This window comes from Telopea speciosissima, chromosome 10, assembly GCF_018873765.1.
Source record: "Telopea speciosissima isolate NSW1024214 ecotype Mountain lineage chromosome 10, Tspe_v1, whole genome shotgun sequence".
NCBI classification, from domain to species: Eukaryota; Viridiplantae; Streptophyta; class Magnoliopsida; order Proteales; family Proteaceae; genus Telopea; species Telopea speciosissima.
Window position 1 is genome coordinate 26,784,780 of NC_057925.1, and position 72,089 is coordinate 26,856,868.

A 72,089-nucleotide genomic window follows, 5' to 3' on the forward strand; every position below is an offset into this window, starting at 1 on the left:
CCCCTTATTATCGATCTACGTAAGGGTTGATTTACTCTTTGTTGGACTACAGCTGAAGGTTCCGGATTACAACTCGAACTAGGCACATTTGCTTACAATCTCTGGACCTGCACTAACCCTTTATTCAATATTTTTAAAGCAACATCAAACCGCTCTTCAGAAAGAGACCTTCTCTTGTACATTTATTGATAAGATCTTGTAAAAGCCATATTGGTTATTGTGGCTGTCCTTGAGATGACACTGACAAAGTTCCAGATGGGGTGTTACTAAATTGGGCCGCTTTGGTCCACCTATGCATGATATACCTATCTGGAATGTGGGATCTGTCTGGTATCACATATATTTTAAGTGTATGTTTGCACAATATACCTTTGTTATTGAACAAGTTGCATCTATAAATTGTGATATCAGTCTGATGATTATCCAATACATATTGGACATCATTCTCATGAACCCCATCCAAATGAAAGACCTTATACCTCTTCTTTATAATTTCATCATCACATTGATTCGCTTGAAGACCAAAACAAGTGAACCACTCTTCAGAGAAAAACTTGAACACCTTTTTAGTATAAACATTAGCGGCTTGTTGCTCAATTCTGTGACCTGTAGCACAAGAAGAGGATGAGGTGATGCAGATAACATCTTCCTTGGCTTCTTTTTATTTTCTTCTGTTCACATCCTCTTCAAATTGAGTAACAAATTCATTAAGAGGTGTTGCTGATGTGAAAAAACCCTTAAAATACATATTCATCGACTCTCCCCTCTGTGTCATACTCATTCCAGTAAAAAAGGTGTTACGAAAGTAACAAGACACCCAATGTTGACGTATCCTGAACTGCTTCTTTAGCCACCGATGATCTTGTAAATTAAATCTGTTTACCATGCTCTCCCAACGCTCCTCAAATTCAATTGATGTATTAGAACCATAAATATAACTCCTATAAACTACGTTCAAATCAAGATATTTCTTGTACAGTGCTCCCATGTGTTGTATCTTATGTTTCTCCAGATGCCATCCACATAGCCGATGCACAATCAATGGAAACACAAACTTGATTGCTCTCATTATTCCTGGGTTTTGATCTGTAAATATTGCTTTAGGTTGCATATTTTCCATCGCTTGAAGTCATGTTTTAAATATTCATATAAATGATTCCTTTGTCTCATCAGCTATTTGTCCACAACCAAAAAGCGTACACCGCATGTGGTGATTAACACCTGTAAAAGGAGTAAATGGAAACTTATATTTGTTTTTTTTATATGCCGTATCAAAGACAATTACATCACCAAAAGTCTTGTATTGTTCCCGTGCTCTACTATCAACCCAAAAAACTCTAATCAATTGGGGGTCTTCATTGATATAGACATCATAAAAAAAAACCCTGCATCTGATGCCATTTTACTCTCCAAATAGTTAATTACTTGTTGATAGTCTACCCCTATGCAATTTCTTCGATTTTCCCTAAGTATAGTCATACAAAATTCATCATTAATACCAGCAAACTTCTCACCACCAGCAAAATCTTTTACAACTCTCATTATATGTGCTTGTCTTATGCCACACTTATGCAGTTGTTGTACAAGGTCAACTGTACTTTTATGCCTTTTCTGATGTGATCTAAGTCTGAAAGACTCATTCCTGTTCACCAATATATGGTTGTGCTCCTTTTCAAATTTATCCACCACCCACACCCCATTACTACTCTTGATCTTCAACAAAGCCCCACAGTGAGTTTTCTTTGTCACACGTTGCTGGTAATCCACCTTTCTCCGTTTGTCTTTTATTTTTTCACCTTGATTTGAACAGACATACTATCTTGCAACTACGTGTTTATCTAACTTTGATCGATCCACCATGTATTTCTGAACAGAAAACCCTATCTCCTTAGCATAACTAGTATAATGTTGATATGCCTCATCATCAGTCGAAAATACCATGCCAATAGTAGGTTCCAAGTCATTAACATTGGTAATCATTACTGAGAGATTCTCTTCCCCATCTAAACTCAAATCCACAGCTTGTTCCTCATTAACCTCATCTACTGAATCATTGTCACAACATGTGCTGTAATGATCACCGTCTTCTCCTTCTGAATTATTCCAGTCATCATCATCATCTCTACTAACATCATGACCTACTACATTTACTGTATTTTCACTGTCAATAAGATACTCATCATTTAATACATCACTTGACCCAGTTTCATTTTTCCCATCAATAAAAGCATTGTATGGATTTGCTAAATCATTGAATTCCATTGTCACCCAATATTGTATACTCCTGCAATAGTCTTACCATGTGTAAGAACACGAGGAGAACAAAACTAAATTAGGACAAAACGTATTTAAATAATGAACATAGTATCACATAATTCAGCCAAATAGTCATTTGTAATATATGATATTACATAACTTTTGCTAATATAAAATTTATATCCCATTTTAACATATAAACAAAATTAGTGTACATTTAATGCTATCATGCATGTCCACATGTGATTCAAAAACAGTATTTTAGGATCATCTATCATGTATGTCCACATGTGATCCAAAAACAGTATTTCAGGATCCAAAACTTTGTGGGCCTAGCTTCATTGCCATTAACATTTCTAGAACTCCACAATAATTTAACCACTCTCTATCCCTTACTATTCTCTTCTCTCTCCCCTTTATCTCCTTCAAGGAGACCTACCTCTCCTCCCATCTCTCTCTCTCTCTCTCTCTCTCTCTCTCTCTCTCTCTCTCTCTCTCTCTCTCATTATCTATCTCTTCATCTGTTTTTCTTCTCCAAAACACATATCCATGTATACTGTACAAGATCATGTAGCCTCACCACATTCCCAACTGCGTAAAAGAAGAGAACCCACCAACAAATTGAAGATGGTGAAGAACAAATCATTCCTCTAATGGCTTCCCCCAAAGCAAATGACATTCCAAGAGATGAGGATAAAAAGCTTCAAACAAAGCAATGAAACACAATGGCAAAGCTTCGGAAGAGCAACGCTTGTGCAGATCAGGTTGATGAGGAGAATGTTGGTATAGAGAAGATAAGCATGTTGTTGCAGAGTATCATCACTAGATGAGACTCACTTGGAATGGACAAACTTTTTGAAGAAGTAGTTGTATACATTACCTCTACAAGGTGAAGTCAAATCTATGAAGTTTCTTACCATGCTTCTTTGAGACCAATGAGAAGGACCAATCCATGTCCAATTTTGGAGCTCAATAATAAGTTCTTCATTACTCCTTCTAGCTAGTTCTCTTACATGTACAAGTACTAATCGACAAAGTGCATTTTTTTCCTCCTGTTTTTATTGACTTCCATACTTCCATATGAAGAGAGTACAGAATGGAATGGGTTATGATGAGTTGCTGTCATGAAATATTGGATTTTGTATGCACATCTTCAATATGTGAATAGCTTGAGGTGTAGGGTAGGATAGGAAGAGACAGACTGAAACTCATTTCTATTTTTTGGTTTTCTGCTTTGCTTAGGCGAGGTGGGAAAAAACAGGGAATCAGAATAAGGCAAAATGGGAGTTTTCGATAACAAACTTTGTACTTTGAAGGCCATTATGATGTGTTATTGTCATAGAATTTTTGTTTTTGTATAGCTAAATTATGTCTTCTTCAAGTCTGGCCAATATTTTTCTGGTTTTAATACCCCATTTTTTTCCCAATCACTTTTAAATTGATAATAATAGAAATAAAACAAACAATGTACAAATGATTTCCTGGACATGAAATTTGAGGTTAGGGTAGGTTTCATGACCTGCTACCATCAAGGAATCATTGGGTAATCGACTAAGCTTCAAAATTCTTCTTTGTATTCTTTTGCGATAATCTGATGATTTCTTGACAGAATAAGGCATGCATAGAACCCCATTTCCTAACGGATGTAAAGTAAACAAAGGCTTGTACATTGTGGCCTTTGGAACTACCTCACAAGAAAAAGACCTAATAGGAACTACCTTCAGACAACAACACAATATCTAAAGAGACATAATTTCTATATGATTCAGAACTTAAATGGTAGAGGTAAAGAAAATTACCTGGAGTGGAGGATTGAGATAAGAGAATAATGATAAATCTGGGGAAATCCCGTTGCTAAAAACCTAGGTTACCCTATCTTCTCTGTTCTATTAACCCAAGATGGGTAAAATTTAACACAAAAAAACCCTAAAAAAAAAAAAAAAAAAAAAAAACACTAAAACAACCAAAAAAACAGAGGGAAAGAGAGTGTAATATATAAAAAGAGAGAAAGAGAATAGCAAATAGGGGATACCTGCTACTAATAAATCTCCATCTCCGCTGACGCCGATGAGAATCGAACCAATGGGGGAACGCCGGTGAGGACTTCCGTCTCGTTTTACGTTGTTTTGGTAGATTTTGGTAAAAAAAATTCCTAAAGCCTCAAAGAGAACAACAAATATGGGATACCTGCTACTGATATATCTCCATCGCCGCCGACGCCGGTCAGAATTGAACAAATGGGGGAACGGCGGTGAGGACTTCCATCTCCGATTTAACTAGGGTTTTTTGTTAGATTTTGGGGGTGTTTTTGGAAGTCGAATTCAGTATAGGTACAAGGGTGTTTTTGGAAGTCGAATAAGTCATAACCGGTACCTTAGGATATTAGAGATCCTAACCGGCAGTAAGAGGTCGTAGCCAGTTTCCCATAACCGGCACTAGGAGGTCATAACCAGTTTCCATTAAATTGTACAGTCAACGCACTTAACAGTTCAGATTTCCTTCAAAATAATTTGACGGCTTAGATTTACCCATCGCATTTAGCTTTGTGCTTAACGAAAATGCCTGTCGCGCTGCTAACACCTCCTCTTTTTCTATTACTAAAACCAAACCGTTTAAACAAATAGTTTCAAATTTGAAACTTGAGCAGTTTAGTAAATGGTTTTTTATAAATGATTGTAAATGGATTTTTGGTATCACTTTTCATTTTGTTTAAAAAAATGATTGATAAATCTTTTGGGAAAAGTTTTCATACACGGTTGTGTCAACCGTGTATGTGAGAGGGTCTCTCACAAAGAGTTGGAAAAGTCATAAATCCCCACCCATTAATTAATGCCTTGAAACTCCCACCCTCTCACATACACAGTTTACACGACCGTATATGAAGCCTTTTCCCAAATCTTTTTTGTAAAAAGAGGAAAACTATGTGGTAACTATTAGACATAATAGAGTATAGAAAGAGAAATCGTTTCGTAACTACTTATGCGTAAATAATTTTTATATGGGTAAATTATAGATCACCCCCTGGTTTTCAATCGAAACTCAGATCACCCCCTGGTTTTTGAAAAAACTCAAATCACCCCCTGATTTAGACCCCAAAATGACAAATTAGTCCCTACCGTTAGTTTTATGTTGTTAAGTGATGATGTCAGCTAGTTAAATAAATTTAAATCCCTAAACTACCCTTGACTAGTGTTGATTTATGATTTTACCCTTGTAAGTAAAACCCCCAAATTCTATCTTCTTCCTCACACCACTCTTTTCCTCACCTACAACTCAATCTCAAGCTGAACTTCACCAGAGAGTAGAAAGAGAGTAAAGAGAAGAAATTACAAGGAGCTGCTGTAAAGAGAAGAAATTACAAGGAGCTGCTTGCAGAGATACACACGGAAACCCTGTCCAAGATACCCTATCAACTTTCATTTTACTTCTTAAACAAAAACCCTTCTTATTCAACATTCTTCTTCAACCTTTGTCTTCAAATTCCGACAGAGGCATCTTGGCCAGAAAGGGGGAGGGTGGAGTTTGAGAGTATGATTTGGTGAAGGTTCTAGTCGGATCTGGAAAATTCTCTGTAAACATAGACTCCATGGTTCAATTGAATCAGAATTTTTTTGAGATCTGGATTCTTAAATTTTAGGGTTATTTCCCTTAATTGGAATAAGATCTTGGTAAGGGTTAGCTAGATCCAGAAATCCCTCCGCAAGCAAAGACCTTTTGGTTGATAAATCCTCAAATGAGTAATTGAGAGGTGAAATGGTTAAGGTTTTCAGGCTATTTTCCTTTGATTTATATCAAGTGATGGGTTCAGGTCAGATTTCAAAAGCCTATGCAAACAGAGATTGTCCGTGTTGTCCAAGATAAGTTTTCAGAAGTCAATCTTTAAACGTTTATGAAATACGGTCTCTCTTTCTCTGTGTGTGCTCCAAGCTTCAAACAGAGAGAAGGAGAGATGAACTACTCGAAAGGTTTCATTCGCTTCTTGTTTCTTCTCGTAAGTGGTCTTCTCATCCTCATCGTCACTTGATATCCTGCACCTCCCTCCGACAAGGCAGAGCTCTTCGACTGTGCCTACTACTCCCCCAAGTACATATCCAGGTCTCAATTCCATACCAAATCCGATCTTGTCAAGGCCCATGCAGAGAGATGGAAGAAACCCAACCTTATGGCCCAAGTCCCTTTCCACCCACTCGACCCTCTCACTATACAAGAAATCAACAAGGCACAAACCATCCTGTCCTCCCAGTCACCTTTCTCTTCTTCCTTCACTATCCACTCTCTTTAAACGCTTAGGAATCAGAATCGTCAATCTTTAACACCTCCCACTTCTCTTCATCAATGCTTGAGATCTAGCGAGTCAAAGTATGATCTAGTGAAGGTTTTGGTCGGATCTGGAAAATTCTATAAATAGAGACTCCTAGGTTTAATTCGATCAGATTTTATTGAGATCTGGATTTAATAAATTTTAGGGTTGTTTCTTTCTCTTAATTGGAATAAGATCTTGGAAAGGGTTAGCTAGATCCAGAGGAGTTGCAGGAAAGGAGTGGGGTATTTTAAGTTGAAGATGAAGGTTGGGTAGTATTGTAAATTTAATTCTAATTTTTTAGTACAAGGGTAAAATAGTCCTTTCACACCAATAGCTAACAGTAGACTAACACCGTTATTGTAGAGGGGGACATTTGAGTTTTTTCAAAAACCAGGGGGTGATTTGAGTTTCGATTGAAAATCAGGGGGTGATCTATAATTTACCCAAACAAAAAAGAAAAAAAAATTTAAAAAAGGTTTGAATTTAAGGAGAGAAACAGAGACATAAATCAATCATTGTATCATCATATTTTTATACTACTATTAATTTTTTTTTCCCTTTTCTTGACATTCAAATATAGCCTAAAAGGGTGGAGTTGCATTAATTGAAACTAGACCACTCTGGCATGCAAATGTCAAATCGAAGTTCAATTTCAAACTTAAAACCCCACATCAGCGACTCAGTGGACCGGTTCTGGTTCGGTGCAATGTCGTCATATTAAAATGTTTCGGGTCAGGAAGTCCCAACTTTAGAGCCCACTTGGGCACCGCTTGATAACCTTCCCATAAACTGTTTCTAGTGTTTTTTTATTCTGAGAAACACAAAAACACCTAAAAAGTGCTTGATAAACATTGTTCCATAGAAATTGTTCTCTGGTGGATAAATCAAAATTTCTGCTCCCCAGAAGACTTTTGACAGAACATGTCCAACATGTTCTGTCATTGCTCAGCACAAGTTTATACAAGTTGTTCCCGATAATTTCCAAACACCATCGATCGTGGAGACCCAACGAAGTTCCATCAAAGCTCCATTGAACTTCTTCCAACCTCTCCAAGCTAGATCGAAACTCCACTGTACATCGTCAGCAAACTCAAGTAAAAGCCATCGCCTTCTGCTGCTTCTTCATCTTCTTCTTCTTCTTCCTCTTCTTTTCCGTTTTTCTCTTGCGATCCTCAAGAGCTTCACAGAGAAGTTCTAACTCACCATCGTCACTTGAGAAATCTACTACCGCCATCGAACGTCACTTGCAACTATCCTCTCCGCTCGACAATATCTTACCAAGTGTAATCTGACCTGCAACTTCTTCTTCTTCAATCTAATCTAGGGTTCTAAAAATACCCAAAATCGGTTTACTGCTTCTTCAAGGCCTGAATTGCAGAGAAATTTGTTCGTTTCATCTTCAAGGACCACTAAGAAATTCTCGCTTTCCCCACTTGAAATCAGGTTCTCAATTGTCTCTTCATCAGCTTTCTGACCTGTAATGGTGAAATACCTGCGCTCTACGGTCTCCTTATACTCGATATTCATCTTTGCTCTCAGCCCTTGAAAATCGTCCATCATGTCTTTGAGTTTTTTCCCCAACCCAGCAACGACAAATGTTCGAGTACGATCTGCAGAGGAGTCAGGGCCACAACCAAGGAGATTTCAATGAGCAACATTGGAGCGTTCAGGGCCACATCTTCGAAGAACCTGTCAAGGTTCACGCTTTCCTTTCCAGCTTCTCCACCTGATTCCATGTCGTCCAGGTAGGCCTGACGCTTCAGGTCTGTGTACTTCTTGAAGGAGCTTGAGAACAGACCGTTCATCTTGATAAATCTCCTCTTTCTTCTTCAATTTGAATTGGGTTTTCTCTTTTTGACTTCCCCTGTATGGAGTAGAGATAGAGAAGGAGAAGAACTATTTGAATTAATCCATTCTCCTTGGAAATTGAAATGGAAATGGAAATGGATCCTTCATTTCATCTTTTTTACAAACACTTTGTGTGATTTCCATTCCCTTTTTTCTTTTTTTTTTTTTTTTTTTTTTTTTTTTTTTTCTTTCTTGTGTCTTCTGGTGTTTTCATAAGGTTTTCAGGAAAAAATGAAGAAGGGAGAGAGAAAGAGAAAGAAACAGAGAGTTTCTAAACTTTCTATGAACTATAAAATGGTGGTTCAAGAAAGTTAAAAGCAGAAAATTAAATGGGTATTGCTCCAGTTAGTATCTTGTAATGTCCGCAAATTGCTCGAAAACCATGGGATTGGGATATGGGTAAGCAAGGGATTGATGGGTTTTGGGTTTGAATGGTGGTGGTGATGGACAGGTGAAGGTAGAGAATGGGATTTTTAAATGGGTTCCAGGAAAGAAGAAGAAGAATGCTGCTACATCAAAGGCAGCAGGGACAAAGAGAGAGGATGATCATTCAAGAGAGAGATAGATGATGATTGTCTTCTGAAAACGTTTTCAGAACAGGTTTACCAAGCGGATAAAAAACGGTTTCTCAGCAAAGAAAATGAGGGCACCGCTTGATAACCTTACTTGGTGTTTCTGTTCTGGAAGTGTGCTGCGCAACAAGAAAACATTTTTTTGTTGTGCAGCACATTTTTTTTTATTTTCTTTGCTAAGAAACTGTTTTTTACCTGCTTGGTAAACCTGTTCTGGAAACATTTCCAGAACACAAATGAACACCATCAGTGAAATACCTTGGGGTTTGTGGGATTAGTGAAATATCTTCTCCTTCGGATTTAGGGTTTTTGCAAAATGCAAAATACAACATTAGATCAGAGGAAGGGGTAGAACTGAAGGTAGATCAGAGGAAGAAAATGAAGAAAACGATGAGCAGAGGAAGAAGAAGAAGACGAACAGAGGAAGAAAAAGAAGAAGAAGATTCACAAACCTATGGGTTGCAGAGTACTTCTGTCGCAGGAAGAAGACCAGCCTCTTCAGATCCACCGCAAGAGAGCCCCCTCTGAGTGAAATACCAAGAGAAATCGACAGATCTGTAGGAGAACCCATAGCGAATGAGAGATCGACAGATCCAGAGGGCGAGAGAGCCGAGAGAGCGAGAGAGCAGAGCAAGAGAAGAGTTCTTTCTTCGTTATGTTTTAGGTTTTGGGGTGGGATTGGGGTTAAAATTATCGGGCACGGTTTGTGTTTAATTTGTGCTGAGCAAGCAGAACATGTCTTACATGTTCTGTAAAATGTCTTATGGAGAGTAGAAATTCTGATTTATGCTCCAGAAAACAATTTATAAAGAACAATGGTTATCAAACAGTTTTTGTGCTCTGAAGTGTTTCTCAGCATAAAAGGACACCAAAAACTGTTTCTGAGAATGTTATTTAACGGGGTCGAAAAAAACTATGCTGGCCCAGCACAGTTTCAAAACAGAAATACTTGGTAAGGTTATCAAGGCATTAGCAATGCCTTGATAACCTTCCCAAAAAACTGTTTTTAGTGTTTTTCTATTATGAGAAACGAAAAAACACTCTAAAAACCGCTAATAAACCTGTTTCGTTTTTAGTGTTTTTAGAATCATAAATTAAAATTTATGGGTCATGGAACAGGTTTGACGGAACATGTCCGACATGTTTTTACATTTCTCAGAACAAAGTTAAAAAAAGTGTGCTCGATATTTTTTTTGGGTGGAAAAAGGGTTTTACACTTTTACTTCATTCGACCTAACGAGCCTGGAGGGGAAAAACCAGCAAGCTCTCACTCCATTCTCATCGTCCTCGACTGCTTGAACATCGTTCTCACCTCTGCTGTCCCAACCGGAGCTCTCCGCTGCTCTCCCAACTGGAGCTAACCGCTGCTCTCCCTCCACCATCCAGGTATCTCTGCAAGACTCCCCCCATAAAGAAAACCTCTCTCTGTCTCTATCTTTCTCTCTCGTTCATGGTCACTGATTCAGAAACCCCTAGAATAATGGCGGTATGAAAATCAATTGCAAGAAATAGTTTATTTCTTAAGGTTTATACTTTAGAATTTCTTTGGTTTGAGTAGCTGGAATGACGAAGCAGGAGTGGCCGTAACGATAGGTTACTATTATTGAGAAGAGGGAAAACATCAACAACTTTTTGAAAAAAAATTAAATTGATTACCTGCTGCGATTGCTGGTGTTCTTATTGATTAATCTTACTGATTTTAGAGTTTCTTTGGTTTGGGTTGCAGGAATGATCGAACCCTAAAATAGGTTCCGTTGAATAATCGGTCTGTCTCTCTCTCTCTCTCTCTCTTTTTCTCTTCTTTTGTGAATGCTGGTTCTGCAACCCAAAGATGTGGTTTTAAGATTTGAATTTTTGTCGGTTTAGCAATTTTTGTTTGTTTGTTTTATGGCTATTGAGCCAACTTCCATGGATGCTCCGTGTAAGCTGTAGAGCCAACTTCCCTTGAATAATCGGTCTCTCTCTCTCTCTCTCTCTTCTTTTGTGATTACTCCCCTTTCTAATTTTTATTTTCTGGGAACATCTGAGATCATCCGAGCTTTATTAAACTTGTTGTTTTCATCTACTGAAGCTCCCCTTGAAGCTCCCAGTTGCTGCTGTTATATTTGTTGTTATCCTGGGTTATTGAGGTCTGGGTTATAATATCAAAATCTGCTTAGGCTGATAGTCTGGCTTGAATTGTGCAGGCATCCTGCCTTAGGTGAGGTCTATCACTTTCTTAAAGTTACTTGGGAAGTTGCCAATTTTTCTGGGTTGTGTTGTTGCAAGTGGCGTTTGAGCATTGATATTTGGGGGCTGTGTGCTCCACATTGGAGGTTGTAGCAGTGTCGTGCTCTTTAAGAGGAATTGTCTTTCCTCAAAGTGCATCTGTAGGTAGAGGTTCCATATTGGAGGTTGTAGCAGTATCTTTCCTTAAGAATATATATAGCCTTCCCAACAACTTTCATTTACAAATTCTATATTCAAACTTTACTAGATTTTATCAAACACCATTACTGTTCCAATTGTATTCTGGAAACATTTCCAGAACAGATTTACCAAACGCTACAAAAGCTGTTTCTTAGCATCGAAAGAGAAAAAACTGTTTCTGCTGTTTCTCAGCACAGAAACAGCAGAAAGGTTATCAAGCGGGCCCTTAACTTTTCTCTAGCATTCCTTGTTTCTTGAGATCGAAGAAGCCGTGAACTAGTTCTAGGCTTAGTTAGTAAGTTTGCGTATTATACACGTATTAAACGTATATCCGAACGTTTAAATAAAAAAAGCATATTATAACGTATATTTCCGTATTTTTACTAAAAAACACATTTTTTATGTACTAGAGTATTAATCGCGTATAAAACTATAAATACGAATTAAACGGATTAATACTTTTTAAACCTAATGTTTAAAAAAAAAAAAAAAAAACCAAAACTAAAGTCTAAAACAAGAAAAAACGCAAAAGTGAAAAAATGCATTCTCCTTGTTTCCCATTCTCTTCGAACCCTAACGGCCGTTGCCCCCAATCCCCAATTATCTTCTCCATCTCCGTTTAACGGCCACTGGAGAATCTTCCTACAAGGCTCAAATCCTCAATGGCGACGGCAACAGCGACGACTCTGCTTCTCTTCTCAATCTTCAAGGCCGACGGCTGTGTTCCTCCTCTTCTTCTCCGTCTCCGTTCGGTTGCAGCGGCGTTTGCAGGTCTCAAATCTCAACCTTTATGTTATGATTGTTATCTTAATTATCAGATTTGGCCAAACTAATCTTGAGCTTGAAGATCCATGCACTGGGAATCATGGTTTTGATTTATAAGCTCACTACTCAGAAGACATGTTCTGGTAATCTACATAGATATAGGTTTTCTGTTCTTATCTTGTTTCATCATTTGGTTTTTACTCTCTCTTTCTCTCAGTTTAGTCAGAATTTGGTGGGTTCTGTCCTGATTAATTGACAATTTTGAATTACTACCAGACGGAGAAGAGAGAAAATATTTATGTTTTTTCCCCTGTTTCCCTTCCTTTCCTGGGATTGCGGCTCTATTTATCTGTATTACTTCTAATAACCAATCTGGGTTTTGTGTTACATTTATTGATTGTTGATATGAAGGAATGAGGATTCTGAATTGATCTGAGCTTCTGCCCCTCTTTCTGAAATGGGTGGTTTCAGGGTTTGATCATTCAAGAACAGAGAGTAAATATGTCTGCTTCGATAGAGTCAATTATTTTTTTAACTTGTTCAATTATAGACTAATAGAATTTAGTCTGGAAAATAGAAAAGCTCTGTTTCTGACATTAACACAGCTAAGCAGTTCTTGGATTTGTTTTTTCTCTGTTCCAAACCCCAGTCATCCTTTCCCCTTTATTTTTCTCCTTATGGCCATATTCTATAACATTAATTCCTCACTATTTCTCCTCCTCTTCTGCTGGATCCTTTTTCCTCCACCTGGTTCAATGGAAAATTATGAAACAAAATGTAAAATATTTTAAAAAGAAAGGAACAATAGCATAACAGAAAATTGCATATCCCTACCCAACTAAAAGAAATAAATGTATTTCTTCTCTACTTGCCCAAATGATAAAAATAAATGTATTTCTTTTGGGCCCTCAAAAATAAATTCATTGTGTATATGCTATTATTTTGTGTATTAGGTGGTGAATATCTATTACATAGTGCATATATGCCCGTATTTTTGCTTATAGAATGGCCGTATTAAACAGGTATCGTATTATTGCCATATGCATTTTATTTTGCCGGATTTTTGAAACTTATTATTGCCATCTAATCCGTTTAATTGCCGTACGTATCCGTTCCAATTTAATAGCCATTCCCGAACTTACTACGGTTCTTGGAGAGACGAGCAACGACGGCTGAGAAGAGCAATAGACGAACAGAAAAGAAGATACACAAAAAAGAAGAAGAGTGAAAGATGAGCAGCATTGGGACTGGTTATGACCTTTCCGTCACTACTTTCTCTCCCGATGGCCGTGTTTTTCAGATTGAATACGCAGCCAAAGCCGTCGATAACAGCGGGTATCTCCTTCGTCTCCGCTTCTCTCAACTATGTTTTTTTAGATTTTGTTTTTCTACAACTCATTAGTATTCTTAAATGTTCCATTTTGTTAACAGAACTGTTGTCGGCATCAAGTGCAAAGATGGGATCGTTATGGTTAAGTTTCTATGAAATGGTTTTATTGCAGTTCTTTTTGTTAGGTTATTGCTAATGTTTAGTTATAATTTGATTTTAGGGTGTGGAGAAGCTCATAACGTCGAAGATGATGTTACCTGGTTCAAATCGGAGAATCCACTCTATTCATCGTCATTCTGGAATGGTACTCTCTCTTGGCGTTTTCTTATTGCTTTGGTTTTCCCTGTTTTATTTATGTACTTCTTTGTAGTTTGTGGGTATGTGTTTTGCTCACTGTTGTCCTTTTTGATTCTTATAATTGACATGGGTGTTGGACAATCTCATATTGTCTCTACCTTGGGCTTCTTTACATGAATGTTGTTGCAAACCAGAACCTGACTGATCAAACCTAAAGTAGAAGAAGAAGAGGGAAGAAGAAGAAGAGAAGGGAGGAAGAGATGCCGTAAGCTGGGAGTAGAGAAGCCTGCTAGAGAGTAGAATAGTTCTCTCGCAGGCAGCCTTCTATTTTATAAAAAAGACTTAGAGTTGTAAAAGGTAAGTTGGTTAGGAGTTTATGAAATTACTCCTAACCCCTTACTTGTTACAGAATTACATATAAGTACTGAAGAAATAAAAAATAACAGAAAACCCCACAAAACCTGAACTAAAGTACTAAAGTACCCCTAGTTTCCAACAAATGTCTTTGGAACTTTCTATGCACATGAATAGAGACTTTAATCTTTATTTTATTTCACTAATGCTGTGTTTTGAACTTGTGGAATTCAAACTTGCTTCAATTTAAGCTGTCTTGTAATAATTGAGGTAAGACTTGATGTTTTACCCAAAAAAAGAGGTTAGGTTTGATGTGATCTGTCAAATTAGTTCCTCATGACCATAACTAACCCCCATATATAGGCAGAGGTTTGATTTTCTATTGACCATGAGAATTAGATCAAATTGATAATATTACTGACTGGTGTGTGCTTGATTGACCCCACCGAATCTTATGTAATTATTTCTTTCCCAGGCTTCAGCGGTTTTTTGTTCTCAAGGACCCATAGAGGTTCCAAGGGTGTTTCTTCCAAACCAGACACTAATGTTACTGCAAGTGCTGCATATATTCCTGATTGGTGCTGTAGATAGGGTTTTTATTTAAGTAATGGAATTACACTTGCTAATTTGAGGATGTGAAAACTTGATTTGTTAGCTTTATATGAGTACTTGGACTGTTAGAGAGTCCAAGTGATAACACCATCCACATACTGATCGTGCAATTAGTAAACATGAGAAAAGAATACCACCTGTTTGACCCATCATCCATGTTTCTTTTATTTTTTTTGCTTTCCACCTTTCTGCCTTATCTGTGTCTTTCTTATTGCTAAGTTGATTTGTTTTGATGGGATCCATTTGATGTGGTGGGTGAAGTGCAGAGGTAGTGATTATGTTAGTATGGTTGATTGCTAGGATGTTGAAAGGTGGAGATGTTAAGGGTGGCTGCATAGTTGTCAAGGCGTCACCTAGGTGGGCAACTTGGTTGCCTTGCGTCCAGGCCCCCTCCAACACCTTGGGTCGCCTAGACGCCGTGACAACTATGGGTGGCTGTCAGGCTCTTTATCAAGCTGGTGGTAGGAGTTGTTGGGGATATTCTCTACTTTCTTTCCTGTTCCTTATTTTTCTCTTTTTCTAATTTATTTTGATGAGCTCTATGTCATTCCACTCTGGCAATTTCAATAGTCCTCAGCTTTTTGTTGCTGATAAAATAGTGCTCCCATTACCCCTCCTATTTTCTAGGTCAGATAGGTAATCGGAATCTCACTTTATAATGTACTTTCTGTTACAGGCTGTGGCTGGATTAGCTGCAGATGGGAGGCAAATTGTTTCTCGAGCGAAGGCTGAGGCGAATAACTATGAAAGGTCTGCATTGTGAACTATGCTTGTTAGATAAGAATGTCATGCTTCAAGGTGACTTTAAACAGAATCTCATGCCAAAGCAACATTTATGTAGCTTCCCCATTTAGTTGGGAGAAGGCTTTGATGAGTTGTCATTGCTTCATGGCCAATATGTTTTCAGGTGCAACAGTTATAGCGCCTAATAGTTTTCATGGCCTGGGCAGCTTGGCTGTCGTTCTCTCCTCCTCCCTTCTTATTTCTTATTTCTTCTTTCTTCTTCTATTCTTTTCCTGTTCTTCTCCTTCTTTCTTGTATTACTCTCGTACCTGAAATATCTTGTTCTGGGCAACCTAACAGTCTCACGATTGATGACTGATCTATCTCACCTCTTCTTCTTTCCTCCAAATGTTTTGGGCAGTCATTCATCACTCTAGGGCGACCTATATTGTAGAGTTTGAGGTTAAATCACCATCTGAGATATGAACTCTACATCAGATCTCAAATCTGATTTCTGTTCTTCTGCTAAGTCCAGTTGCAGAATAAATACTCCTCTCCTCTGTGATCTGTTGTAGTTATTATTACTTTCATTCAAGAGAGCCATGTTCTGCGATTCGTCACCTGAAGTTTTAGGTTGAATGATGGTGGAACGAAGAGTTTCATTTGAAACATGCTGGTTCTGTGCTTCCGCTAACTATTCAGGTTGAGAGGTTGAAGACAACCTCTCCCATCATTGTTAACTAAGCCTAGTATTATTGTTTCTGAAAGTACGGGGCTTCCATCCCTTTAGTATTCCATTCCTTCCCCTTCTATTGTGACTTTCCAGAACTACCCCCACTTATTTAGTCACTTCCTTCGAGTCTCTAACTTGTTTTGCTGGTTTTGAGTTTCTAATTAATTAAAGAACTGTGACTGACCATTTTATTTGAGTTCCTTTACTTGGGTGGGCCCATAGCAACCCAAATGTAGGGTTTCAAAACCCCGGGATTGCATCGGCATTAAACTTCAACTCATGAAATCCAGTAACAAGGATGAAATCATGAACAAATGTGTATATAGACTTAAAATCTTATAGCTAGTACAAATCAGATTGATCAATCCTCATCACAATAGCCTTGAGGAAGCAGCAGTGTTGCATATTAATTAACTACTTGCTAGTTCTATTCTTCTAGCACTTATGTCTGTCTGACTGTGCAGTGTTTATGGTGAACCCATACCTGTGAAGGAACTTGCTGAACGTGTTGCCAGTTATGTGCATTTGTGCACACTCTACTGGTGGCTCAGGTTTGGATAGATTTACTTGTATCTTATCAGTTATGCCTTTGTACTACTTTGCATTCCATACTTCTTTTTCTTGATCACAAGAACCACTGATGCAGGCCTTTTGGGTGTGGAGTAATCCTTGGAGGTTATGATAGAGATGGACCACAACTGTACACAATTGAAACTTCCGGTGTTTCATATGTGAGTTATAGTGTTTTCTGTCTGAGATGCTTGTGAAATGGCACAAAGGGTTTGAACCTCATTTTGTAATCTAACTATTGTCAGAAAGATAAAGGGGGAAAAAGAATTTCTTTTGACATGTCTGAATCACATTTGTTTTTGTATTTTAGTTGAATTTATAAGGTAAATTTCAAAATTTTATGGTAATATTACATTGGTATCCCTACTAATTTTCCAAATAACGCTATTGAAACTTGTTCTAGAGGTATTTTGGTGCTGCGATTGGAAAGGGACGACAGGCAGCTAAGACGTGAGTTCAATCAATTCCTTCTTGCATAATCTAAATTACTTCTCTAAAACCTAAGGACATTTGCCAATAGCATAGTGATAAGTGATACATGTTGAAGGTTGCAACATGAGGAATGGGGACTGCTTTCCTACATGCAGGTATTAGACTCATGGTGGGGACCTCCACCATGCAGTTGGGTGACAGGAGCCCACTGCATATGGGGAGTAGGCCCGCATTGGGGATCCTGGCTATGGGTTTATTATGTGGATGTAAAACTAGAATTCAACTGAATGAAATCAGAACCAACTCTTCTATGGACTTTTTTGGACTCATTGTCATGTCCACTATTACTGGTTGAGAGCAAGGTCATGAAGTGGAAGATTGATCCTCAGCATCAAGTTGATCAAAATGTTGGTTGGTTTTCAAATTTTAGTAATCAGCATGCACACCAGATATCTGTATCCCATTGCTCTAGTACATTTAGGTCTATTAAATGGTCAGTAGTATTTGCTCCTTTTTATTACTTGTTTACATGTTTCAAGGATTGGCCGGTCCAGATCCTGGTTGGGTTTGGTAGAACTGATCCCTAAACAGTGCAATGTATTGTCTGATCCTGAATGGATTGGGTGGTCAATCCTAATCTGGGATAAGCTTGGGATGGGTTCAGTCACCAATGGTGTGTTATCTGAATTCTTGAAACTTTTCTCATTTATGATGAGACTCAATAGCTGTGAAATTTGGTAAGTTTAGTATTTGAACTTTGAAGGGTCCTGGGTTGCTGTCAATGCTACTGGTTATATCTCTCTATTCTACAATTATGATCCAGTTGAACATTGCATGGTTATCTTGGTCTTATTAATTTTCTGCTAAAATAATTTTAATGATAACGCTGATATGATATTGATGTGGACAGGGAAATTGAAAAGTTGAAGCTTTCTGAAATGACCTGTAGGGAAGGAGTCATTGAAGTTGCAAAGATGTGAGTTATTCCCATTATCATTCCTTGTGGCTGATATAATAATGCTCATATTCGATTCATTGCTTGTATTGGAAGTTACATTTGGTGGGTGTGCATGTCCTATTAATTAGAATATCAAGGAGGTTTGATAATAGTTGGACAGCATTTACAACTGACCAAGAAAAAAGAAAGGAAGAAGAGAAGAGAAGAGGAGAAGAAGAAGAAGAGAAATGAGAGAATCGTGAGTTAGGGAGAGAAGTCTCCTAACTCCTATTTACTTCACTAACAATTCTTAGGAATTACACAGGACTCCCAAAGAAGGTAAAAGTAAGAAAAAGAATAAAAGTGTAAAATTACAATTATATGACTTATAATAGAAATAGAGACAATTATACCCTTAACACAAACTCTAACACTCCCCTTTAAGCTAGAGAATAAATGTCATACATTCCCAGCTTGCATAGAAGAGTACTGAACTAGTTAGGGATAAGACCCTAGTGAAAATGTCTATCAGTTGATCACTGGTCTGCACAAATGGAGTACAAATGCAACCTGAATCCAGCTTCTCTTTGATGAAGTGCCTATCAACTTTAATGTGCTTTGTTCGATCATGTTGAACAGGGTTATGAGCAATACTTATAGCAGCCTTGTTATCACAGTAGAGCCGCATAGGTCCCTCACAATCAAACCCCAATTCTTGAACCAATCGCCTCAGCCATATAAGTTCACACACCCCATGAGCCATGCCTCTAAATTCAGCCTCTGCACTAGATTTAGCTACAACTGGTTGTTTCTTACTCCTCCAAGTAACAAGGTTACCACCCACAAGGGTACAGTAACCGGAAGTAGATCGTCTATCAGAAATAGAACGAGCCCAATCTGCATCAGTATAGCCCTCTATCCTCAAGTGACTATGTCTAGCATATAAAAGGCCTTTTCCTAGAGAGGATTTTAAGTACCTGATGATGCGATAGACAACATCAAGGTGTCCACTTTTGGGGGCATGCATGAACTGACTCACCACTCCAACTGCATAACTGATGTTTGGCCGAGTCAAGGAGAGGTAGATCAATTTCCCAACCAACCTCTGGTATTTCTTTGCATCTACAAGAGGAGAACCACAGTTTTTACCAAGTTTTTGATTCTGATCAATTGGGGAGTTGGCTGGTTTACATCCTAACATTCCTGTCTCTTTCAATAGGTCCAAAACAAACTTCCATTGGCAAATATTGATGCCCTTCCTTGATCTTGATACTTCAATCCCAAGAAATACTTCAAAAGTTCAAGATCCTTAATTTCAAACTATTCGGCCAGGTATGATTTAAACCTCTTTATCTCATCTTCATCATTCCTAGTCACAACAATATCATCAACATAAACAATAAAAGCAGTGACTGTACCATTACTTCTCCGGATAAACAAGGTGTGCTCAGCCTGACTTTGGGAATATCCATTCCTTAGAATGGCCTGTCGAAACCTCTCAAACCAAGCTGAGTGACTGTTTGAGACCATAAAATGCCTTTTTGAGGAGACACTTTCCTTTCTGCTGAAGGAGACTTGAAACCAGGTGGAGGTTGCATATACATCTCTTCTAGATCACCATGAAGAAAAGCATTCTTCACATCTAATTGATACAATGACCATTCTTTGTTTGCTGCCACTGATAGGACTCTGATTGAGTTGTGCTTGGCCACAGGAGCAAAAGTCTCTTGGAAATCAATACCATAAACTTGACTGTACCCTTTAGCTACCAACCGAGCCTTGTATCTGTCCACTGTACCATCTGATGGGTACTTGATTGTGTAGACCCATTTGCATCCAACTGGAACTCTCCCCCTAGGGAGATCAACAAGAGTCCATGTACCATTCTTCTCAATAGCACTCATTTCCTAAAACATAGCCTTCTTCCATTTTGGGTTAGATATAGCCTCAGTGAGATTCTTGGGAATAGTTGCAGAGGAGAGAGCAGTGGTAAAAGCAAGACCTGTGGGGGAGATAGCATCATAGGAAACAAATGGGCAAGAGGATTAGTGCAATCTCTTTTTCCCTTTCTAGTAGCAATTGGGAGATCTAAATCAGAAGGAGGATCACCTGACTGAGGAGGATAAAGCTCAGGATCCGGATCCAAAGAGGGCTCTTGGCAGGTCTTCTTTCCTTTACTCTTCAAGCATTCACCTTTTTTGTAGTGAATGTGGTAATCCTTCTCATGACCATAACCACTTGCAACAACATCCCCTTCTTTAGGTTTACCAATGTCAAACAGAAATGGGAAGTAGGCAAAGGTGGGAAGAAAGGGCTATCAACATCCTCTTCATTCCTTCTATTCTCCCCCTGAAGAGGATGCTGATGAGAAGGAGTAAAGAAGGTTATAGACTCAAAGAAAGTGACATCTTTGGAGAGGAAGCGCTTTCGGGAAGCGGGATGCTAGCACTTATACCCCTTGGTAGAAGAGGAATAACCAAGGAAGAGGTACTTGAGGGCCTTAGGATCAAGCTTAGTTCTAGCCGATTTGTTGACATGGACATAGCAGACACACCCAAATACCTTGGGAGGAAGAGGTAAGGCAGATGTCTGAGGAAGCAGAGTTCCTAGAGGGGATTTGGAGCCAAGTAGCAGAGTTGGCATCTGATTGATGAGAAAGGCAGCAACAAGGAGAGCGTCAACCCAAAAAGTCTTTGGAATATGCATGCTAAGAAGAAGACTTCTAGTGACCCCCAACAGATGGCGGTTTTTCCTTTCAGCCACTCCATTCTATTGAGGTGTATCAACACATGCAATTTGGTGGATAATACCATGATCAATAAAAAACTCTTGGAGCCCCCCATACATGTACTCCCCCCTTTATTGGAGCGGACTATCTGGAGGCGGGTACCAAATTGAGTAAAAATTAACTAATAGAAATTCTTGAAAGCATCATAAACATCACTCTTTTGTTTCATTAAAAAGGTCCAGGTGGTATGAGATTAGTCATCAACAAATGAAACAACATAAGGGTATCTAGACAAAGAGGTAGTGGGAGCGGGTCCCCAAACATCAGAATGCACAATATGAAAAGGAATAGTGGATCTATTACCATGATAGGGATAAAAAGTGCGACAGTGTTTAGCAAAAATACATGGTTAACTCTGAAAAACATGAGAAGAAAAATAAGTAAACAAGTGAGACAACTGTTTCCTCATAACAACAAAAGATGGGTGGCCTAAACGTTGATGCCAAAGCATTACAGAATAGTACTCCTATCAGTCTGGCCACAAACATAGGACTGAGCAATAAGCAAAACAGATGGCTGGGGCTCAAGAAGGTAGAGTCCTTTCTCCCATGGTATAAAATCTCGCGAAATTTCGGCGATATATCGCCACATTTCGTATATCTCGACATGTCCGAGATACGAAACACATCCGAAACCAAAAAATACAATATCTCGTCGATATATCGTGAGATATCGACGAAATATCGTGGATCTCACGATATATCGCGAGATATTGAAAAAGTGATAAATAGTGTGACACTAGGGGCCAGTTTATACCATATTTCGCAGCTCTTGGTCGATATTTCAATCGAGAGCTGCTGAAACTCTATTTTTCTCTCTTCTTCCTCATTTTTTGCTCTTCTTCCTCCCTTCTAAGCCTCATCCAAGCATTGTTGAAGCTCCTTGTCGCCGGGAAGACGTCGGAGGGTCATCTAAGCTCATCATCCAAACCTATTTTCATTATTTAAGGTAAATTATATTTCTCTAAAACTATTTTTTTTAAAAATACTTTGTACAAATGTTGTTGGATGTTGATGATATTGATATATGTTAGACACCGGAGGCCGATCTACAGCTTCACGGTGTCGAAATTTTTTTTCCATATGTATTTTTTTTATTTTTTTTCTGGTTTTAAAAATTCATTTTCTTACAATTAAAATAGGAAATAATTAGGGGTAATATTACTTAGATGGTAATGAATTAAATATATGTTAGACACCAATGGCCGATCTACGGCTTCACAGTGTCGGATTTATTTTTTTGCTCTTAAATAATTATTTTAATTTTTGGAAATTAAGAAAAATATATAAAAAATTAAAAAAACAGAAATAAATAAGGAAAAATATGAGTTTTAAGTTTAAAAAATAATGAAAAAATATGAAAGTTATTTCTATATGTTTTGAGATGCATTACATGTATATTACGTTTACTAATTTTTGGTTTTGTTGTGTTAGGTCAATACTTATATTAACATTATATATAAAATTTTTTTTTTTAATTATGTGAAAAATATAAGGGTTAGGGGAAAAATATTAAATAACTATACAAGTATATTAGTAATCTAAAAGTGTCAATTGAAGTGCATCTACATTAAGTTTTTTAATTATTTGTGTTACTTACATTGCGAAACAAGTATCATTATGGTGGATCGTGATAGACAACGTGCGAAGAAGGGCAAGCAAAAGGTGGGGAAAGTAGTCAACAAAGGGGGCGGAGGGAACAAAGAGAGCGAGAGGGAATAAGAGAGACCACCCGACAAGTATAGGGGTGACATTCATGGTTACATGGTACTCTCATTGATGGGGATAAGAGAAAATCTATATGTAACTATTGTCACATGCAATTTATGGGAGGTGGGTCCAGTGAGACTTAAACAACATCGTTGGAGGATTTAAAGATTTTGTAGGTTGTCATATGGTCCCTATGAAGTAGCCGGAGATTGGTGATAGTTTGAGGGGAAGAAAGAAGAGGAAGGTTGACAAGCAAAGGATAAGAGAACAACTTGAGGATACAGTAAGGAGTTCGATGGGAGGAGGAAGACAATACAATGATGATGATGATGATGATGATGACTCCTACGATGATGATGACATTGCGAGCACTGATGACATACAAACAAGCAGAGGAGGCTAGGGATTTTAGGCGGACTATTTGAGAGTAGAGTAAGTTTTCAAGATGATCAGAGACAAAGAGTAGGGGGTAGTGGAGGAGCGTGGTAGTTCTGGAGGTCCTAGAACTTTGAATCCTTTTAAAAGATCACAAAGTGTGAGGGCAGCCCCAACACCTCTACAGATACCGATGCATACCACCATCAACATCGATCCTAAATTGCATAAGAAGAAAGGAAGCGATCGACCGAATCAAAGGAGCATGGAAGGGGATGAAGGGATTGGTTAAAGAATCAATAGCTAAGTGGATGCTATACCATACCATCCCAAGAACATCGCACAAGGCCCCATTATGATACCATGATAGATACCATTGCAGAGGTGGCCCAGGATTCAAGGGCCCCCCCCATATGAGGTAATGAATGTTTTTCTACCTCAACAAAAGAGTGAGATTGATGAGTACATTAGTGAGATGAGGAATATATGGGAGACATATGGGGTGACTATAATGGCAGATGGATGGACTGAGCCTACAAGAAAGTCCATCATCAATTTCATGGTTTATTGTAATGGGAGGACAGTGTTCCTCAAATCTGTGGATGCATCCAAAGAGATAAATGATGCAAAATATATTTACAGATTGTTTAAGGAAGTAGAAAAAGATGTGGGTATTGAGAATGTTGTCCAGATTGTAATGGACAATGGAAGTAACTTCAAGCTGACTGGTGAGAAGATGATGAACAATAGTAAGTACCGGCTCTTCTGGACTCCTTGTGCAGCCAATTGCATTGACTTAATGCTAAAAGATATGGGAAAGTTAAAGTTGGTGAAGACTGTGGTTGAAAGTGCAAGATAAGTCACCAACTTTGTATACAACCACTCCTATGCACTCAATCTATTGAGGGAAAAATGTGGGGGTGACTTGGTTAGGCCTGGCATCACAAGATTTGCCACCAACTATATTGCCCTCAAAAGCATTGAGACAAAGAAGGCTGGGCTGAGAAGCATGTTTGCTTCTGAGGAGTGGTTTGAATGGAAGGGTTCCAAGACTGCAAATGGGAGGGAAGCACAAGCAACGATGTCATCTGAGGACTTCTGGACCAAACTAAGCAAAGTGGTGAAAGTTTTGGAGCCAGTAGTTAAAGTTCTACATGTTGCTAACTCCGCTCTGAAGGGCCCAACCATGCCAGTCCTATATCTTGAATAGACTTGATGAAAGATAGTGTCTATAGTGTGGCTCCTCGCGATATGAAACACTTTTTAGATATCATAAATGCTCATTGGGAGAATCAACTTATGCATCCACTGCATAAGGTGGTGAGTAAATTTGTTTTATGTTTACTAATTCATAGTATTATTATTTACTAATTACCTATGCATTTGACAATACCTCTATTCTATATGTCATATTTCAGCATACTACTTGAACCCTAAGTATCAATATAACAATAGGCTTGGGTTGGAAACTCAACTTATTGATGCTGTGAAACAAGTAGTGAAGAAGTTGGAGCCAGATGGTGCACTACAAGCAATTTGTAACAATGAGGTGAGTTCATTTGGAAACTCAACTTATTGATGCTTTCAAATAAGTAGTGAAGAAGTACTTACTAATTTTCCACATGGGTGTAGATCGAGGTATTTAGGGATGCATTGGGAAGTTTTGAACCGAGGCTGCGATCTGAGGCGAGCACGTGGTGATCTTTGGTAATTCTTTTAAGTTTTAAATTACATATGTATTGAAATTTGAAAGTTGAAAGTTGAAACAACATTTGACACATGTCTTTTTTGTTGTAAACTTGTAATGCAGCTGAATGGTGGGTGTTGTATGGGGAATCGGCTGAAAACTTAAGAAGAATAGCAATTGAAGTCCTTGATCAAACATGTTCTGCATCTGGTTGTGAGAGGAACTGGAGTACCTTTGCACTCATCCACTCCAAGAGGCACAACAGATTGGGGTCTCAACGTTTATCGACATGGTGTATGTGCTCTACAACTTGAGGCTGAAATCGCAACACATACGCATGGGACATGAGGGACAGAGGGGCACCATTGATCTAGGCGACATCTTTCAAGTTGACTCAGGCGATGAGGACCCTATTGTGGATTGGGTGAGGATAGAGGTGAGCCGAGTGTTGGATGAGGAGGGAGGTAGGCCCGACCCCATGATAGCTTCGAGATTGGTCTTGATGTGGACGAGTTTATGGGCGACGAGGGTCGGATACATGCGAGGAAGCCTCACCCATACCATTCGCCTTGGTAGCAATGTTGCTGATGATGAAGACTGGTCTAAGTCCTCAAATGATGATGATAGTGATGATGGTGATGTTGGTGGTGGTGATGGTGATCTGTTGGTGGTGGTGTGTTGGTGGTGGTGATGTTGGTGAAGAATTTGACGGCATGCGAGAGAGTTATGTGGTAGGCCAGGAGGCCTAGGATATGGCACCTGTAGAGCCACTCCGATTCACTAGAGAGACAGTTTGATCATGCCACACAAGATACGGACCACGGAGCACGTGCCCCTACACCTCCATACATACAACAGGAAGCGTAGGGGTCGACAAACACAGTTGCAACCTGATCACATGGACATTGATAACCTATCTAGCTTTGTTGGTGGTTTGAGTATGGGTGATAGGGAGGGAGGACCAACTGGATATTGGCGTGCCCCATCTTTTGACGCACATACCACTGCATTGGCATCGGATTATGGTGCATCACAACCTCAGGTGGATATAGATATGGATCATCATCATGTGGGCAGTTTAGTGGGGTAGGGGACTATGACTACCTGTAGCAGTCCCAGGGACATACTGGATCATCTTTTGTAGATAAAATCTTTGCATACCCTAGCGGACCTAGCTACCAACCTCACCGCCATACATGCGCCAATGCCATCGCCTCTTGCGTCGGCGCCAACATCATATCACGATGGATCATCTTCTTCACGGATGGATCGATTGGTAACCCTAGTTTATATCCTAGGATAGGTTACCTACAGTATGTTGATGATTCCATTTACGTGACACTTGTGGATGACTACACTCGTTTCTTCTCCGATTCTATACCGTGGTCCACATATGTCCTTCTAACAGAGAGCAATGGACGTCGACTCCAGCGAGGCATGAGTGGGATTGATCCAGGGAGGCACAACAACTACTATTAGCAGTTTAGCACTTGTAATTTGTAACTTAAAGTTGTGATTTCATTGATCTATGAACTTGTGAGTTGTGACTTGCAAGTTGCGAGTCTTGTGACTTACTAACTTTGACACTTAGTGTATTGCCTTTAAGGCTTTAAGCGAGTTATTGAATATAATGGAGTTTATGAGAATCATGGTACTCATCAGTGTGTATTGGCTTTAACTTGATATGTGATGAAGTTAAATACTATTATTAAATATTAACTGCCTAATCTATGTGTATTTAACTATTTATACATTAGGGTTGGCGATCGAATGTCAATCAAGGGTGCAAGCTCAAAACACCAATTTGAATTCACATTTTTACAATTTTATGGTTTAAATGTGTTTATTAAGCTTAAATAAGGCTGTCCATGAAGTTTCAAGCCTAGATATGGCCAAATACCCCCCGAGATGGACCCCCGAAATATTGCAGAAAAAATGCAAAATTTTGGTCATATTTCGCGATATTTCGGGTATCTCGGATATCTCGGTAGGCCCGAGATACCGAGATATCGTGAAATATTAAAACTTGCTTTCTCCTCACGTCCATTGCCAATAACCCTCTTCATCACCAAAGCCTAGAAGACACAATCAGAAGAAAAGAAAGTGACACAACAGTTCAAGGACTTGGTTAAATAACTGACAGATAATAGGTTAGTGACAAAATTGGGAACATGAAGTACATAATCAAGAGAAAGGGAAGAAGTGACTCAAACATTGCCCTTACCAAAGATAGAGGAAAGAGAACCATCAACAACTTTAACCTTATCTTTAACGGAGCAAATAGAATAAGAGTCATAGCACTGAGACATACCTATCATATGATCTGTGGCACCAGAGTCAATGACCCAAGTGGGAGCAGCGGAGGGGGCAGATCTAGAGGCTTGCAGGGCTGAGGTTGCGTCTGACGCTGTAGGAGTAGTAGAAGAATGACTAAGTCGGGACATCATCTGACGTAGTGCTGCAATATCCTCTCTGGAGAGAGAATCAGGATCAGTCTGTGGTCCAGGTGACTCAGTATCAGCTGTCACAGAGTGGGTTCGAGCTCCCCCGGTCTTACCACATCGAGTACCAGATGATCCACCACGCCCACTAGGAGGCTGCCAATGAAGAGTCCAATACCTGTCCTTAGTGTGGCCCAACTTTCCACAATGGTCACATTTAAATCTGTCTCGACCTCTCCCTCCACCTATCTGGTCGCGGTGGGAACTAGAAACGAGAGCAGATTTCTCCAGTGAGGGTGTAGTCTTCTAGTCTTCTCACTCTGCAAGTAGCTACACACTTCATCCAGTGATGAGAGAGGAGACCTCCCTAAGATCTGCAAGCGAAGAGGTTCATACTCTGGGTTAAGACCACCAGTAGAATAAGAATTCTTTCCTTTTCTTGTTTACTGTAGACCTTGGCCTCATCTTTAGAATTGGACAGCTGGAAATTACTGTAGTGATCATACTCCTCCCACAAGCTAATAACCATATTATAGTAGTCATATATGCTCCGATCACCCTGTTTCATATGGATGATTTTTTGGAGGATTTGATACATTTTGGCTGAATGACCAACTCTATCATAAACTCTGGAAACATTGTCCTAAATATCCTTCGTAGTTTCCTTGCTCATAAATCTCCTACCTATCTCAGGTTTCATGGAGAATATCAGCTAGGTCATAACAGTGGAGTTCTCAGTCTCCCACTTTAGATAGTTTGAGGCAGTAGGTTTAGGTGCCTTGATGGAGCCAGTAATATATCCCAACTTTCCTTTACTGCACAGGGACAACTTCACGGAGCGAGACCAATCCAAGTAGTTTGTATTGTCAAGTTTCACAATAGAAAGTTGGGTGTTGCGGTTATCAAGAAAGTTCATGGTGGGGAGCATGGTACTAAATCTCGTTTCGTTTCGGTGTTTCGGTATGACCGAAATTTCCTAGATATCGAAATATGGTATTTTTTTGTGGGTGTAAAATGGCAAAAATGACCGAGATTTCCGAAAATTTTGAAACGAGATGACCGAAATTACCGAGATTTCCAAAATTTCCGAAACGAGATGATCGAAATTTCCGAACCAAAATATTCGAAATATTGCATTTTTTCATATCGGACTTGCGTTTCGTTTCGGACAGGTCGAGATACTCGAAATATTCAATATCTCGACCAAAATTTCGCGAGTTTTAGTACTATGGTGGGGAGAGCACCACTTAGGCTGCCACTAATCATAGTTATCAAGGCGCCTAGGCGAACCAAGGCGAGTGAGGGGGTCAGAAACCAAGGCGACACTAGAATTTAAGGCGTGACAAAGGCGCCTGGACACCTAGGTGTCGCCTAGGTGATGCCTTGACAACTATGCCATTAATGGCTCCCAAAGATCCATCAACCACTGAATCAGTCCTAGACATGGTAGACATACTGCCAAACAACTCAAGGAAATGCAAGATAGCGCCTTGCACAAGTGGGGAGACACCTCAACCCAACCACAATAATGAAAACAGCAAGCAGCAGGTAAACTGAGAGCATACACTTGATGAAAACAGCAAACTAGATGCTTCCAAAATCCAAACAACAGCAGCACATATCATCCAAGGCCATAAAACTAAGCAAATTTGCCACTCACAGTAGCTAAGAACCACACAAGATAGCACAACCTCAACAAAGATCTTCAACAGAAAAAGAGAGGAAAAAAGTACCCTGCTGGCGGTAACAGTGCAGCATCAAAGATGAGAGTAAGGCTCTCAAACCTGCTTCATGTACCAATCGAGCCCTTAGGGGCCTTAAAGGGGACCTCTAGGCGAATCAAAAGGGCCCAGCCCCAAAGCAAACCAAGCTGCCAATCGAAACAGACAAGGAGAAAGCTGGCAGAAATCTGGGCAGCATTCTGGTTCAAGTTTTCAGGCTTCAATCCATCTGGCCAAGCAAGAAGCTCCCTCCATTCATCAATACTTTGAAGATTAGACCATAATGAACCATTCTTTTGTGAAATGCTTTACATGGTATGGCTCTATGGAATCCTCTACTGTTCTAGGGTTCTAAAGAGGGGTAAAGAAGCAAGGAGAGCTAGATCTACTCTCAAACCTGCTCTGATACCTAGTTAGAATATCAAGGAGGTTTGATAATTGATGCAGGACAAACCTAAGGGTGTCAATTGGGACGGTTCCCGGTACTTGGGACGGGACGGGACGGTACCGGTACTGGTACCAAAAGTGTCAATCCCAGTATCGTCCCATTTAGTTAATGGGACCAAACCTAGATCCCAATCCCGATTACTAGCGGGACGGGACGGTACCGGTTTCTAAACGGTTCTAGGCACTGTAGAAAAAGGAAGAAGAAGTTTAATTGTTCCTAACGAGGCGGGTTTATTAGTGTCGTGGAATTTTTTCACTATCATGAAATCTAAGTTGTCTACTACTTTTTATAGAGCAACTTAAATTATGAAATCATAGTTCTACTTCTTCAAACTCCCTAAGATCACATGTAATAAGCTTTTCAAAGTTATAATTAAGAGTTAATGATAATCAAATAAACAAACCCAAATATAGTTTTAATGTCATCACCAAACAAGTTTATAAAAACATAACTAAATTCCACTCACTTAAAACCTCCATAAGAGAGAAGACTCCTAAATAAATCAAATTACTGTCATAAAACTTAAACATAAGAACATAAAAAATGATATCTTCCTGAAACTACTATCAAAGGTCAATCAACACTTTTTCTCCTTAGACAGGATGGCTATGTAGGCTGCAATCGCGACATAAATAATAATAAAGCGAGCACTATCAATGCAGCCTGCAAAAAAAAAAAAAAAAAAAAACAATTAGGAACTTTAATTTGTTGCTACTGTAAATAAATATAGATATGCTAACTCATCTAATGAGCATGGTACTAAATCTCGTTTCGTTTCGGTGTTTCGGTCTGACCGAAATTTCCGAGATACCGAAATTTCGTCGAAATTTTGTCGAAATATGGTATTTTTCTGTGGGTGTAAAATGCCAAAAATACCGAGATTTCCAAAATTTTCGAAACGAGATTACCGAAATTACCGAGATTTCCGAAACGAGATGACCGAAATTTCTGAAATTTTCGAAATATTCGAAATATTGCACGGGACACTTTTAGTGACTTTTTCAATATCTCGCGATATATCGTGAGTCCACGATATTTCGTCGATATCTCACGAGATATCGTCAAAATATGGTATTTTTCCATTTCGGATTGGTATCGTATCTCGGACAGCTAGAGATATACGAAATTTGGCATTTCGCGAGATTTTGAACCTTGCTAATGAGAGACATATGTATCATACACGACTTTAAATCCAATTGAACTAGAAGTTGAATAAATAGTAACCTCAAGTTGAATATCATACCTAAATATTATCCATCACACATTCACACATCCACCTGAGAGGTAGTATATTGTTCAGTTGGAGTAGCAATTGTAAGTACATTGCTCAATGCATCAACCAAATCATCGACATCAGTATAGGGATCGACTATATACAAATAAATGAATACCATATTAGTACAAAACAAATTATTGTAAGTTAAAAAAAAAAGAAAAAGATTACCTCCACAATCCACATTAAACAACCAATCCTGCACGCAAATCAAGGCTTCAACATTTTTGGGTAGTAGTTTACTTCGGTATTTATCAATCACCCTACCCCCTGTGCTAAAAGCCGACTCGGATGCAACAATGGAAACAGGAATTGCAAGAATATCACGTGCCATTCGAGCAAGATTAGGAAATTGCTGCTCACATCCCTTCCAATATGTTAAAACATCAAATTCCTTGGAATTAGCCTTTGGTGGCTCCTCTAAATACAGATCCAGGTCAGACTTGTCTAAACCTGTAATTACCTTCATTTTTTTAAATTTAGAGAAGTCCTACAAAATGGTAAAATCCAATCAAGAAATGAATATGCAACATAAAATCTACAAACATTAATAGAACATAATTACAAGAGTGATTTAATAAAAAATAGAATTTATATGTACCTCCATATAGTCATCTTCCTCCTCAGCAGCATTACTTATAGGATCTTCAACATTTGGCATGCTCTTATATGCTTAAAAAATTCGGTACAATGCTGTCTTGAGACATGAAACAACCTCTTCAGCTACCTCTTTACTCCCATAAATCCTAGAATATGCCCATTCTACTATAGTCAACTTGTATCTGGGATCAAGAACCACTGCAATTGATAAAATCAGAGCATATTCACTCCAATATTTGTTAAATTTATTCTTCATTGCATCCACCATCTCTCTCATAAAGTTTCCATCATTTAGAATCTCTTCTTGCAAGGTAATATGAATTTTCACCACACTAGGAAAATACAAGTTGGTAGTGGGGTATTTTGTACCAGAGAGCAAATTTGTGATTTCATCGAATGGCTTCAAAAACTTGGTGATCTTTAAAATTTTCATCCATTCATCAACATCAGGACAACTCATGTAATTGTCCAACTCACCTAAATTTTCAAAGGCTGCACGATAAAAGACTGCACCCTCAAGCATATGGTAGGTGGAATTCCATCGGGTAGTCACATCTGCATTCAAGGCCTTGTTACATGCGATTCGCAATTGCTTGCAACTGTCCATAAACCTTATCTTTCTTGATTGAGAACTTTTCACAAATTTGACACTATCTCGAATTTTTTGTACAGAATTATCTATTAACTTGATTCCATCTTATACAATTAGATTCAAGACATGTGCACAACATCTAACATGGAAAAAATTCGCCTTTGCACAAAAGAGCATTTTTTGCATTTAATTTACTCTTCAAAAAATTCACAAACACATCATTAGAACTAGCATTATCTACTGTAAAAGAAAATCATTTCATTTCGATCCCCCATTCCATCAACATCTTCCCAATTGCTTCACTAATATGAGCACCAGTATACGGAGGTGGCAAGATAGTAAATCTGAGCATCTTCTTTTGTAGAACCCATAATCTATCAATATAATGAGCTGTGAGGACAATGTAACCATAATTAGTGATGGAAGTCCATAGATCAGTAGTCAAAGAAACCCTTCCTGGAGAACTTAGGATTAACTCCTTGGTCTTTTCCTTCTCTCTTTTCCATAATTTATGAATATCTGACATTTGAGTGTTCCTAGATATGGGTTTGTACTCCGGCCAAATATATAACATCAATTTTCTAAAACCCTCATAGTCTATAAATTTTAGAGGTAATTCATTCTTCACTATCAATGTCATCACCATCTCCCGTACAGCTGTTGGATCAATTTGCCTATCCCTCATGGTTACCTTCCCTCCCGATGTTGTCATAAGCATTTGGGCTACATCTTTATTGTCACGCTTAGGGCAACATCTCATATGCTTATTAAGACCAGAGGTTCCATTTTTTGTAGTATCAGCAAGTAAAATAGTCCCACACTTCAGGCATTCTACCCTAGGCCTGTTATCATTAAATATTTTTTTTTCCAATTCCTTGAACCAATTAGGATTCCAACAGGCCAAAGTTCTCTTCCTAGTCTTCTTAGCTTTAGGGGAAGAAGACTTGACAGTGTCACCACCGTTTTTAGATGGTTCGGGTGCCGAAGTAATTTGAACATCCACCATTTTGCACAATGAAAATAATAATCACCCTAAATAGGCACCTAAAAGAAATTTAATTTTAAGTTAAAATCAAGCACAATATAAAAATCTGTTTTAAACTCAAACTTTAATAAATAAATATTAACATTACTTAAAGACCATGTGAATGACTTCTCCAAAGAAAACTACAGTTCACCACTTCACTGTAATATAACGTATGAAAGGAAAGAAACTTTTTAGAACACAACTTTCCTCTTCACTTTTTTTTTTTATTCTAATCAAATAAAAGATGATAGATAGGATAAAAGTAAAAAACATTAAGAATAGGAATGGGGTGTCATTGTGTCACTGTGTACTTGTTGTCTTTTCTCTTTGATTTTTCCAAAACAAGACCGGAAGCAAGTTCATGGTGGCTTTTCCCTTCCCAGCTCTTTATTCTAATCAAATAATGGAATTCTTTATTCTAATAATCTAATCAAACAATGGAAGATAGATAGGACAAAACTCACAAAAGCAAAACGATGGCAATGGAAAAATCCAATTGTGTTTTCCTCTTTGATTTCTCAAACAAAACCTTATTATCACACATGTCACTGTCACATGGTACTACTATGTGGAAAAAGTAAAAACCTGGTACATGAATTTGCTTGCAGGAAGAGAGAGTAGCACTGGAACCAGGATTTTGAGAGGTGAGACTTCAAGAGCTGCGGCTGTTCACTTGTTCCTTTTCGTATTCACAACGTAATTAATGAAACCCTAATGCATCATAAATATAATTCTTATACCCTATTTTTTCCCAAAAAAAAAAAGATCTTATATATGTTTTCCTTTTAAACAGTACTAGTATGTCCAGTACCATTCCGGTACCTTATTGGTATTTCGGTACTAGTACCGTTGGGAATCCCGTCCCAGAACCGTCCCGTCCCATTTATCATTCGGTACCAAAATCAGATACCAGTACCGTCCCATTTACTAATGGGTCGGTACGGTACCGGGTTTTAGCGGGACGGTATTGGGACGGTTCCCGGTTCCGGTCCCAAATTGACACCCTTAGACAAACCCGGTTCGATCCGTTGATCCACGGGTTGGGACCCGAACCAGTCCCGGACCCATTTTAATTTAGGCAATTATTTAACTGGGTCCATTTCTGTTGCATTTTTTGGTTCAGTTTGGTTCAGTTTTTTTGGTTCATTGGTCTAGGCCCAGGCCCACTTGGATCAGCCCCTTAAGTTGACTAGTGGACTTCTTGGAACTTGTGCTCCATTAAGTTTAAGTAACAGCTCAGCTGGTGTGCTTCCCTATGTGTTGGTCTTCTCAAGGGGGAGATCAATAATTTTCTATTGTTTTGTTTTTCTCTACTTAAGCTATGTACAGGCCATTTGGCCAGAAGTTGTTGAATGAAAAAAAATGAGAATTTAAAAAGTTTGGCTGCTCCCTCTCTTCCCTATCGTGGACTGCTCCCCCCCCCCCCCCCTTCTTTTCTTCTTCTTTCTTCCCCATGGTTTCTTTCTTCTTTTCCCCCTGCTATTCTGAAATTCTGATTTCTTGCTAATCCCCCCCTTCTTCTATTTCTTCTCAAGGTTTATTCTCTGCACCCCCTGCAATACTGGATTCTTTCTATCATCTCCTCTCTCTTGATTCTGTCCTCCATTAATCATAGTTGGACAGCAAGGGTTTACAGCTGAACAAGAACCAAGGAAGGAAGAAGAGAAGAGGAGAAGAAGAAAAAGAGAGATGAGAGAATCGTGAGTTAGGGAGAGAAGTCTCCTAACTCTTATTTACTTCACTAACAATTCTTAGGAATTACATAGGACTCCATAAGGAGGTGAAAGTAAGAAAGAATAAAAATGTAAAATTACAACTATATGACTTATAATAGAAACAGAGACAATTATACCCTTAAGACATAAACTCTAACACTGTTCTGGTCTATTTAGTTAATTTGCCATAAAAAGTTTAGACCAGAAACTTCTTATTTGTTCATCCAATAATCCACCATAAGTTCGGGGGTTACATGGTTAATGGACCTATATATTCACAGTAGTATAGCAGAACACTGAATGGGGCAGAACCTAAGAAAGTAAGAGAGAAAGAAAGAAAACAACAAGAGGAGAGGTAATCAATCTCTAGGAGAGACTCCCACATCGATCCCATATATATAAAGAGGGTACTTAAGTATTAGAATTATACCCCTCTACTTAGTAGAGTTATGATTCAGTTCATCTCACAATATGATTAGTTCATCTCACACTTCACTAACACACCCTCTCAAGATGGAGCATAGAAGTCTGATGTAGATTCATCAGCAAACCATCTGAATTTCTGTTATCAAGATTTTACCTAATCTGAACTATCCTTTGATGAAAAGATCATTGTTTGGTTCCTAGTTTGATTATTCAAATCTAGGACTACATTAAAGTCCCATGTTCAGCTTGGAACGCATGATTAAGTATGTATTACGGTTCATAGCCTAGTGAACATAGTTATCACAACGACTAGGTGATCCTAGGCATTGGAGGAGTGGAAAACATCAAGGCGACACCAACAAGGCGTCAAGGCATCGCCTAGGTGACCAAGCGTCCTTCCAGCAAACGGCACCTAGACGCCAAGACGTTGCCTAGCCATCGACATCTTGACAACTATGGTAGTGAAAATGTCCCCCAACTGATTTGGAGAACTGATATAAGACGTAGAATAGCTTTCTTCATAATTGCATCTCGAACAAAATGGCAATCCACCTCAATATGTTTGGTTTTCTTATTAAAGATAGGATTACTAGCAATATAAATGGCAGCTTGATTATCACAGAACATCTCCATTGACTTAGTGATTGTAAAACCAATTTTTCCCATGCGAATTTTCAACCAACTCAGCCATTGTATGAACCATAACACGATACTCTTGATCTAGCAATTGTACTCTGCTTCTTACTTCTCCAAGTCACAAGGTTACCACCTACAAAGGTACAATACCCAACAGTAGACCTTCTACCTCAGCTGAACCAGCCCAGTAAGCATCTGAGTAGCCAACCACACCAAGTTGATTGTCGTCTATAAACCAAACCGTTTTCTTGTAGTACTCTTCAAATATTGTAATATACAAGACACAACGACCTAATGAACCTCCTTTGGTGCTTCCATAAACTGGCAAACAACACTTCAAATGAAATGTTAGGGCAAGTCACAATTAAATAAATCAGCTTCCCAACAAGATGCCTATACCTAGAATTGTCTGGAAATGTTACACTACTATCAGTAGCATTAACATCCATATTTAGCCGGCTTAGCCCCAACAATAGTACCTGAGAGATCAGTAGCATATTTCACCTTTTCCTGCAGATCACCATACAAAGAGGCATTGTGCACATCCAATTAATATAGAGGCCAATCCAAATTTACAGCAAGAGATATCAAAACCAGAATAGAAAGCAAACGAGATACTAGAGAAAAATTCTCATAGTAGTCCATGCTATAAGTTAAGCAAGGTTTAAGATTTCAGTTTTGAGTCTTTTGACTGGATTTCTACCCTGGTCAAAAGCGAGAACACCATCAAAGTGGCACCAAAATATGGCACCGAAATGGCAGAAATGACGCCAAAATATGCCACCAAAATGGTTGAAGTTACACCGGAATGTTACATTTCGGTGAAAACCCGAAACATTGAAGACCCCTGAATTTGTATTCCATTTTGTTTCGGCAACTATCAAAAACTGAAATATTTCGTTGAAATTTTGAAATGAGTTTGAGTATGTTCTTTGGCTACAAGACAAGCCATCAGACGCTTAATAGTACCAATGTACCATTTGGATGATAATAGCAGAAAATTTTCCACGGGCACTTCACCAATTCCTCTCTCTTTGGTAGAAGGTAAGGTCCAAAGTATTTTTACTGATCAACGCATTTATTTCAAGATCCATTACCTGTTCCAACCAGTATGGGAAAGCACTTCCATATAGGATCAGGCATATAAACACTAGATAATGACAAAGCAAAACTATGATAGAAAGGAGAAAGACTAAACAGAAACATAACTGCCATTAGGATGAGTAATATTTCAAAATGAGTTCAAGAGCACTTACTTTTATGAACGATAGGCAAGTCCAGCTCAAGAGGAAGAGAAATCGAAGAGGATTTTTGCGGTGTAGGTAGGTCATCCAATGAATGTACTACATGAGGTGCTTGCTGATAAACCTAGAGTGGAGATGTAGAAGATGGTAAAGGAAACAAAGGAGGAGGATCATCAGGAGAGATGTCATGACAAATAGTAAGGAAAAGAAGAGGTGGTGGAAGATAAAGGAGAAAGGTGGATCATCCAAAACTTTGCCAACATTAGAAAAATAGGGTTTTCTTAAAAAAAATGTGACATGTTCACTAACAAAGTTTTTTCAAGACACTGGATAAAAGCACTTATACTCTTTTCTAAGTATGAGATTACCCGAGAAAGATACATTTAAGAGCACGGTGAGACATTTTATCAAAACACAAAAGAGGAAGAGAATGCAATGGTAACTGTAGAAAAAAGAATAGAGAAAAGGTTTTGACCATTTGAAACAATAGATGACATCTGGTTAATTAATTAGCAGGCATAGCATCTCGCCATCTCTCCAAAAACCTTTTGGAGGGTTCATATGAATCATCATAGAACGAGCAACTTCTAACAAACTACAAATTTTCCTCTCAGCAATCCCATTTTGTTGAGGTGTATGGGGAACAAGTAGTTTGATGAATAATTCCATTATTACAACAAATATAAGCAATAGCATTTTGGAAAATTGCAAGAGCATAATTAGAATGAAGAATACAAATATTAGAAAAACTGAACTTGTATTTTTTTATAGATTTATTTGAAAACAAAAACTTAGAACGATCCTTTAACAATTATTTTCAACTCATTCTGTAATGCTCATCTTAAAAAAAAAAAACTTAAACCCAAAAAATACTAAAAACACGACCAGCGCAACGAATATTAGTATTGACAAGAAACAAGAACTACTTTTCTCAATGCAAGGACTAAAAGTTGAATGATGTTGCTTCCCATGTTGACTTGATTCACATTCCAGACAAGTCTAAGTGCTAAGGGAAGGAATCAGTTGATGAAGTTTATCCAAAGAAAGATGACCAAGATGACAATGCCATTGAAGAGGAGAGACGATAGGATGGGATGCAACCACAACGGGAGCAGAGAAGGCAACATTAAAGTACTACAAATAGACTATCCAGAAGATTCATGGCCACCACCGAGCATCCTCTTCATCTGGAGATCCTGAAAAACACAATAAGGGGGATAGAATGTCACAGAACAATTCAGAGACATAGTTAGTTGGCTAACATACAACAGTTTCATATGAAATTTGGGTACATGAAGGGCATAAGACAAGGATATAGAAGAAGAGAGTTAAAAATGGCATGACCATGAACACTAGAGGAAGAACCATCGACTAAAGTAACACGATAAAGAGAGCTCTTCCAATTAATTGAAGAAAATTTATGCTGCCTAGGGTTACAAAATCTGTTTTAGGTCTCTATGGGCCCACCAAAGTGATGAAATTCCAAATAGAAAAGTGCAATGGCAATTTTGTAATATTTAGAACATTTGGAACAGACCCTAGGACAGTATAGTAATTAAAGTAAAAGAGAAACGGCACAATTGAGATAAAAAAAAGAGCGGTGTAAAACAGAAACAATTTTGAAGTGAGGGCTAATTGGTAATATCAAGAAGAAAGTGGCCTTAATTGGAAATAACAGAAATATGCTTCTTCTAGCTCTCGAAATTCAGATTGAGAGTTGCGCAGAGGAGGTAGGAGAACCATCGGTTAGTTCAGGTTCACGCAATTCACTCTATGCACAACAGCATACACTCAGGAAATAAACTCAATATTGCCATTCCAATTGGCCAATCCCAATGGGTTACAACCAATATAAAAAACTTAAATGTCAAGTCCTAATAAAAAAACTGAAACTGACTTTGAACTTAAATTGCTCATCCTACAATAGCTATCAATAGTAATAAAATAATAATAAAATGAAATGACAAAAGTAACACCAATAATTAAAACCCCTAAATATCCCTAGTGGACCAAAAGCCAAGTTTGATTTGGTTCTTTGTGGTTATGGTTCAAAATCTCGCAATATATCGCCGATATTTCGGTATATTTTGGATATCTCAACACTGTCGAGACGAGATGACCATACAAAATGAAAAAAGTCCAAATTTCGGTATATTTCATGAAATTTTGTCAAAATTTCGTGAAATTTTGGTATATTACTTAAACAAGGTGTATTTCACTATTTATGCATCAGGGTCTGACCGTATACTGTCAATCAAGGGTGCAAACCCAAAACACCACTTTGAGTTCATTTTTTTGCAATATGAAGGTTTAAATGTGTTTATTTAGTGTAAATAAGGGTATACATGAAGTATCAGAGCTTAATATGGCCAAAAACCCACCGAGATGAACTGCCGAAATATGGCAGAAAAAATACCATATTGCGGCGAAATTTCGGAGATTTTGGAAATCTCGACCTGCCCAAAATGGCGAGACGAGATCTTGAACTATGTTTGTGGTTTGAGTCTCAGGACTGGGTCAAGCCAGTCCAGACATGGAAGTACAACTGCATCAGCTCTCTCGCTTTTAAAAGAATTCGAATCTGTCAAGTTACGAAGCGAACCCAAGGTGTACTTATAGTGATTTCGATGCCAAGGTGGCACGTATCTTGGGGAAGATGGTCAGAGTGCAACTCCATGAGTAGGAGAATAGATTGGCATATAGTAGGAGGGAACTGCCACCATCGAGGAATATTTGTCAATGCGTGAGGCAACATAAAAAATATCTACCCTCCTTGTTTCACCTTGATGGTATTCCCGGCACCATCTTGGGGAATATCAGCCTTCGTTACCATGGTCGCCCTAAAAAAGTGTCACAATCCGCTAAGGGGCTGACTAGGCAAAGCACTTGATAGTGAAGCGAGACCCAAATTGTAGATTTACTCGTATAACTGCATCAATCTCTTCTCTAGTATTAGACATAAATCCTCGCACATAACCTTTCCTGAAAAGCTACTTCTGTGGGAGTTTAAGTGATAGAACTAGATCTGTGGAGATGAGGTTGGTTTGTGTCTTGTGTCGGCAACTATATGCACTATATCGTAGAATCCTCATCAATAAGTACCATTTTATTAGAAAAGGGGAGCTTTCTCTACTAGTCCATTAGAAAATGGAGTAGGTCTAGCTGAGCTGGCTTCATAGTTGTCAAGGAGCCTAGGCGAACCAAGGCGACACCAGAAAACAAGGTAAGAGAAAGGCATCTGGATGCCAAGACAACTATGGTTGGCTTCAAACTCGTCATCAAACCATACAGGTTCACCAATATCAATATCTTCCTTGAAGTTTTGAGCATGTCCTTCAAGTAGTATTTTTCTTTGGTTGTCTTGGTATATGTAGCTGCTAAATTGATTGATCTAAATCCCCCGTTAAAAAAAAAAGGTCTTACCCAGTGCACAAGGCTCCTGCGTTTAGCAGGGTGTGGGGAGGTTCAAATGTACGCAGCCTTACCCCTGTTTCCAGATCTAAATCCCCATTAGTAAGTTCTTATTGAATTTCTGTTTTCAGCACACTGATATACCTCAATACTCGTTGCTGATCTGTCTCTTGACGTCTACATCTGCATGACAATTTGTCGAACTCTATGGTGTAAGCATCCACATCCTTATTGCCTTAATGGTAGTTGACCATCTTGTGAAAGAGAACCTTTTCTTTGTTGGGAGGAATGGAATTTTTATCCAATATCTACTTTGTGACCTCCCAATTGGTGACGGGTCCAAGGCGCCTGATAAACCTCGGCTGTAGAACATCATCCCACCATGAACATCATACATAGTGAATTTGGTGAGGATAAGCTCACACTTCTTGTCATCTGGAAAGGACTTGTAGGAGAAATACTTCTTGTCATCTGGAAAGGACTTGTAGGAGAAATTCCGCTAGACTTTAGTCAACAAGTCAAGAAAATCTTTGGGTCCCTTGTCGAATTTCGGAACCTCAACCTTGATTCCATAATTCCTGTCTGAGAACACTGTCATGTGACATCTGGGGCATAACTGGCTTGGTTGCTGTTTCAGGGGGAGGGGATGTCCACAAACCATACTATGATGTGCAAGAATTCTAGTTTAATGAGCTTCTTTGCTCCATGCACTTTGCTCCTTCTATACGATAAAAGCACCAAACTGGGGAATTATCTTGTCTATCAGATCTCCTTATGAAGGCGCTCAGCCAAAGTCTCTGCCATGACTTTGTCTACTTTTAGTTCGATCCTTGCTGATTTTTTCGTAATTCCTTGTACAGTTTGTAGAGTTCAGGGTTAGTGATGTGAGAGGGTCTTGTTATGGTTAGAATAGTTGCAAGAATGTTGGCTTTGATACCAATTATTGCAACCTAGGATTACAAACCCTGATTCAGGTTGCTATGGACCCATCAAAGTGATGAAATTTCAAGTACAAAAGAGCAGTGAAAATAGAGTTATGTAGGGCAGAAGCTGAGAAAGGAAGTGAGAAAGAGAAGAGAGGTAATCGATCTCTAGGGGAAACCCCCCACGTCGATCCCATATGTGTTAAAGTAGATATTTCAGTATTACAAGTATAACTCTACTTAATAGAGTTATGATTCTGTGCATCTCACAATATGATCCAGTACATCTCGCACCTCACTAACATTCATCTTTATCATAAAAGGCTAGAATTCTGAATTCACAGGCACACAGTCAAGTGCATGCATTCTATCTTAATAATGTATTTCCATCCAATGGACTTCCTATATGGTAGTTGGCACATTATTAGCTGCTGATTTTCTGTCTAAATTAACTATCGTGGATGAAATTGAATTTGGAACTGAGAGGAGTGGTGTGGTGTCAACATCTATTTTGATATTCTTTCTTTTGTGTTCTTCAAGATTTTCAGGCTCAATGTAGTTGACATTGAGGCACAAAGCTAAACCATTTGATGATCTTTTTGTGGTTGTCTAAATTTTCTCTCATTACCACTTACGATGCCTAGTTTTGAATATTAGAAACTATAGTAAGAATTATTTAGTTATTTAGTGCAAGAGCTTAAGAAAATCGGGGAAGCATTACTGCTTTGGTCATCTTTAGTTGTTAATCATATTTTATCTTTTCTGGACTAAGTACTCCATGAGTTTTCCATTTCAGTTGTTGGTCACAATTTGGTATTCTTCTTTCTATGTTGTATGCAGCATATATGGGGTGCATGATGAGGCAAAGGACAAGGCATTCGAGTTGGAAATGAGCTGGGTCTGTGACGAGTCAAACTGCCAGCATCAGAAGGTGACCTTTTTGTTTTGTTGAGAAAAAATAATTTCCTTTTGTATGTAGGAAAATGATCTTTTGGCAGACTGTACCTCAAAGCTCTTTCAGAGCTTGTTCTGTGCATGCTCACAAGCCTCAGTTATTAGGTGATTATTTACATTACTGATAGGGGAACGGGAGCAGGAGATCAGTCAGAAAGGTAGAGTTCCACACTGGACTCTGCTTTCATCTGCCAAATGATAAAGAAAGTCAATATATTGGATGGTTTAGGGTTGCCGAACTAGTCACTATTGCGATTCTGGGCCATGCTTCTCTAATAATTTGACTGTTGGAAATTTATGACGAAGCACTGCTGTGTGTAGAACGTGTTGCTTGGAATGAATTATCATAGATTTGCAATAATAGTGATAAAAGGGTGAGATTAAAAATAAGTGATGTACATGGGTGTAATACCCTAGAAAATAGTCAATGTACTTTTACGTATAATTCGATCCATAGATCTGAATTTTACTAAGTAGGTCAAAATCCTAAATTCACGTTTGGATGGTGCACTGTCTGACCTTAAGATTTACATGCTATAAGATCATAAATTCATAATGCATCACATCATGAATAATAAGATTTCATCTGGCATGTTCATAAAGGACTTCTGCCCGTGGAAGAGAGGGCCCACCTATATAAAATGAAAAGGTCCTGTATCACCATTGTCTTCCTTTAATGAACTGTAAAAGTATCTAGATTAAATATTAGCTTGACTTTAAATTTTCAAAATGCTCCTCTTCAATGTTTATGTGGATACAAATACAATCAAGCATACTGAAATGGTTTAGGCATTCCTTGATCTCAGTCTCTCTATGGTTTCACCAGGAATAGGAGTACAAGTGACATAACATTTCTAATTCTAACCTAGATTTAGGGATCAGAGCCTTGAAAAAATGTACCCTTTTATGTCTCTTAATTTGATCCTGAAAAAATAGATCTTTGTTGTTAGTTAAATATAAAAGTTCGTAAACTTTTACTTATCATATAAAATGAAACTAAGAATCAGATGCATATGACCACATGGAATTCAGCTACAATTTGTTACCAATAATTTCCGCTAAAATTTTGCTGATGCTTGTCATGTACGTTTTTCTTTAATAAATAAGAAGGCATTCTACTAAGGTCAGCTCAGGCTTATCCCAACTAAATGGTAATGAAGTCCTAGATTGGTAGGAGATCAACTAGGAGCCAGTACACCAGGATCTGATATGAACTGGTAGTCCGATTGGGGGAGAATATGACTTTAGGTCAAAATTAGGGTTAGGGTTTGAGGTGCTGGTTATGCTAGGCAGGTGGAGGGGAGTCTATTAGTTAAGGTTACGTTAAGTTTTGATGGAGGAATGTGTGCTGGAATGAATTGGCAGTAAGTTAGGCCAGTACACCAGGATCTGATATGAACTAGTAGTCCGATTGGGGCAGCATATGATTTTAGGTCAAAATTAGGGTTAGGGTTTGATGTGTTGGTTATGCTAGGCAGGTGTAGGGGAGTCTATTAATGAAGGTTACGTTAAGTTTTGATGGAGGAATGTGTGTTGGAATGAATTGGCAGTAAGTAAGGTTTAGGGTTTTGAAAGGTGGAAGATGATGGAATCTAGGGTTTATAATAACAGGAAATGGGGTGGTTGAATGGGCTTAATATTTAGGTTGAGTGTGGGTAGGGTGGAGGGGAATATATGGTGAAAGTTATGGCTAAATCAGATGGTTGAATCTGGAGTTATGGAGGTTTCCTAGTAGAGATAGGAGAGAGGGGTAAAAGTGTAATTTCAAAGAATCGGCTGGGTGGCTGGTAATGAAATTTGGATCGAGTTTCTCTTAGGGTTTGAGGAAGATTCAATCAAAATTTTAGCAAGTTCTAACGGTTAGATTTGGCTGGGCAGAATTCTCGCAAGAACCTTGCATGTGACCTTCTAGAAGGGAAGAAGAATAGTTGCAGGTTTTCAGTTTTAGACTTGTGGATGAAGAACTTGGAGTGATGTTGTAGACTTGAATAGTGCTTGATGATGTAGAATCACTCTTGAAATTAGAACTTGAATGTAGAACTGGAACTTAACAGCAATGGAGAAACAAATAACCAATTTGAACCATCCGGGTTTCCCTTCGCAAGGTGTTAATCAGATTAAACACGATTCCTTCAAAGCGATCCACTGGGCTTCACACCGCAAGGTGTCGATTGGATCAAACACCAATCCCACCAGCCTTGATCAAACACAAGACAAATCTTCAATGGAGAAGAGCAACGAAATCTTTTTCATTAATAAAATTCGTGTTTAATACTTGCCTCCTTACAACTTATATAAAAGACTCAAAAATAGACTCCACAAAAAGGAAAGGCCTAACCGAATCCTTAACCTATTAGGTAACTTAAACTGAGTAGGAAACTGAAATAGACTTAAAACAGAGTCCTAATCCAGCCCAACTAAACACTTGAAAGAAAACTAATAAAAACTAATAAAATCACTTAAATTGAACCATTGGTTGAACTGATTCAATTTATGAAGAAAAATACCAAAATAAAACTAAGTATGGAACTAAAATAACTAATCCAGTATGCAACCTATGTACCCCTCGTTAGGTCCATAAAAGTGACCTATTACATTGAAAACCCATGGAACCAAAGGCCCAATATGTATAGAACCCAATCCTAGACTTATTCCAAATAAAACTAGCCTATTTTGTTGATGAATCTGCACCAAATGGGGTCAGCTACAGGTACTGATATCTTATCAATGATATAAATATATAGTATGGAATAGAGGGAGATTAAGTATCAACTGTGAATCGATGTCATTCATTTGATTACCGGACAACCCAGTAATCTGCAATTCTATGCTCAGTTTCATTGGACCAGTTACCCATCTTGAAAAGTGGGGTTGGGCATGGTGGTATTACGTATTAGGGAATTTGATGTCATATTTCCGCAGAACGTTACACAATGCTTTGTGATTGTTTTCCAAACCAAGTATTATGATGGTAAAAAACTTCTTAGTTGTACTTGAATCATATTTTTTTTGACTTTCCCATATTGAAGCCCAGTCCAGTGCTTCTTGTCTCTCATTGTTTGACAGTTGTTCCAATCTAGGTGTCTTCTTGGTTACACTCTTTCCAATATTAAATGTATAAAATGCTTTTGAGCCATTAAAACCCGAAGTGTAGAGGTGGACAAAAAAATTACCATTTGGTGGATTTAGTCAATGATTAATTAATAATTTTCCACGTGTTTTGGGATTTCTGAACTCCCTACCCCTAATTGACTTAGTGTACCACACACAGCTTCCATTCATGGATGATGTTTATGGTATATGTAACCTAGCTATATAGAGAATTAAAGATACATAATGAATTGTTCAGACTTTATGCTGGTTTTCTTTTGATTGGAATTCATTTCAATACTCCATTATGCATTTTATCAGAAGAAGCACACTGTGGTGCCAGTGTAAGAACACACATTTGAGTCTGAGGACCAGCCACTTTTTTGCAAAAATGCCAAATATTGGGACCATTTCCAGTCCACCTCTCCAGGGATCCTGTGAAAGTGGGACTGGCACTTAGTTATGGCCCATTTTACCATCAAAGGAATCAATGAAACTGGGTTTTATCAGTAGATCAGAAGATGTTGGAATTCACTTGTATTCCATTCTAGTTGGTTGGGCTCAATTTGCAAATATAACTATATAACTATATAACTATATATATATATATTTCTTTAGTTATTAATTATAGGGTTTCCTTCTGAGTATCAGGTTCCAGAGGAGCTCTTAGAGGAAGCGAAGGCAGCTGCCAAAGCAGCGTTGGAAGAAATGGATGCAGATTAAGGATTCAAAGTGCATCCTATTGGTTGTGTCATTTTAACACTATCTTTGGGTCGCCATCCTCTACATGAATTTACCAAATTTTATTTGCTATGGTGGGGATTTCTTTTTTTTCCTTTCAAGTCTCAGGTTTCAGATGAGCTCTTGAGAGGAAGCTGAGGTAGCTATAGTGGCAGCACTGGAAGAAACATTTGTGGATTTAAAACAGCTAAAATGTTCTTTTTCAGCCATCTTGGGCATTAGTAAAAATACTTTATTATGCTTGATTTCTCATGTCTCTAGATTTGCTTGTGGATTATTCATCTGTTATTGAAGTCTGAACTTCCTGAACTTGTCTCGGGTTAAAACTATGCCAGGTCAAACTTATTTATATTACCAATGAATTTTGTTAAACTAGGGCAAATTGTCAAATGATTGGATTCTAGTCCTTGGAAGAAAGTTTTCTGCTCCGCCGCCAAGAGGTGGTCGGGAGCAATCAAGCACTAACCCTCCCCCCTTGTTTGAATTGCCTGATACGCCCCTCCCAAGTATCTTGACCCTTCGTTTCTTCCTCCGCCACCAACATGAGAATCTCCACCCCTGGTCCTTTTCACCTGTCCTCATTTATGGTGTAAAGAAAATTCTGAGTCTGAGTAGGCTAGATGAAACAGTGATTTTTTGATGGTCATATATTTTCTTTGATTGTAAGTTTGTTGTGATTTGGTGCATGAAAAATGGCTATAGGAGGTGTTGTATTTATTGGTCTCAAAGCTTTTAATTGCCGAAGAATGTGTTGAATCTGATATTGGGAGAATGGAATGAGATGAACTTGCTTTGATAGTGACTGCAATCTGCAGTTCAATACTCTTATAAAACTAAGGTTCAACCCATTTGCAGGCGAAGCAAGAAAGTCAAGTGGAATAAATTCTGCATTTGGTTGTCAAAATATATATAATCTTTTATGGAATTTTTATTTTTTGATCAAACGCATACACCTGCTCAAAAGGGTTAAACAACTTTTCAAGCTACGGGTTGCAAATAAACACAGATACACAGTCAACCCACCCGATGTGGGATTAAAGTCCCACCGTGGGATTAAGCCATATCTTTTATTTTTTATTTTTATGGAACTTCTGTCTTCCATTTGAAGTAGATTCATCTTTAGACCCCACGAACTCAAAACCCTATAGTGTTTATTTCAGCCCAAGTTTGGTGATTAGTTGCTTGACTATTTGGAATTTCGATCTCCCACCTTGAAAGGTGATTAAATTAGGGGGAAAAGAAACGTACAATGCCAGCGTGCAATAGAGGTCATGTGGCACACATGGGACACATATACTCTGCTGTGCTGCAGGATGTGCATCGCACACCCTGCAGATTTCACCTGCGATCCCCTTTCTCTCCCTCATTAAACGCTCCCTAGTAGATGAATCGATCACCCACACCTCATTGGAGGAAAAAAAAGGTTTCTTTCTATAAATCACAAAACTAAAACCACCTTATGTACATTGTTGATTGGATAAATAATTTGAAATTCTTATCAGAGTATTCTCAATATCTATCTGTATCTATATAGTGACAGCAATGATCTATTGTATTTCTTATTAGGGAGAAAGAATGTACTTGGGCGGATGTGGTGCACTGATTCTGTGCCTAAACATAGGGGCAGGTGAAATGACCGCCATACCCCTGGGAAATCTTTCCTTTCCATGGGGTCATGGCAGTTATTTCGCCTGCCCATGTGTCTGGGTGTAGGGGCAGCGTATCGCACACACCTAGATAGTGTTCTCTTTCCCATATTGCTAATGTAAACAAGATGTTTGGATCCAAGTGCAAAGTAGGATAGGGATACAACAGACTCGTTAAATACCCATTAATTAAATGATACTAAAGAGGTTTTTTTTTTTTTTGATAGAAAGAAGGCTACATTCATGTGCGCCCAACGCCAAGCAAAGAAAATCAAGATACATGAAATAGATAGAGAACATGATAAACACAAGCTATGGATACATTGTATCCAAAACCAAGGAGCGAAAATTGACCCGGTCTCACATGCCATTGTTTGGGTCATCTAGACTAGGGGTGGATCACAACCACTTCCCTAGATAAAAAGCTGTAGACACAGCTAAAATTAAGCGCATGCACATGCGTGCCAATAGAGGGGACCCCATATGTGCCAAAAAATCCAACGCCAAACCGCCCACACGTGCCGACATGCTGTCACAACCTACTTTCAAACAGATTTGCCAGATCAACAAAGGTCTGCTGGATCGACGAGTGGAACTTCGACCGATGAAAATGGGTTTATATATTTGGTTTTGCCTATATTATATATTGGGGAGGGGTTTCCTACAAGGGCAATGCAAGAAGGAATCTACATGCTACACTAATGAGGGGTTAGAAAATGGTCTCATCCATTTAGCTCACTTGTGGCCTACATGTTCAGAATATATGAGAGAGAGAGAGAGAGAGAGAGAGAGTGGGTCCCATTAGTTATCATGTGAGAAAGGAATAAAAGAAGTGTGTGTAGTAGTTCATGTGCAATGATGACATTGTTTGAGATCTGACGCTCGAGGATAAAGGTGCTTTGATAAGGTAAGATGAGGAATGGTAAAAGAGGCCGAAAACGGTTGACGAGGACTTTGGCGATTATTTTGTATGCCACATTACACAAACTAATAGAGTAGTAGTCTAACAAGGTGCATGGGGCATATAAGATGAGCATAATATGGGTATGGTTCAGTTTGTGAAGAAGAAAACCGCTATGGAAAAAGTGTTCTAACATATGCCAAATATCTTCTCCTAGAATGTCCCATTAGGTGTGAAAGAATATTGTCGGGTAACCATTAGAACCTATTGCTTTCCATCCTCCCATTTAGAAGGATGCCTGTCTGTTTTGAAAAGCCAGGGCGACTTTTGCTAGTGAGACCATACCAGTCCACTATCAGGCGAGGTGTGAAGCGATCTCGTACTAAATGAAATGACTAACCCTTATTAGAGCAAAGGCAAGGCGCCTTTATCATTATTACTAATAAGTATAGTAGGACATCTGCTTGTTTAATAAAGTGCTAACATGCATCCAAGAGTCAACAGATGAACCCCTACTCGATTAAGGCATGCGACGACGTTTCGCCTTAGCGCATCTGGCTTCTTGCTTGCTAGGGACGCGCATTAGCCCAATTGTTAGAGATTTGTTTTTCTTACTGGCTCGAAAACTATACTTAATAATGGTAAGGGTGGTTGAGCATTGAAGCGACTTTTTGGCCGTATCTTGCTCGGGGCAAGCACTTGAGAGAATAAAGCTGATCATAGAGCACCGTTGCACTAATGCATACACTGTTGCTTTTCAATTGGGTTCCGGTGTTGGAGCCATAGTAGTGCTGTAAGAATTTTCTAGGGTGTGTATAATGACTCATCACCCAACTATAGAACAACTATACCACCTATCCTACATAATTTAATGGGAAAACGGGCCTGCTGTGGGTGCGGAAGCTGCTTCACTCATTGTCTAAACCTACAGAATCACTTTTCAAAATTCATCACCAAGAGCCCAACCTTCGCTTTTGAGGCCATACTACCTAAGGTATCTGTGTGTACTCCTATCGTGGAAAGAAAGGTTGCTCTGTTAAAAGGATCACTCTATGCCGTTTTCAAAATTGGAACCAAAGATTGCCTATATCCAAGATGACATATCAACAAATACCACAAGAAATACATGAAGCCATAGGATAAAGTCACCCAAACCCGGATACAAAAAGTACATCCACAATGAGTCAAGCTCCTACCCAGCCATCACAATAACAAGCGTCTCTTCCGAAGCCATTAAAGTTTCAATCATCCCGGATCAATAAAAGCCACCTCCAAACTAGCGACTCAAGGATTTTCAATCCTCTGCTCTACCAGCTGAGCTTTCCCAACTATTCTTGACGCATCATACTCATTCCACTATAGTTCTTGGGTCTATGTCAATTATAGGACTAAAAAACATTTCAAAGTCTTACCTAAGCCTTGGAAATTCTTGGATCCTCAAAAAGAAAACTTTGTAAGTTTCATTAAGATTAAGAATAATCATATGGATGGTAAATGATTCAGATTTCAAATGGGTGCTCGACTGTTGCTTGTTGGGGTTGGATCTTCTAAATTCATTAGGGGTGGTGGAACTAGCTGGAATCATATATATATATATATATATATACACACATACATTTTAGTCTTGTAAGATCTCCCTAAGGTCTTGGAAGGTCATGTGGATAGGTGTTATGAACAATACAAAATGGAACGACATGTTTTCTTCAACCGCTGTATGCTAATGCGGGAGAGAAGATGGTCGATATGTTAGAGTTGACGAGCAGCTAGGAATGTTCATAACTATGGTTGGTCGGAATGAGTGGGTTATAGATGTAGCTGAACATTTCAGCATTCACCAGAGACAATCGCTAGACATTTTAATAGAGTATTGGAGGCTTTCCTCAAGTTAGGAGAAGTTAACATAAGACTACCACCATTTGATCAGATCGCCACATAAATTGCTGATAATCCCAAAAAGTATTTTTTTTGTAAGGTAAGAGCAATTTGAATGAAAATTATTACATACATATTACCATTATTTATTTTACTGCGATATCTTTTTAATTTGGTGTATATGATGGATTGTATTAGGATCGTATTGGTGCTATCGATGGAACTCAAGTAGATGCACGTGTTCCTCGACACAAACAAATACCTTATAGAGGGAGAAAGGGAGAAACAACATAGAACGTCATGTGTGCGTGTACACATGACATGAAATTCACTTTTGTGAATAGTGGCTGGGAGGGATTTGTAAATGATTGTCGAGTATTTGCAGCGGCACTCACAGATCCAACCTTACACTTTCTTCATCCTCCTCCAGGTAAATACAAAGCCATTATCATTTAGTAATATTCAACTGGCAGCATTATCAAAAATATATATTTTTTTGGTAAAAAGCATTATCAAAATATTATATTGACATAATCTTTCAACAATTATATTGTAGGCAAGTATTATGTAGTAGATTCTGGATATCCATCTACTACAGGGATTTTAACTCCCAACGGTATCATCCCCAAGATTTCAAGTCAAGAAGAACGCAGACCGCTAAAGAACTTTTCAACCAAAGACATTCGAGTGTTAGGAATGTTATCAAACGTAGTTTTGCGCCGTTGAAATAATGGTTTCCTACACTAAGCAAAATGCCATGTTTTTCTCTTTCGACCCAAAGTCCTATCGTCATTGTATGTTGTACCCTACACAACTTCATTCGAGAGGAACAGTAAGCTGACGTAAATTTTATGTGGTTTGGAGATGAAAGCCTGAGTTTCGAATTCGAAATTCACAAAACAAAAAATGGGAAATACAGTAGGAGCAAGGAGAAGGTTAGCAAAGGTGATGACCATAGATGGCGAGACGGTTAAGTTTAAAACGCCATTAAAAGTAGGGGAAGTAACGAAAGACTACCTAGGCCATATCCTCATAGAATCAGAAGCTGTGAAGCACTTCGGCATCAAAGCAAAGCCTTTGGAACCACAACAAGAACTGAAGCCAAGGAAACTCTATTTCCTCTTGGAAAGAACAAAATTTCCTCAACAACAAGTTAAGAATATTCTTCAGAGGAAAGTGAGGCCAGGGGTTTGGATGAGTGCAAAAGAGAGAATAGAAAGCCCCATGTTAACCCGACGAGCAACTTCAGATTTTTCGTCCGTGAAGGAAAGAAGTCTTGTGATCAACGCCGGCATGGTGAGGGTAAAATTACGGTTACCCAATTCGGAGTTGTCGAAGTTGATCGATGAAAGCCAAGATTCGTTTGATTTGCCTTTTAACTCTACATAAGTGTAATATAGTCTTTTCATAATCAAGGGAGAAAGACAAATGTTTTCCATAGATATTAAAAAGGGTAATTTTGTCTTTACATTGGTTTTTTTAACACCGTTACATGGTTAGGGTACGGTTGATATAATCTTTATAAAGTAGGGGAGGGGGTAGATATTTTTCAAAACTTGGGTACTGGATTGATATTAGGCAAACTTAGAGGGGAGGGGGTAGATATTTTCCCTTTTTTTTTTACAAAAAATAAAAAAACCTGTTTTTCTGTTTCTATTAGAAACAAAAACAAACCAAAACCAAAACAATTTCAGTTTCTGTTTCTCAAAAAAAGCTCTTTTTCTGTTTCTGTTGATAAAACAAAAACAAAACCAAACTGATTTTTGTAACTGTTTCTGTTTTCCATTTTTTTATTTTTGAATTATGTTTTTATGAACCAGAACCGAAACGGTCGAACCAAAAGCAACCCAACAGGCCAAAACCCAACAATTCAAAACCGGACCGGTCAACCCATTGATTGGTCAGCGACAACCGGGTCGGGTCAAATGGGTCAAACTTCTGGGTCAAAGGGTCGGACCTATGGGTCGGGTTGTCGGGCCAACTGACCCGGCGCATATTAGCATAATCACCCCGGTGCATGATAGCATAACCCATTATACCTTTTTTTTTTCCCTTTTTCTTTTTAACGTTTTGACTTTTTGACCTCTTTTTTTTTTAAACTTTTCCCCTTTTTGACTTTTCCTCTTTTTTATTTTAAATTAATAGTTTAGATGGGGGAATCAGATAGGGAATATTCCCTATCTTCTTCCTCAAAACGCAAACAGAGAAACACGAATGGTTTTTTTAAGGTTTTGAAAAATTTTCCAACACCGCCCTTAACGGAGGCCAAACCAGGGAGCCGACGACCACGATATCACCGACGAGCAAGCCCCCCACTCCGGCAACCATAACCCCGGCATTAGTGGCCAGAAAAAAAACAATGGCGACGGACATCTAACAAAGAAAAAATAGGATTTTAATGGAAAAAAACTTATTTCTTCTCTTGCGGTGGGCGGATCATGAGTCGACGGCCAACGACAACGTCGAAGAACGCTCGCCAACCACTGGTGACCTAAACCCCCGCCTCAATGGCCGGTAAAACCCAATGGCCAAAAACATTTTGGTAAAACCCAACGCCCAAAACCCTTTTAGGATTTCAAGAACACCACTGCCTCAAACCCTTTTTATTTTCCTCTTTTTTTTTTAATTTTTATTTGTACGGCTGCCAAAACAGGTTGGAAAACCAAACAGCATCGGTTATGGTCTCAACTATGGTTTCGGCCATGGCCGATGCCTAAACAGATTTTTTTTTTTTTGATCGATTGCTCTTTTCACATATAATAAAAAAAAATAAAAATTTGCAGTCCCATTGATCAGCCATGATCAGGTTCTGATACCATTGATAGAATTATTATGAGAAATACTCATGGAGATCAATGAGTATACAATAAATTCAGTGGTGTGATTGGCGTACCTGGATCCGTGATTGTGGCAGTTGAATTCTTGACTGTCCATGTCGCTCAAGAACTGTTGGTTTGGTCTGCCCTCTTCCACTTAACTTTAGGTTTTCTTAGATTAGTCACTTAATGGGCCAGTGACGACTATTTATAGTGGTGAGGGCAGGGACCAACTCTGCATAGAAATTAGGGTTTCTTTCCCATTAAGGAAACAATACTTTAGGTCCACACATAGTAATTGGACTCATACCATTAAGGCAGCTCCCATCAACACAACTAAACCGATTTTATTAAAAATAAAAGTGGGACTATGCCAGCCCACCTTATGAAAATCTTACAATATTTAGTATTGAAATTATTTTAGATATATTGAAATTAGTGATATTTTCTCATTTATTTGTATTATGAAAATTATGCCAAGGGATGAGATTTTTATGTAATTTGATAGAATTTTAAGAGAAAACTGTTTCTGTTAAAATGACAATCCATACATGTTTCTGTATCTCTATAATAGCAGAAACAATTTTTTACTTTGTTTACCATACAACATTTGTTGGTACAAAATTATTCTTAAAATCCAAAAATAGAAAAAATAGATTTTGACTTGAAATCAATTTTTTGAAACAGAATGGTTGCCATACAGATCCACCATCAAGACTATCCACTTGGATTTTTTTTTGAACTGACACATTAGATTTTTCTTGACTGTTCAATGTATTTACCAGACCTGATAGACTAACAAATTGTAGTATTGGATTAATCCACCAATTTTATGAGCAAATGCATCTTATATTCTATACTCACATGTTAACTTTCAGTTCAAACTAAATGGATCAAATAACAAAATTATGGTTGAAAATAAAAAAATATCAAAAGTGTCATAGGTTGCATGATTACAAATGGATGATTTAAAAATAAAAAACTATCAAAAGTGCAATACGTTGCATGATTATTTTGTACATAGGATGTATTTTGTAATCCAATAATTGTGGGTAAATACATCCTATGTTCAATACTCACATTTAATTTTTCATTCATACTGAATTGATCAAATGACAAAATAATGGTTTGAAAATCAGAAACTACCAAAAGTGCTATAGGTTGCATGGTTTGAAAATCATAAACTATCAAAAGTGCCATAGGTTGCATGATTATAGATAGGTGCATTGAACAAACTTCTAAAAGTCAATGTGGCCCAGAGCTTACCCTATATATCCAACAGTTAGGATGGTCATCATCCTTCCATAAGGTAAAAAAGTTGGTAGATTCTAGACAGTTCTCACTCTGGCAGTAAGTAGCTCTTTCTAAGAACCCATAACATGATGTCCGACTCTGATACCAAATATTAGGTACTTAATCGATAAGTTAAAAACTTCAGAACTGATGGAACACGCTAAATCAAATCCTTTAACTTATCTCATACTAGGTGGCCCAATCTAATGCCTATACACTAGATGGAACCCCATTCAACACCTAACAAAACTTTTCACGTAATGGCCATGCAAGAATCCTTTTACCGTAAGAGGGATTATATTGATTGAAACGGGCTGAACAGGCATGCTAATGTTAAATCGAGGTTCAATTTTAAACTTAAAACATCAACGACTCAGTGGACCAGTTCTGGTTCAGTGCAATGTCATCATGATAAAATGTTCTGGGTCAAGAAGTCCCAACTTAACTTTTCTCTAGCATTCCTTGTTTTTTAAGATCGAAGAAACTGTGAACTAGTTCTAGGAGAGATGAGCAACGACGACTGAGAAGAGCAATACACCAACAGAAAAGAAGATAAACAAAAGAGAAGAAGAGTGAAAGATGAGTAGCATTGGGATTGGTTATGACCTTACCGTCACTACTTTCTCTCCCGATGGCCATGTTTTTTAGATTGAATACGCTACCAAAGTCGTCGATTACAACGGGTATCTCGTTCGCCTCCACTTCTCTCAATCGTGTTTTCTTAGATTTCGTTTTTCTACCACTCATCTGTATTCTTAAATGTTTCATTTTGTTAACAGAACTATCGTCGGTATCAAGTGCAAAGATGGGATCTTTATGGTTAAGTTCACTTGGTTAAACCATACTTCAATCATGGGTTTGTTAATTTCTCTAAATCATATGCATCAGGATGCTAAAAGTAATGCAAAAGAAATAAGAAAAAAATAGGCATTCGTCTCTATCCAGCTTTGTTGCAATGCAATGGTTAGTATATTGCAAAGTAAAAAAAATACACATGCAAAACCCTAGGTTTAGCTATTAATTATACATTAAAAGAATGCATAAAAAGAGTTAGTAAACATGCTAAAAATTATAGAACTGTCATTGCTCATTCACGACATAATAATCAACACCACAAAAAGGAGAAAATATATAGTAATTAATTCATAGCCAACACCACAATTATCCTACATAATGAAAATAGAATTTGTACATGTACAAAAATTAGCAAAATACCCCTATACGAAAAACTATCATAACATGCAAAGGAAACAAACAAAACAAATTGTATTTTGATGAAAAGACCATAAAAGCATGATATAAAATATTACCGAACAATAACTAAACTTCATAAAAAATTCAAAAAATAAAACTAATAACAAAAATAAACCTTAAATAAAGAACATAAAATCATGAAAACAGCCCATAGAATATAAAAATCAAATGAAAAATACAACGAAAAAATCATGAAAAATATAAATAAATGACTTTCTTATGTTATAAAAATCCTCATCAAGAAATATATAGATATTCTTCAAATCATGATACGTCGTCGCTGCCCCATTATGGGTAGTAGCGACATATCTTCAATTTTTGGAGGATATATCATAGCATAGTGAATGAAATTGAATGAAATAAAAGGAAAAAGGAAGAAGAACACACTAATGAGAAACGTAGCCTACCAGCTGCGAACGGCCAAATACTACAACTCCCGAGTGAGGGAACGACTCTTCGGGAAAGAGGACCTTGTTCTAAGGAAAGCAAGCACGTCTCATCCCAAAGACCAAGAAAAACTCTCACCAAATTGGGAAGGACCCTACATAGTCTCCAAACAGATCCAACCAGGGACGTATCATTTGAAGACTCTGGGGGGCAAGAAGATATCCTGACCTTGGAATTCCAAAAATTTGAAGACGTTTTATTAGTAGGCAGAATTTTTATGCTATTTACAATGATATTTGAATTTTTTCCAAACACATGGACTTGTGACGTCAATAAAGAGGAATTTTTCGTTCAAACTCCAAGCTTAAAAATAAAGTGAGACAAATGATCCAAAGTCTTAAGACCGATCCTCATAGATTGGCAGACTTAAACAACAAAGACCGACCCTCATAGGTCGGTGAACTCCGAAGTCTTAACACCGATCCTCATAGGTTGGCTGACTCAAACCAATAAGATTGACCCTCATAGGCCAGCGAACTCTGAAGTCCTAAGACCGATCCTCATAGATTGGCAAACTTAAATAGTAAAGATCGACCCTCATAGGTTGATGAACTCCGAAGTCTTAAGACCAATCTCATAGGTTAGCGGGCTCGGACAACCAAGATCGACCCTCTCAAGGTCGGCAGTACAAAAATCGAAAGGTCGAGTCACACTAGGCCCACAATGAATAGGGGCCAAGTACTCACGCTCGGCCCACAGCAAATGGGAGCCTAGTACTCACGCTAGGCCCACAGCGAATGGGAGCCGAGTACTCACACTCGGCCCACAAAGAAGAGGTGGTGGGTGCTCACACACGGCCTACGACGTAGAAAAGCCGAGTGCACATACTCGGTCTACAACGAAAAAGTCTCAGGTGCTCCCACTAGAGGGACAGCCTTGATGCCTCTGCAAAGTTGACTCCAAGCGGTGGCCACGACAAGGGGCCATGATCCCCAAAATGAATAATACCTAAGGCATCAGGGTCAGCCCCAGGTCCAACCTTCGCGAGTGGGAAACACTCGACTTATCAAAGGTACAAAATGCCAAAGGAAAATAACTCAAGGCGCAGAACTCGGCCTATCAAGGTCGGCGAACAGGATATTGGTGTCACTTGGCCATTAGGCCACGACGGTGGGGATTGGGTCCCCTTACATACGGCCGCTCGGCTATACTACAACTAGAGAAAACAACAATACCGAGGAAAAATACTTATATATATATATATATGTGTGTGTGTGTGTGTGTGTGTGTGTGTATAGAAGCAAGTGTTCATCAATAAATAGGGCCAGTCAGCTAATGTACGAAAAAGAACCCCGAACACGGAGAGCAATATACACATGTCTAAAAGAAAAGAGGGAGGGGAGCTTTATGCGGTCAATAGGTCCTTGGTAGCGGCGGTGGCGGTAGGCTTAGTTGGCTCGAGAGTCATCTCGATCGGCGTCTTTCTAGTTGGTGCCTGGAGCTGCTCAACTTTGGGGCCTCCTCCGTTGCGCCAACCCCAACCTGGGTGGTGACGTCCTCCTCCAGCAGAGTAAAGTCCAGGTTAGGGTTGGACTCGCGAAGGACCTTTATGACCTCCGCACGGCCATCAACGATGCCCGCGGCATAGGAAGGGCCCATGCACTAGTAGAGCAATGCAGTGAAGTCCTCCGACTTCAAGTACTCCTCCACGGCGTCCTTCCTCGCCGCCTGAAGGCTAGACTCGACTTTTCCCTGTAGACTAGCAAGCTCCGACTCCAGTTGCTTGATCTTCTTGGTGGCCTTCTCCTTGTAAGAGGCCGGGTCCCTCTTTAGAGCCCTCAGGTTAGCCTCGGCCTTCTGCTTTGTTTGCTCCTCCCGTCGCTGGAGAACGGCCTCCTTTGCCTCATCCCTTGCCTTCTTCGTCTGTTCCTTAAGAGAAATGACCTCGGAGGCTAGACGGCTGAGTCAGAGAGCCGACTCCACTGCCTTAGAGAGACCCTGCACAAAAAGAGAGAATGTTAGTCACAAAGCCCAGGTGCGAGGATATAGAGTTACACTCGGAGGAAAGTGCTTTACCACCGCCATATCCTTGAAGACCGTGGCAGCAAGCTCCAAGTAGCTCAAATCCTCCACAGACTCGCGATCTACAGGCAGTCAACCAGCATCAAACCATTCCCTCGCTCGGTTGTTCGACTCCAAGACCGAGTCACCGGGGAACAAGCGTCATAAGGGACAAAGGGGAAGGTTGGATGGTGTTTGAGTTAAAATAATACCGCAAGTGTACGGATCGAACACAAGGAGATATACGCCACTCTATTTAACTAACTTAAAAGTAATGCAAAGTGAACCAAATTAAAGTGTTAAATTAAACTAATTAAATTAATAAAAATTAATGCATCCTAACTCATAAGCATCTAACAAAATTAAGGGATTAAATTGACGTCCTAACACAGGAGCATCTAACCTATCAGACTAACGTAAATTGAAAGGAATAAAAATGTAGCTACACATAATAACCACATAAAAAGGAATAAGAGAATAAAAGTGTATTCACAAACCACAACCATATAAAAAAAATAAATAAAAGAAATAGAGGGAGAAGAAGAAGAAGATAGAGAGAGATAGAGGAGAGGGAGAATGAGATTAAGGGTTTAGAGAATGAGATACCTTGATGTGCTTGAATACTTGAATAAACTCTCCATGGCTTCCTCTTCTAAATCTCCATGTCATGTCATCAACATAGGAACTTAAACTATGAAGCTTTAAACTAAAACTATTACAACCATTAAACTAGACTTATGAAATCAAAACTAAGAACTTGAAATCAAAACTAAGAACTTAAGCCAAAAATAGGAAAAGAAGAGAAAATTTCACTAAGTGAATGAAGTAAAAATTACACTAAAAAACTGAATTAAAATTGAACTAAAAACTAACTAAAAATTGAACTAAAAAAACTAACTTCTTACAACCCAGAGGGCAAGGGGTATTTATAGGGGGAAGAGAGGGGAAGAGAGAAGAGGGAAGTGTAGGAGAAATATTCCCTAAGAAAAGAGAATATTCTCTTTTCCTTCCTCTTTTACAATGCCTTGAATCCTAAGAAAAAAAGAAAAAAAATAGAAAGAAGAAGAAGAGAAGATTGTTTACATTGACCTTCTATTTCTAGAAAAGTAAACTTCCAATTCTAACAAGTGCTTCTTTTTCTTTGTAGATATCTTCTCTAAGCAATAAAATCAAAGATGCTTTGATTTTTCAACTTTCCATAGACGAGAAAATATCTTTCAAAATAAATCTATCCCAAATAGAATTCCAGCAATGCCCTTGAGAAGTTGGAGGAGAGAGAGAGTAAGGGTGATGACTAGGATTCCTTCAAGAATAAATAAAATACCCATTCTGTCCTTCAGAAAACTTGGAGCATGAGGTACTTATATAGGCCTCACCATTGTGTTCCTTGCGAAAAATCACCCAAAATAGATCCAAATTTCGTCCAATTTGGAGTTCGGGAGCCCAAGATATCTCAAGTTGAAGTTGGACTGTCCAGAGCCCTCCAAATGGAATCTTTCGGGTACAGGAAATATAACTTCTGGTTATTGCGTTAAGGCTCCTGGAATCCGAACTTTTGCTTCACTTTGTCTCCGGCCGACTGTCAATAATTATAAATAAACCCCTACAGACCATTTTCGTGCTTCGTTACGAAAACGGTAGTAACTTCTTCGTTTCAACTCGGAATCATGTACCGTTTGAACCGTTGCGAAGCTGACTCGATGGGCTACGCATCCAAGCCATTAATACCTCTAAACAGATTAAAACCATTTCCTTAGCATCTTCTCCTCCATTTTCACAAGAATTCACCTAAAACCTGAAAAGCACAAGAAAGCACCGAGTAACTCTGTCCAATGTGGTAAAATGTATGCTTTATGCCCTAAGATTTCACACATAAATGTGCTCATCAGATGGCGCCGCTTGGCCGAGTGGAGGATTGGAGGATTCCCCCTTGGCCACTTCGATCACCTCCTTGGGTTTGGGGAGGACCGTCAACGGAACCCCCGGAGGAGTCGAACCAGTCAGGTTGACGGAGAGTTGGTGGCTCTTCTTTCGCCGAACCAAGGAAGAGCCTAACTCTTCCAATGCACACTTCTTCTATTCGGAATCACTAGCCTCATTTAGGTTGGCCTCGAGGCTGACCACAACACTCTTCTTTGAGCAGTCAGCCGGGGCCCTGGCAAGGGATTTCTCGGCCGCGCTCTTCTTCTTTTTCTCCAAGTACTCGGCCCTTAGCCAAGCAGGGTCAATGGGGGCGACTCCAGACACTATAAAAAAGAAAGCAAGAGGGGTCAGCCTGCCACAAAAAAGAAAGAAAATTTTTGTAAGTACTTAGGGTCGACATGATGACTGCTCACCAGGCCAGCCGCCACAACTGAGAAAACTCTCCTTGCGGAACTCCAGGACATCGAATGGCCGACCCGTGAGCATCAAGTAGAACAAGGCTTGGTCAATCTCGTTCAGGGTCGGTGCCTTGTTAACATTTTTTAATATAATCTCCTTCTAGTCGGTCCAAAAGGGACAGTTAGGGATGGAGGCACAAAAGAACCAAAGCTTCCAATACTTGTTGTAGCTCGGCTGGTTGTCTAAAAACTTGAACGCGTCCAGGTCTTTGTTCTGAAAGTGACGGCGGGTGAAGTAGTACCACCCACGCTCCCTAAATTGCTTCATATAATACAACTTGGAGACGAGAGCCACAGTCAGAATCCGACCCATCCTACTAAAGAAGATGTGAAAGCCATAGAGGATGAGCCAGCCGTTGGGGGACACCTGACCCATGGACAACTAAAAGCTGTCTAGAATCTCGTCAACAAGATGGAGGACTGGAAGATGAAAACCGTTCATGAAAGCCATCTTGTAGAAAGCCACTTTATTGGGTCGGATGTAGCACGCCATCTCCCTAGGATTGGGGGCTTGGAGCCCAACCTCAGGTGGGATCCTATATCGCTGTCAAAGCTCTACCAATTTTGACTTGGTCACGGTGCTCTCCATGGTCCCTACACTATTGGCCCTGACTATGGGAGACTGAGAAGAAGCCTCCAACCCAGTCGCCTCGTCATCCTCGAATGACCCCGGAGGGTCGTCTTCCCCCGAGGATAACCCTAAGTCCCCCTCTTGGTCTTCCAAAGAAGGCTGGGCCAAGTGCTCAGACTCAGCAGGCAGAGATGCCTCAGCATTGCCATCGATCGAGGTTCCACCAATGAGGGCCCGGTCGAGTCCGAACCCAGAACGTCCCCGAGTGGGGATAATACTATAAAGGCTTGGCTCTGATGGACGAGCTCTTGCATCTCGCTGAACAAATCCTCTAACTCTATCTACTGACATAAGGGAGAGTGGAGGACTTACTAGATGTGGGGGATGAGGGGAAGACCGAGTGTAAGCAAAGCCGAAAGCACGGACGTCGAGTACAAAAGCTAGAGTAGGAAACCAAAGGCTGCGAAAGTCCAAATGCTTCGAGGAAGCCGAGTGCTCTGAGACCAAGTAACAGTGAAAATGAAAAATATTTCACCCTATTTATAGGGGTGGAGGGGTAACCGAAGCAACAGGGATCCAACAGCTAGGAAAACCCCAGAGGATCCAATGGTCTAGATCATCAGATGATTGAGTAACCCGAGTGTAATGATGACCCTAGACGACATGTCAAGCCGAAGGGGAAGCGATGCGTGATGTGGCACTGATAGCTCTTAATGAGTGATTAGGCATCCGTACCTCGTGACCCATCTGAGTCATCACCAGTCAGCCACAGCCGAGTGGGATGTGGTCGGCTAGACGGAGGATGTACTCATCAAAGTTTGATTGACCCTGATGAGTGGGGGGCAAGTGATGAATCTAGAAATAACAGACCAATAGAAGAGTGACACGTTGCCACCCAAGGACGAAGGAAGAATAACCACGGGACCAAGCCATGACCCCGTCAATGTTGAATGCGTTCAAATCGGTAGCTCACCCTCGGGAGGGAGACGAGGGGCTGAGTGCTCACACCCGGTCCGAGCGAAGATTAGCCGAGGATACACACTCGGCTGGTGAGGAAGAAGTGCGCCGAGTAACCACGCCACCCATGTTGCGGGGGAGTCGAGTGCTCACACTCGGCTCACAACGAGGAGCATCGAGTGCTCACACTCGACCCACGATGCAGGGGAGCCGAGTGCTCACACTCTCCCCATGACGCAGGGGAGCCGAGTGCCTAAGTCACTGGGATCAACCGTCTACCATCAGCGGAATCGTATCCTACTCAACTAGGGACTCTTGCCAAGAAAAGAGTCCACTTCCAAATATAACTCTAGTACAAGTTCTCCCACCTAAATCGACTCTTTCCGGATAAGGACTCTCTCCATAACCGCTGAGGCCACACTATAAATACCGGCATGAGGCTCAAATGCCATCTAACTTTTCACTAAGTTAAAACCAATGTTGCTTTGGAGACCGACTTGGGCATCGGAGAATCCTTGGCCGGAGCCACACCGCTCTCCATTGCTCACTCGATTTTTATAGGTTCATCCGTGGATCGACGGAGGTTTCGACGCAATAGAAATCATCCAATCCTTAACAAACCCTTGGGCTTCTTACCCTACTGCAATGAGATCTTCTTGTTAATATTAAAGGCATCAACTATTGATCTAGAATCACCCGTCACAGCCCCATGGCTTAGTTGCCATGAAACCCTCTTGAAGAATCTCCAATTTGAGGATTCTTGATAATAGAACCTATCTAATCTTTGGCCAAATCATAGTGCTTCTTGTTATAATGTACTTAAACCTTCTATTTAGTACAATTGATGTTAATTAGTGACCTCCAATGACTAGTTACCAACCCCATGGTCAAACCACCATGAAACCCCCATTGAAGAACCCTAAATTGAAGGGATCTTGATGCTAGAACCCAATCCAATGTATGGATGCCATTGAGGATTGAACCCATGTGTTAAATGGAATTTTAGGAGGCTAAAATTACTCCCATAATGACCCACTGTAATCCCCCCTAACCATGGACCAAGCACAAACCCGAGCTGCATTGAAACTTAGCAATTCTAGGTTGTGCGGAGGATGGAACCAGCCTCAGTAGAACATCATCCGCAGAGACTAAATTGTTGTTTCTGGGTTTGACCTCTGCCCACTGTTTCAACCATAACTTGGTCGATACATTAGAAAATGACATGATTCAAAATACCTTGTAAACTAGACTTAAAGGGCTACATTTCCTATGAAGAAACCTATGACCCAATCAATGGGGAATGCTTTTGAAAATAGGTTCAAAGCTGATTGTTGTGCATTGACAACATTAGTGAAATTGAAATTACTCTAGTGACCTCACCTACTTCTAGGATGTTTAAGTAGGAGATTGTGAGGGATTATAATGGAAGAAATTAGGCGAACATAATTATCCGGACTGATCATATGGGTACGCATAGGAATCGGATTTTGGTTAGAATCATTGGTACAAAGAACAAGGTGAGTGTATTAGATACTTAGACTTAATTTTTGGAATGTTTTTATGAATATGTCGAATGCCATCTATGCATATGTCGTGCCATTTAGATACTGATCTGCGGTAATCTCAATGCATGCTATGTTAATTTTGAATACTTATTAAATGATGGATCATGATAGGTGTGGTTTACAAATATCATGTTGAATGCTAGATGCTTAGGGCTTTACGATTAAACTTGAACTGTTATCGTGAATATAGATATTGGATTTGTATTGAGACATAAATATGAGATGTGGTTCTATTACGGTTATGCGATGAGATGTGAATGTGGATACTGGTTATGTATTGAGAAGTGGACATGAGATGTGGATGTGAATGATGGTTATGTGTTGGATATGCGATGTTTATGTAATGAGTGTAAATGACGGGATCCAAGTGCCGTGAGTGGGTGTCAGACTTGGGATCGTCATGAGTTGTACGGGTTTGTGATCGGTCGATTGTAATTTCGGTATCACATCCGTTGTACCCTTATATGTGTATGTGTAAGCTAGAGGGGCCGAGAGGATAGTTAGGCTGACCAGTATATCTGTACTATGGACTCGACCTTTGGCCTATACGTAAGCATACACCTTCACTCATTTAGATGCATATGATTAGGATCACACTCCCCAGTGCTACACCCCTTACTAACAGGGGGTAAGGTGTTGGGTAACAGGTGGTGACTTCCGATGGACTGGGGTGCCATTCTCAACAGATCGGTTTAGTAAGTGGGCGTCGGAATCGGGTGAGAGCTAGGGTTATATCGGGGGTTTGCCGTACAGGACTACGTACACATGTATGGCAGGCTTCCAACCGCAACTCGGGTAACATCGATTGGTTTAAGGGCCGTGAGTGGGCGCCAGACTTGGGACCGGGGATGCTGCCTAAGGGATGTTGTAGTATCACTTTACTTCATGGACTTAGGCATTTGGTTGTTAGATGGATGCATACTAAAACTTAAATTCATTCATGTGCATGACTATAAACTGAAATTGATGTATGAATTGTCTTGGTGGTATGGGGCACTGTGGGATTCGTTTATCAGATTTGTGTTGCGTCCTTGTGAGATGTGTACCCATGATTGTATGTGTATGCTTGCATGATCTAATTGCTCATTGGGCTCGGTGGAAGCTCATCCCTTAAGGATTCTTTTTTTTAGATATGGATGCAAGTGATGCTGTAGCGGCGGATGTGGATCCTCCCTACCCATGAGTTGATAGACTTGATTATTTAGGGTGTTCTCAGTGAGGAGGAGCATTGGCTGGAGTGCACAGGCGAGGCTTGTGCCTATGGAACGGTGTAGCGTGGCTTGAGGACCTTTGGGATATTTGAGCATTTTGTTTAACTGTTGGATAGTAATTAAATACTCTTAAATTCTCTTATTGGTTTAGACTTGTATACTTATATACTTAGTACTTTTGCTAAACAATGTTATGATGAAATAAGATTCAACCTACTTATATGATATCATCCTATTAACTTCCATACTTCGATAATTATGTTTATGTAATTATGCTTTTGTTGATACTCTGATTAAGATTATATTGCTGGGTCAGTATTTTTGGCATTGCAAAGTGTAGATCTTGGCATTGATGTGGAATACAAGGGATATTCCAGTCACATGACCCTAGGTGTCGGGAGCGAGGTGTGCCAACATGGTATCAAAGCGATTTTGCTCAGTTAGGTTCACTGAGTGATTTGACCCACATTGATTTATTCGATAATAGGTATCGCCTAATAAAAGCCTTAACAACACACAATAATAATAGAGACAAGTAGAGTTGTGTGATAGATAGGAAGATGCTATTATTCATTGATAATAAAACATTTACATTCAGATAATGATAACAGAAAAGTACATCTCACCTCTCCCTCGCTCCTTCTTGTCCTACAACTATAAACTAACCTAATGATTACAAAGAATATAAAAGATAAGAAACTAAACTAACAATCCTAGACCTACCCTTGTTACTTTTGTTTCTCCTTTTCCTAGTTCTTTTCCATTTCCATGGTACGTTACACTTGCCTTTGAGGTCTCATTGTATCCGAATGCTCTTCTATGACATCCAACCACTGCTCGGACTCAAATGTACACAATTTATGTGTTCGAAAGCTATTCTTATAAGATCTTTATCCCCCTGAAGACTGATGCCTTTAGAATCGATTTCCTGTCGAAATCACCAAAAAACACAACCTTAGTATTAGAATAGAATTGATCTCCTGACAAAATCACTTGAAAACATAGCAATCTTTGCAAAATCAGGATACCACAAACAAAGAGAATCCATAAACGGCTATGAGAGAAGATTTGGACAGAAATTCCTTCACTAGTTTCGAGTACACACTGTAATATATATATATATATATATAAAGAGAGAGAGAGAGAGAGAGAGAGAGAGAGAGAGAGAGAGAGAGAGAGAGAGAGGATCAGATTAATGAGAATGAAAGCACAAAAGAATTGCAGAAATGAACTCAGGGTCGGTGCCGATTTGCTTGAGGCCTCCTTGGGAGCTTGGGTTTTTTTAGGATTGAGGATTGTTGAGTGCGTTTCCATTTTTTAACAAATCCCGACACTTACAAGGAAAATTTTACCAATAAATTTGGCGTAAATTTTTTCATCTTTTTTGAAAATTTGGGGTTGTCTGGTAAATTTTTCCCCAAGAATATTTTCCAATTTACAAAAAAACAAAAAATTTTATTTTATCGTAAAATTTGTTTTACCGGCTATTTTACGCCGAAACAAATAGAACCCTTATTGGAAAAAATTGTATCATAATATGATAAATATTAAAAAAAAAAAAAAAACAAAAAACACCACCAACAACAGCAACAATGATCCTTGGTAAAGAACAATATCCCATCAATTGATACAAAATCATGGTAATGGAAAATGGCGTACCAATACAATGAAGGTGCTAAGTATGGTGTGGGCAAGAGAGTCCTCTTCGGCCCATTGGTTTGGCAGCCTGGAGCACCCGAACACCATTCCTGGAGTCCTCGCATTAGCATTAACAGGAGAGGACCATGTTCAGTGAGAGGAAACTCGCACTGGCTGAGGAGACAGAAAATTTACAGGAACCATTCCCACCCCAAAGATCCACTTTCTTCATGACTTGAGGTTAAAATCAGAAATAAATCATCTCAGAGAAACAGGAAACTGATCAATATTGAGCTTAGGCCACTGGCCCAAGGTCCACAAACTTGGCAGGGATGCTTCTAGCTGAGAGCATTTGTTGAGGCATATAATATGAAAGTCAAATGAACACTTATAATGCCTTTTTTTTTGGTGGAGCATCGATCACTCAGACGAGCATGTAACTCTAATAACCCCCCCTCCCACCCCCCACCCAACCAAAAAAAGAGTCCAAATGAATCACTCATGTGTGTAACCTAAATAACCAACATGCACATTAGGAAATGAAGGTACAACAGAACCAGCATTCCACATGAGGATGCTGGGACCCTCCTAAAATTGTACAGATGCAAATGTTGATAGTTGTTAGTAAAACAATATCACACTTTAAAAGAATCCGCTGCTAACATGGAGATTCCCAGTGTGAAGAGCATTAAGCGTGTCTAATGTCTTTTTACAAACAGCTTGCTTATATCTTCTGTAACAACATTGCTCCTGCCAAAGACAATTCAATATCAGACATGGTATCCATTGAATGTGATTAATAGCTTTACTGAGAATCCTAGAAGAACTCCATGGTCCATTTTTCAAATAAAAAATGGCCTAAGTTTGACATGTTAGCAAAAGTTAAGTCATAAAACAAAGAATCAATAGAAGAACTAAATGCCTCCGTAATCTTCATGAATATTTTTGTTTTTCATTATCTACCAGTACAGTGTGTATGACATTGTTCATGAATGTTTTGGTCATTTGGCAGATTAGATTCTATCTAACCCACCCACCCCCTCCCAGAGAGAGAGAGAGAGAATGAAGACATTGTTAATACAGAATATCAACCAAGCCACATCATAGTGAATTAGATGTATATGGGTGCAAAAATGAACTCTCCTGAAACACCAGGACAAATTAAGTAATTGATGGAGCCAAGTAAAATGGTAATTTCGAATATGTGCTTAGCAAACAAATACTATTTCTATCCTCTCCATATACAGTAAGACTAGCAATTCAACTTACAGTAGTAAAAAGTGCAACCAGAGAAATGACTCAACATTGACCTTTAATGATGGAAATCCAGAAGAAATAGTTTCAGGGAAACGGTTGTAAACATAATGCCCTTATTATAGGTTGCAATAAATAAATATTTTAAAGAATTCATCTTCTCCAAATTGAAGTCAAAATGTGATATGTATACAGTCTTTTCTAGGTACGAAGACAAATAAATGGTTCTTCTTTTATTTTGATTTCAATAGGTGGGCTAATCTCTACATCTATGTTTAAGAGCTTCTCATTCAGCTACTGAGTATTTTCAATGTTGCCATCAAAACTTGAAAGAATATGACAAGGAATGTGGTTGGAAGAGAGAATGATTAGAAAATTCAGCCAGGTTGTTTCTCAAAAGAAGAGAGTCTGTAGCCGATGTTTGTACCAGCAGAAGACACTTGTACTTCCAATAAAGTAAGCAAAAGCCAAATAAAACCCAAAGATAAGTTAAGGGATTCATGACTCCCAGACTTTTGTTGACAAAGGAAGAAATAATAAACAATAAGATATTTGAAATTAAATTTGAGAAGGATGGAGATATGCCACAGATCCAAGAGACTACGTATATCACTAGATTTTGAGGTCCTCTTTGATTTGATAAGCTAGAAAGGTTAGCTAAATTGTTAAAATAAATTAAAGGTGCAGCCCCTCTGATGCAGAATCCAAACTACTCTAGCAGCAACAAGAGAGGAAACAGGCCAAAATGAATTGCGGTTGGGTTTGATTCACTTTGAACCATTTTTCTGGTTATGTGAACCAGATATGGTTCTGGTTCACCCAATCATGGGGTCTAGTTAGAGTCATATTTCTTTATTTCAATAATTATTAAAGTGTTTTAGTTAGGCTGGATTAGGTCCGTACGAGTCCAGCTTTGTTTAAGTTATTTCTTTCTTATTTTTGTCAAGAGTTTTAGTAAGAATAGACTACCTCCATAGCAAGCTATTGGCTGGAAGAGTTTTAGGCTTCGTTTGAGTTATGCTTTGAAGTTTTATTTAGATATATAGACAAGGGCTATGTCCTACCCATGAATTAATGAAGATGAAGCTTCAGCTCAATTGTCTGTGGATTTCAGACTTTCTTCTATGTATTCAGGAAGTGCATCTGTGGATTCAGGAGTGAATGTTGTGGGTTCACCAGGGGCACTGGTGGATTGGAGGCTTTGAGCCCCACAGGTCAGGAGGATTCCTGATCATATCTTTTCCCTTTGTTGTTCTATTTTCCACCAATTAAAGGTTAGTTTCTGAACTCTCTTATATCTTGGGCATGCCATATTTTCTTTTTTTTTCTTCTTAATTTTCTGTTAGCTTTGCTGGTTTTCTGATATGATACTTAGTTCCTGGCTTGGTCATCGTCAGTTTCTCTCTTCTGGATTCTTTTTATTATTCTAGTTTCAGTTCAGAATTGAAAACCCTAAAAATCCAATCAATTTCAAGAATCCTAGTTGCATTCAACCTCTTAAAAACTCAGTTTTGTGAATCTGATTTCCTAAATCTAACTTCAAGCTATTGTTAAATCCTTATATTGCGGTTTATTTATTAAATCAGATCATGACCAGTCCACTGTTTTGACTCATAACTTCCTGCATATCGATTCTGTTTCTTTTCTGAGTTTTCAGTTTCCAATTTCAAATAAAATTCTTCAATAATTCTGAATCTATCCGTTGGATTGCTGTGAAACTTTAAGGATTTGTTCTCCTAATCCAATGGACCAATTATCTGAATATCGGGGTTCATAAGACCTGTTTTACCTGTGTTATCTGGATTTCTCTGCCGCTGGTTTGATTCCTCTTCCTGCGATTCTGGTATTATTGAGGTTTCTTAATCCTAAATCCCTCAGGTCCCTAGAAACCCCATCACTCTCATAAATTTTAGAATAGTATTCACTCTGTGAGTTCAACTTCCAACACTTATTAAACTAGAAAGCCTAAAAAGGGCGTACCCAGTGCATGAGGCTCCTGCCACTGCAGGGTCTGGGGAGGGTCATTATGTACGCAGCCTTACCCCCGTCTTCACAGAGAGGCTGTTTCCAGGCTCGAACCCACGACTTGGTCACAATGGAGCAACCTTGCATTAGAAAGCCTAGATTCCATTAATTACACCAATTTGTCTGACATAATATTTGACAATTGACAATTTGAAAAGCCCAACCTATTATTTCAATATGTTGAAGAAAATATTTGAAATTCATCCGCTGAGATTCTACCAAGAAATGATTAAGATAATTTCAATTTGAAGTACAAATCCCAACTCCCCAGGCTGATTCAAATTCCATACACCTAAAACAACCGTAAGGCCACGTTTCAACATTCAGAAGCAAAGAGCTTTCTAAGGGAAACGGAGAAAAAGTGAGTCTTTTAATAAAGATCTGACCGGCAATCAACCTTTTACAATGTTTGTAACAGAGAAAACTCCACAACTATGGACAGCCAAAGGTTGTTATCAAGAAACCTTATGAAGTTAATTTTTTAGCTCTTAACCCCATAAAAATTAAAGGTTTTAATTGTACCTCCTACACAATGAACCAAAGATGCCTTCAAGATTATCAGAAACTATGAAGGAAGAACTTGGTCATTAATTTTAGAAAGCAGAACAGACTGATTTCTTTAAAAACATCCGTATATACATACATAAATAGATAATTAACTACTGTAACCTTTTATGTCATTCCACCTATCAAAAGGAAAAATATTTTATGTCGTTCCTTCATAAGGAAACACTTAGTCAAGTTGGCTGCTTGATAAAGGCCATAGCTCATGGATTAGCAATACGCTTTAGAGTCTATAACATTCTATTTAAAGGAACAGATAAATAGTAGAATAACCTTCCACTAAGCTGAGGTGGGACTAGAAGACCACTTGCAGTGTCTGGAACGTTCCTTGGATGAGGCGAGTCTCTTCTTGGAAGTTTACTTTGGAGATGAGAAGAAGCTGACCCATTTACCTCTCTCTTCCGTGATGTACTTTCTGCCATAGCAGCCGCAACTTTAGAGTAGTGATCAGTGCCACTCATTTGTTGAGACACGAAAGCAGGAGAACTAAGGAGTAGTGATGCATCTGGAAGATTCTCAATTGAAGGTGCCGGTAAATGTGAGGCACTAGCTGGCTGTTGATGTGAAGGGGATATTGTTCTCCTACAAATAGAAGAAATTTTAGCATGACTCAGCAGCATAATTTAAATTTGATATAATAAAGAAATTAAAAACCACCAAAGAGAATGGATTTTAACATTGAAAAAACAATTTAAGATTTGAAGTGAAAGATAATGCTAAAAAGTTCAAAATGTCTTGTCACATGGCTTAATGTTCATATAAGCCCAAAAAGTAATTTATTTGCCTCAGATAATAGATTACTCATTTCTTTCCTTCTCAAAAAAGAATGATCTAGAACAGTTACTAGAGCACTTAGAAAGTCTTTTAATTGTGCCTTGAAAAAGAAGCCCTACCCAGATTGAATTTTTTCCATGCAGGTTTGATCAGCTAAAATAGGTGTTCAATTGACTGTAACCAATCATTTATACAAATTTTTTTTCTGGGGACATCGATGAGCACCAAAGAGTGTTATTGTTAAACATGCTTGTGCAATAAGTTTGAACAAAAGCTAATTTCTTTACCTGAAGAACATTTGGAGGCTAGGAAGAATATTGTTCTTAAGTGATGATCCTTTCCATGACAGGAAAGCACTCCCATCATGGGGAAATAGAAATCAGTTTTTCCCTCTTTTCTCCCTTTGCCCTCTATTATTACTGTCAATTCTTTGATTTTTATAAATCAGGGAGAAAGCAAAAATATGTACGGAAAAAACTTTCTTTTCCTAGGGTTCTAAGCCAAAACAAACAAAGCTTAAAGGAAAATAGTGTCCAGATATGTCCTCAAAATACACCCAGGAAACCCATGAGTTTGGTCCTTAAGTAGGTCTGTTTCACAGTAACTCCTATGATTGCCTCTATAACAGGCTGGGAAGGCAGGATCTCAATTTTCCTTCCATCCATAAACACAAGAAGTCCTATTTTTTTAAGGGGGAGGGGGAGTTAGCATTATGAGAAGCTAAAGCATGTCACCTACACCATATCCATTTCTATGTTGAGGCGAATCACATTTTACAGAAAGGTCTTTTACCTTATTCCAACATATGTTAATATAGTTCATTCCATTTCCCTGCATAAAGTTGTGAACCAGTCACTAAGACTTCTTGAAAGAGATATACACCAACAAGATGGTCACTCATGCTAAATTAGGAAGAGTAAAAATTTTTAATAAAATCCCAAGAATGTAAACACTGCTAGTTGAGCCTAAGACTTTAC

At 38.9% G+C, this 72,089-nt stretch overlaps 3 protein-coding genes across 4 annotated transcripts in view; 1 reads left to right on the forward strand and 2 right to left on the reverse strand.

The window, feature by feature from the left end:
* Positions 1-7,649: 7,649 nt before the first annotated feature.
* Positions 7,650-8,364, reverse strand: LOC122643452 (syntaxin-123-like). Its single transcript, XM_043837071.1, has 3 exons — positions 8,236-8,364; positions 7,970-8,197; positions 7,650-7,673 (listed from the first exon to the last, which is right to left on the reverse strand). The coding sequence occupies exons 1-3, from the start codon at positions 8,362-8,364 to the stop codon at positions 7,650-7,652; spliced, it is 381 nt and encodes a 126-aa protein (XP_043693006.1).
* A 4,934-nt stretch (positions 8,365-13,298) lies between these two features.
* Positions 13,299-46,157, forward strand: LOC122643925 (proteasome subunit alpha type-3-like). Its single transcript, XM_043837501.1, has 10 exons — positions 13,299-13,488; positions 13,585-13,624; positions 13,704-13,787; positions 15,423-15,496; positions 16,667-16,753; positions 16,849-16,933; positions 17,176-17,222; positions 18,115-18,180; positions 41,998-42,088; positions 45,853-46,157. The coding sequence occupies exons 1-10, from the start codon at positions 13,385-13,387 to the stop codon at positions 45,922-45,924; spliced, it is 750 nt and encodes a 249-aa protein (XP_043693436.1). The 5' UTR covers positions 13,299-13,384; the 3' UTR covers positions 45,925-46,157.
* A 20,847-nt stretch (positions 46,158-67,004) lies between these two features.
* Positions 67,005-72,089, reverse strand: part of LOC122641394 — a 6,605-nt gene continuing 1,520 nt past the window's right edge. The window contains exons 3-4 of one of the 2 annotated variants that reach the window (XM_043834607.1): positions 70,612-70,920; positions 67,005-67,245 (exon numbers count right to left, since the gene is read on the reverse strand). In XM_043834607.1, the coding sequence (XP_043690542.1) occupies positions 67,194-67,245; positions 70,612-70,920 (361 nt within the window). In that variant the 3' untranslated portion in view covers positions 67,005-67,193. The remainder of the gene's footprint in view (positions 67,246-70,611; positions 70,921-72,089) is intronic. The other variant, XM_043834608.1, reaches the window with a different exon arrangement.

What these genes read in the sequence shown, in the direction of transcription:
- LOC122643452 (XM_043837071.1), bottom strand. Translation starts at nt 8,364, where the DNA reads ATGAACGGTCTGTTCTCAAGCTCCTTCAAGAAGTACACAGACCTGAAG. An exon ending in TTGACAGGTTCTTCGAAGAT is followed by an intron (nt 8,198 to 8,235) that starts GTGGCCCTGAAC and finishes CATTGAAATCTC; the next exon opens with CTTGGTTGTGGCCCTGACTC. An exon ending in GGGAAAGCGAGAATTTCTTA is followed by an intron (nt 7,674 to 7,969) that starts GTGGTCCTTGAA and finishes ATGAAGAAGCAG; the next exon opens with CAGAAGGCGATGGCTTTTAC.
- LOC122643925 (XM_043837501.1), top strand. Translation starts at nt 13,385, where the DNA reads ATGAGCAGCATTGGGACTGGTTATGACCTTTCCGTCACTACTTTCTCT. An exon ending in AAAGCCGTCGATAACAGCGG is followed by an intron (nt 13,489 to 13,584) that starts GTATCTCCTTCG and finishes TTTTGTTAACAG; the next exon opens with AACTGTTGTCGGCATCAAGT. An exon ending in AAACTTCCGGTGTTTCATAT is followed by an intron (nt 16,934 to 17,175) that starts GTGAGTTATAGT and finishes AACTTGTTCTAG; the next exon opens with AGGTATTTTGGTGCTGCGAT.